At 39.2% G+C, this 72089-nt stretch overlaps 1 protein-coding gene across 1 annotated transcript; it reads left to right on the top strand.

Moving 5' to 3' along the window:
- The first annotated feature begins 64092 nt into the window (after positions 1-64092).
- On the top strand, positions 64093-68476 carry MARCKS (myristoylated alanine rich protein kinase C substrate). Its single transcript, XM_066373428.1, has 2 exons — positions 64093-64596; positions 66370-68476. Exons 1-2 carry the CDS (start codon positions 64495-64497, stop codon positions 67249-67251), a joined length of 984 nt encoding a protein of 327 aa, XP_066229525.1. The 5' UTR covers positions 64093-64494; the 3' UTR covers positions 67252-68476.
- Positions 68477-72089: the final 3613 nt, after the last annotated feature.

Here is a 72089-nt window from a genome sequence, read left to right as displayed (position 1 = left end):
TATAGTAGTCAAGATTTGATAGCAGTCCAAGTGCCCATCAGTAGATGAGTAGATAAAAAAGCTGTGGTACATTTACGCAAGTGGAATACTACTTGGTCGTAAGAAAGAAAAACTCTTACCGTTTTTGACAGCATTGGACTTGAAGAGCATTATGGAAAGTGAAATAAGACAGTCAGAGAAAAACAAGTACCAGATGATTTCTTTCATATGTGAAATCTAATGAACAAAAAAACCTAACAAAATAGAAACAGATTAATAGATACAGAGAACAGAATGACAGAACAGCTGTTCAAGGGTAGGGAAATTGTGTGGTTAGGTGTAAAAGGTGAAGGTATTAAGCAAAAAGAAAAAAAAATCAAGACATAAACAACAGAATGTGATTACCAGAGGGAAAGTGGGCGGGGCTGGGGAGAGGTAGAAGATGGTATAGATAAATGGTGATAGAATAAGATGACTTGAGATGTGAACACACAATACAATATACAGATGACGTATTATAGAAATGTACACCTGAAACCTATGTAATTTTATCAACCAATGCCACTCAAACAAATTCAATAAAAAATGTTAAAAAAAAATACAACTGCCACATTTATCTAATGGCTAAATTTAGCTTTGCAATGTAAATTAAAGCTGCCAATCCTTTATTGAAAAAAATGTTTTCAATATTTATAGCAAAGATATATGCAAGAATGGGCAAAAGTAGGTTTAGAGTTGTGAGTATACAAAACAGAGTTTATTCTTATATTATTATTTATTAATTATTGTATTTATTTGTTTACAACTATAAAGTTACTTTTGCCCACCCCTGTATTTGGTGTCTTTTAAAGATTATATGTTTTCCTTTGGTAAAACAGATCCATTCTGTATTTTAATATCAGGAAGAAATATAACAGGGATTATAACATTCCCTAAAACTCTCATTTTAACCTCAGAATCTTTATTCCTTATTAATTTGATGTTCTGACTCTCTCATATCTTTTATAGATTACCTTTGGAAAATGTATGTAGCCATAGGTTTTTATTTTACTTCAAGTCATTTATTCACATAATTAAATCAATTATTCTGGTGTTCAAACCAATAAAAATAATACTTATAACTTTACAACATAGAACTATTTTGGCTAAATTAGAAGCCTACAAACTAACCCAACATATATGTATGTTATCATAATTAATTTGGGTGTACTTTTATAACTAAAAGATAACATTTAAAGAGAAGATATAAAAGGAAAATATTGGTTAGAAGACATTAATTTTTTTATGGAACCGAGAGCAACAGGCAAATAAATAAATAAAAACCAGGAATAGTACATTGATTTGCAATTCTAGTTCTAGAGCTGATTGATTCTGAGAAAGCCTTTCAATTCCTTATAAAACAGCAAACAAAAATACTTCTTCATAAATACCTTACAAATACATTATTTTTATAAAGCAAAAATTACTGTTGGTGGCCCTGGCCGGTTGGCTCAGCGGTAGAGCATCGGCCTGGCCTGCGGGGGACCCGGGTTCGATTCCCGGCCAGGGCACATAGGAGAAGCACCCATTTGCTTCTCCACCCCCATCCCCTCCTTCCTCTCTGTCTCTCTCTCCCCCTCCCGCAGCCAAGGCTCCATTGGAGCAGAGATGGCCCGGGCGCTGGGGATGACTCCTTGGCCTCTGCCCCAGGCGCTAGAGTGGCTCTGGTTGCGGCAGAGCAACGCCCCGGAGGGGCAGAGCATCGCCCCCTGGTGGGCAGAGCGTTGCCCCTGGTGGGCGTGCCGGGTGGATCCCGGTCGGGCACATGCGAGAGTCTGTCTGACTGTCTCTCCCGGTTTCTAGCTTCAGAAAAATACAAAAAAATACAAAATAAATAAATAAATAAATAAATTACTGTTGGTAATATTACTAACAAAAATCATTTGATTTTTTAAAAAATTTATTGATTGATTGTAGAAAGAGGAAGGGAGATAGAGAGCCAGAAATATCAATCTGTTCTTGTATGTGCCCTGACTGGGGATCAAACCCTTTAGCTTCACATCTCAGGACAACTTTTTAACAAACAAAACTATCAGGTCAGGGCAATAATTTGATATTTTAAATAAAATTTAAAATCATCATTTTAGAGAAAAAAAGGGAGAATTTGACTGTTGACCTTGACCATTTCTCAGCAAATGAAGTGAGAGCGTCTCAGCCCTACTCTGCTCAAAATATACTGCTCACAAAAATGGGAGGATATGTCAAAATGAATATGAAGCAATAAAATATCCCCCTAATTTTTGTGAGCAGTATATTTCTAAGATCAGGAAAATTCTGGAATGATTAGGTTGTTTATGTGTTTAAGTGACCCCATTTTTGTTATTTGGATCATTAGACTTACATTTCTGAAACCCAAATTAAAGTCTGTTTAAGGTAGAGGAAATACCCCCAAATGTGACTGAGTGAAAAGTACTAATGAATGTCCAGGAAACTATGAAGGAAGCACCTGGGCCGAGCTGTGAACCATCTCCTTAGGCTCGATTTCACTCGCAGCATTCCTGATAAAACTTATTTTGATTTCTTCATTAAACATTTAGAACAAAATATTCAAGCGACATTTTATCTACCCAAGAAAGCTTTTCTCTATGCTACTCAGTAGCTGCTTTAAGAGGTAATAAATTAATTAGCCCAGGATTATTTTATTTTCCTCTGTTATTGATACATTATTATAAGGAAGAAAATTCTACTAGTGACAGACAACAGATGACTTCTTTAAGTCTCTTCCAGCTTTAAGAGTTGGTCTTTCGACTCTTCAAAATGTTAGCAATCTTTGCAGAATAAGGAACAAAAGGAGGCTATAGGTGTAGAAAAGTGCAGGTGTAAGAAAGAGAAGAACTAGCACTTCATAACCTTCTAGTTTATAAGGGTGACGCCATCCATTGCAGTGGTGTTGAACCCTGCTGAGAAAATTGTATAAACTCCAAAAGGCATTTTCTGGAAAAAGAGCAACTTAACAACTGCTCCTAATGTGCAGAAATATACACAATACACAGAACTGTGACATTTTTCTCTGTTTCAGAGTCCTACATATTCAAATATGTTGGTCACTGACTGTTACTGTATTTTCTTTCGCTGTATTATCTTTCCCTTCAATCAAAGGGAAAGCTAGTGACATCCCTCACTGACTAAATGGTCTCTATATCCAGAAAAATACAGTGTGTCCGTAAAGTCATGGTGCACTTTTGACCGGTCACAGGAAAGCAACAAAAGACGATAGAAATGTGAAATCTGCACCAAATAAAAAGAAAACTCTCCCAGTTTCATACCTACTCAGTGCAGTTCGATGTGGGCTCACGCACAGATTTTTTAGGGCTCCTTAAGTAGCTATCCCGTATAGCCTCTACAGACTCGTCACTGACCGATGGTCTACCAGAACGGGGTTTCTCCACCAAACTGCCGGTTTCCTTCAACTGCTTATCCCACTGTGTAATGTTATTCCTATGTGGTGGTGCTTTGTTATAAATGCGCCGATATTCACATTGCACTTTGGTCACGGATTTGAATTTAGCGAGCCACAGAACACACTGAACTTTCCTCTGTACTGTCCACATCTCGACTGGCATGGCCGTGGGCTGCACTGCTGTATCCACAGTGTTACTTCAATCTGCACATGCGCACATGCTGCCACATCATCCTACCGAAATTGGGAGGGTTTTCCTTTTATTTGGTGCAGATTTCACATTTCTGTCGTCTTTTGTTGCTTTCCTGTGACCGGTCAAAAGTGCACTATGACTTCATGGACACACTGTATATAACTTATGTAAGGAGAGAATAAAGACCCAGTATGTCTCTATTTTTGTATTTACTTCTTTTTTTCCTCTAAAATTTGAACTGCACAGTCTGTGAACCATAGGCATTCCAAAATCAAAGTTCAGGTCTTTAATTCTGTGTCACTCTATTACCACCACTACCACCACCCCACACACACAAGGAATTAAAATTTAACAGAGTTTGCAGCTTAAGAGCAGCATAAAATATAATTTCAGCAGTAGAGCATCAACCTAGTGTGTGGAAGTCCTGGGTTCAATTCCCAGTCAGGGCACACAGGAGAAGCAACCATCTGCTTCTCCACCTCCCCCTCCCCTTCTCTCTCTCTCCCTCACTCTCTCTCTCTTCCCTTCCTGCAGCCAAGGCTCAAATGAGCAAGTTGTTCCTGGGTGCTGAGGAGAGCTCCATGGCCTCGCCTCAGGCGCCAAAATAGCTCAGTTGCCAAGTAATGGAGCAGCAGCCCCAGACAGAAGTTGCTGGGTGGATCCTGGTGGGGGCGCATGCAGGAGTCTGTCTCTCCACCTCCCTTGCTCTCCCTTGATTAAAAAAAAATTTTTTTTCTCAGGAAATGTCATGGCAACACATCAAACATTTAATGTCAGGTTCCCTTATGTTCATTGTGTTGCAAAAAGCAACCACCTATGATGCAATTTTGGAATGATCTTTTACTTAGTAATTAAAAACTAGGTTCCCTGTGTTTCCTATCTGTAGAACATATGTGCAAAGCAGTTGTTCCTTAGGAAGGAAGGATGGTGTCTTTGCACTTTGAAAGACCTCTGCCTACAATTTGTTTTAAATAAGCTATTTTCCTTTGTTAGCACCTTGCACCTAGCTTCACATTTAGACAAGTTACCAAGAAATCACCAAATATCATGCAAGTGGAAGCCCATTGTTCAGAACTTGGGGCAAATTTTATTAGACAGTTTCTTTGCTCAATACGACAAATATTGGTTTTATTTAATTTTAATACAGAAAACTTCATTAGCTATGTTCTCAGTCTGTTTTTCAATCCTCAACAGATATTTTGAATAACAATGTGCCAATTGATTTGATGCTGAGGAAAAAAATATATCTGTAAAATTGCTGAAAACATACCATCTTATTTGTAGTCTCTTGTTTCTCCTTTATTTGTAGAGCTCCAAAAGTGAGAGGCATTTATTTTAATAAAGGCTCTTGAGTTTCATTCATCTTAGTGAACTTCTCCTGCATGCTGATAATACGGTGCTTCTCTTATTCCGAAACAATATAGCTTTCAATTTGCCTAAATTAATTAGAGTAATATAAGCATTTAAGTACGGGTTTATAATTTCTTTTCAACCAGTGGAATACATGCTCTGTCTCACTAAGGTCCAAAATATTAACACGCCATCATAAATGTAGGCATCTCAGCAAATGAAACACTCTGATTGGAATTCTAATAAAACTTCAATTATATGAGAGCAAAATTTTTCACATAACCAAATCTTTCCCTCTGTAAGTGCCAAATCCTTTTTATATTTGAACAGCTTTAAGTGGAAATTATTCTTAGATATATTACACAATTTTCTACCACTTAAAGAAGGCATATTGATTGCAATAATTTTTTTTTCACAATGACTGAGGGCTACTTTGAGTATAAATTATTTCGTACTCATATAAAAATGATCTCAAGACTTAAACAGTTGTTTTCCCTGTTACTAAATAACTTCAGGTAACTGTTTTCAACTTACTGTAGTATTTTGTAGTTTTTTTATTCCTTCTCAGTCACTGAAAGTTTAAATTTTCCTTCTGAGCCTTGAAATTTGGGCATATAAATAGAAAAAGTTGTCTTCTTTTGATGACTTTTACTCTACTTTGGATTTAGGAACTACATCAAGAGAAGGGATTGAAATTATATATAAGCATGAGTACACAGGCATCTGTTAAGGGCTCAAGGGACATTTCTATCAATAAAGCTATGAGCTTCCTTGGGTGGATTTTGTAACATTTGTTTACTCTATTCAGAGACCTTTATAGCTCGAGTCCTAGTCTATTATTTCAGGTAGATGAGCTACTGGTTCATTGAGTTCCCTATAAATAGGGTATCACTCACTAATGCTATAACTGACTAAAACTTCATAGAAGGCAGGTAATTTATTATTGGTTTCTAGAAAAGAACTTTAACAAGATGTAGTCAGTTGTTCCTTTCTGTTAAAATATTTATAGTAGAAAACAAAATGAAGTCAGGAAACAACACAACTGATAGTTGATTTCTTTCTTAAACTTCCCTTGGTTGGTAATATAAATTCTGAATATGTGAACTACTATGGGCTGGAATTTAAAATAACAGGCTTATTGTATAGCCAATTCATAGTGTTGAGATACTATTAATAGAAGAATAAAATCCCACTTATAACATAGTCACACAGCATGAACTCTAAATGTGCTATTTTGTTTTATTTTTAAATTATTTTTTATTTTTTAAATTACAGTTGACATACAATATTATATATATATTAGTTTCAGGTGTACAACTCAGTGATTAGCTATTTATATGACTTATGAAGTGATTACCCTGGGAATGTGCTGTTTCAGCCAAACAATAGTTTCAGGTTAGAATCTTATTCAAGTTTGTACAGAGTAATATTAGGAATCCAGTACTATAAAAATATAATGCTAGGTTTAAAACAGCTAACAACTGGGGAGGTAGTTAAAACTGGGGGATGAGAAGTCAAGAATAACTTTTATTTTATATTTTATATTTCTATATAGTTTAACATTTTAAACAACATATGAGTGTGAATACATATATAATTGTTTTTTACTTAAAAATTATTTTGATTATAAATAAAACCTAAAAAAAACCCCAGTCAAGTCCTTTACAAATAAACAAAATTTTACTCTGTAGCATGATTCAAACATAATCAGAATTTTTTTGCTTATTTTACTTTATTCCTTAACTTTTTCAGGTTGAGTGCTATGTTAGTTTGCTAAGGCCACTAACCAAAGCACCACGAACTGGTGGCTCAAACAACAGAAATGTCTTATCTCAGTTCTGGAGGCTAAACATCCACAATCAAGACATTGGTGGAGTTGGCTCCTTCTGAGAACCGTGGGAGAAGGCTCTCTTCCAAGACTTCTGAGCTTGTGGATGGCCTTCTGAATGTCCCCATGGTGTTCTCCCTGTAGGTGTGTCTGTCTCCAGATTTCCCCCTTTTATAAGAATTCCAGTCGTATTGGATTAAGGCCCACCTTAATGATCTCATTTTAATTTGGTTATCTATGTAAAGATCCTATGTCTATATAAAGTTACATTCAGAAGTACTAGGGTTGAGGACTTCAATATATATCATATAAATCCAGGAGGGACTCAGCTCAACCCAGAGCAAGCGTGAACAATCTATAGCCCTCTTGGAGATTGGGCTAAACACGCCATTTTTCGAAGCAGCTCTGGGCCCTCGGTGCACATCCCCTTTCTCCTTCCCTCGGCTCTGCTCTCAATTCCAGTAAAGGTGTAAGGAGCCTCCGCTCACTTCTGCCTTCCAGCAAGCTGCAGAGACAATTCCACTTTTATAGTCTTCATCATTTTCAGGGAAGTAATTTAAAATGTACCCGAAAAATCTCTTTCTATAAAGACAGAAATTTTCCTGAAAGTTGAGAGTCCTGCCTACACACTTCCTACACAGACAAAAACTGACGTTATTTTTTTTTCCTTAGGGAAAACATTATTACTTTAAAACTCCTTTGGTTAAGGCTAGCACAACAACACATTAAAACATGTGAACACCAGCACATGCACATGCTGGTGCTGGGATTCTCTGTTGGTCAAATAAGTTTGTAAATATGATATATATGTTTGCTCGCTTATAGTTTGCATTGGATGTGGGGGGACAGGCTGTAAGCAGGTAGGATTCTTATAGCCTAAGGCTTAGTTTTAAGACTAAGCCTTTCCCACCCTTTTTGATGTAGGGTGGTGCACTCTCATGAGGAATCCCATTATGTCTCAGATGAGTGACTTTGTATCAGAGACTTCCTTGTTTGTATATTGGATTAAAGGTTTTGATTTCTACACTATAAAGTGGGGCAGACCAGGAGCTTGCTCTCTCTCAGTTCCTGAGATTAGCATTAGAGGAGAGAGCAGAGAAAGGCCATGTGGAGGAGAGAAGTAGCCAAGATGGTGGAGTGCTGAAGGAGAAGGCAGTTTGTGTAGAGAGAAGGAGATGGAAAACAGAGGTGAATAAGGCTGGTGAGCTAGAAACCTTTGATTCTAGGAAACTCAGATAAGTCAGTAGCTTTGTGAGCACTAAATGAGTGGGTTTTGGAGCCCAGTGTGTGTTTTTACTTGCCTGCTGAGTGCAAGCTAGGATTAAAGCTAATGGCCCACCAGTTCTTGGCTCCATTGTTTCATTACCGTCTGTCCGAATCTAATGCAAACCTGCATGGGCCAGACTGCTGTGATGGTGGCCATGGCTACTGGCTTTACATTCTCATTTTACCTAATTCTAAATGAGAGTTTTTATGATGAAAGTTTGTATCTTTGGTTAGTATCCATGGTTCCTAAAGATCCCAAACTTCCCATATATCTTATTTTAAAAGGCAATTTCTACATTTTTATAGAATCATAAAGTAAGAATACCTTTAGCAATTAACCCTTGCAAACCTGTATTTCACAGATGAGGAAGTAGACTCAAAGAAGTACCTCTCAATGATGCTGAATTAATCACTAGAGGAAATGGCCTTTCTTAGGTGGAAGATCCTTAGGCTCCATGCATATTGTACTTTCATAATATTTATAATTATGATCCAGCTTAAAAGAACAAATTTTACAGAATTTTTACAAAAGTAATCAGTTGGAGGGGGGGCAGGATATAAACCTAAAATCCAGAATGCATTTTTAGTTTTAAATAAGGCCTGGTGTGAGAACAAGGTGAAGCTCACTGTGAAGAAGTGTACACTAACATACTGAGCTTGTTCAAGGAAATAGAAACCCTGGCCAAGTAGCTGAGTTGGTCAGAGTACTGTTCTGATACGCCAAGGCTGAGGATTCAACCCTTGGTCAGGACACATACAAGAATTGACAAATGAATACATGAATGGGTGGAGCAACAAGTCGATGTCTCCCTCTCTTTCTCTCCTTCTTTTTTCTCTCTCAAATCAATAAATAAATGTAAAGAAAAAGAAAATAGATTACTAAATGACATACAGCACTAAAAATATTGGTATATTAAATATTCATACAGACCACATGAATCAACTTAAAGAGATAGCTCTGTGTTACTTCTCTGAGTTCACCCTCTCTACTCCTCTCCAACTGGTTCCATGCACTGCCTCCTTGCTATCCTCTGAAATAAACTAGCTCATTTATACTTCAGAGGCTTTGTACTTGATATTCCCTAATTGGGGACTCTCCTTCTGATCTTCTAATGGCTGGACAGAAACTTTCCAGTGTTGGGGCCTTTACTCAAATGCCATTTCTTCAAGAAGACTTTCCTGACCACCTTAGTAACCTCTTATTCTGTATCCACTGTCTCATTTTCTTTTCTTGGCACTTATTATGTTCTGATACTATATTTATTATTTGTTGATATGTTTGTTTAGATGGAATTATTTTTATGCTGTTATATTTCTCCATTAATATATAACTTCCATTAGGTTAGAGACTTTGTCTCTTTTATTTATTAATTTATCCCAAGAACCCAAAACTAAGTTTAGTGCGTACGAACAAGGATAGCTTTATATTGCATCCATCTGGCTAGGCTAAACTATCTTCCTTAGAATTCCTTTTCTATTATGTTTTCAGATAGCGTGGGCTACAAAGGATACTCTCTTATAAGATTTGCAGAATGGAAAGGTGGTAGTAGCTATTTTATGGTATACACACCATAACTATCATTGGTACTGACAGACCCAGCAAATAAATTTTTCTAAATCTTTCTTATAATTAGGACTGAATTTCCATAAGCATATATATAAAATTTCATTCACTATCATGTAAATAAATCAAATCATTTGTAAAAGATGCACCTGGTTGTGCTGTTGAGCCAAGGTCATGGGTTTGGTCTCCAGTCAAGGCACTCATGAGAAGCAACTAAAAGTTCACAACTAAGTGAAACAATGCGTCTATGCTTCTCTCCCCATCTCTATCCAATTCTCTCTCTCTCTATCTCTATCTCTCTTTCTCTCTTAAATCAATGGAAAAATTATATATATATCTATATAATAATATATAGATATAGATATATAATATATATATTACTTTTGGTCTTCCATGACCAAACTTAGGACAATTTAAACATTAAAAAGAATAATGTCCAAAAGAGTTTATAACACATTGAATAAAATTTCTTTGGAAAAAAGAATCTGCCTGACCTGTGCTGGTGCAGTGGATAAAGTGTCAACCTAGAATGCTGAGCTTGCCGGTTCAAAGTCCTGAGCTTGCCCGGTCAAGGTACATATGGAAACAACTATAAATTGTATGTATCCTGCTCCTCCTTCCCCCTCCTTTCTCTCTCTCTCTCTCTCTCTTTCTCTCTTCTCTCTCTAATATCAATAAATAGAATCTTAAAAAAAAGACAATCTGAAGAAAGAATCCACAATACTAAAATAGACAAGCAAGAAAAAGGAAAAGCACTGTTGTACAGAAGAATGCTAGCTAATGAATGTTAAAAACAGAATAGAATTAGAAAGTCTCTATTTTGTAACCATCACTGTAATAACTGAGTCCAGTAAAGATCTTTAGTAAATGTTAAAGCTATTGGGTAAAGTGTTATTGAAGGACATTATATTCATATGACTATCCCACAGATTATATTTTAGTTCCAAAGGGAAAGAGAGTGACCTGGTGAAAATATCTTAACCAAGAGATGAAACTCAACTTCACTAGTAAAAGAACACAGTGTCATATAATGCAATACATTATACACATCACACATGTGGCATTTTTGCCAAAATGTTTAAGCTGAACTTAATCATGAAGAAGTAATCAGACGAATCCAGGTTATGGGACATTCTACAACCACAGTGTCTTAGATGTCTCAAATTTGTATGTCACACAGGAAAAAAAAAAAGGTAGAAGGAGTGTTCCAGAATAGATTAAAGTAAACTAAGGAAGTAATCAAATACAATGCATTATCTTTAAATCCTGGACCAAAAAGAGTATAAAGAACAGTTTAAAAATTTAGAAAATTTGAATATGTACTGTATATTTGATAATATTATTGCATAAATGTTAAATTTCTTGAGAGTAACCATTTTTGTTGTGACTTTGCAAGGTATTACCTTTTTTTCACATGCTGAAGTAATATCTGTAACATAAGAAAAAGTATGTACATATGCATGCAGAATGCAAATATGGCAAAATGTTAAGAATTGGTGAATCTAGATGAGAAACATACAAGTATAGTATTCAGGGTAGTCTTCTATCACCTACTTTATTAAAAAACTGAGTTTTTCTTTCTTTTTTTAATAAAGAATTAGATAAAATACAACAGGTAGGGTTGGGTAGGGGCATGGAGAAAGGAAAAAGATCCAGCAGGAAATATTTAATGATAAAAGACCTTTAATCCCCATTGCCCAAGCAAGGAACACTAGATAGCCTTCATATAAATCAGGGGTCCCCAAACTTTTTACACAGGGGGCCAGTTCACTGTCCCTCAGACCATTGGAGGGCCGGACTATAAAAAAAACTATAAACAAATCCCTATGCACACTGCACATATCTTATTTTAAAGTAAAAAAACAAAACAGGAACAAATATAACATTTAAAATAAAGAACAAGTAAATTTAAATCAACAAACTGACCAGTATTTCAATGGGAACTATGCTCCTCTCACTGACCACCAATGAAAGAGGTGCCCCTTCTGGAAGTGCGGTGGGGGCCGGATAAATGGCCTCAGGGGGCTGCATGTGGCCCACAGGCCGTAGTTTGGGGACCCCTGAAAATGCTTAAATTTGCTCATAATCACAAAGGCACACAAAACAAGATAGAGATAAAAGAAAATTTATCAGTGCTTTTTATAAAATTTGGGATTAATAATAATATTGTAAATTTAATTTTGACAAAATATATTCATATCATGAAAAAATATGCAGCCATAAAACATAGGCTCAAAATGTAGCCAAGGCCATAGGAAAACAATCGCAATATGGTATTGAGCCAAAGAAGCAGTATATAAAACTCTATATGGTCTTCATTTTTATTTTTTACTACAGCATTATTAACATATAATAAAATACACAGATCTTAGGTGTTTGGTCTTATGAGTTTTGGAAACTGTATACACTAGTGTAGCTACCACTCAAAACAAGAAACAGAGCATTTTCATCACCCCCAAAAAGTTCCCTCCCGTCCCTTTTCAATAAATTCTCCTAGAGAGCCATCTTTTTTTATTTCTATCTCTATAGATTTGTTTGCCCTTTTTGAACTTTATATAAATGGAATTATACAATATTTACTCTTTGGATCTGTTTTCTTTTGCTTAATAATTATATTACATCATTACATTTTGAGGTTCATTCATTCTGATTATATGCAGTCATGTAGTTGAATATATTAGGAGTTCATATTTTTGCATTGCTCAGTAATATTCCGTTGTAAGTATATTTCATTTTGCAAGTATTTCACTGTGTAAATTTGTTTTTCTTTCTCCCTGTTAATAAACAATGGGTTATTTCCAGTTTAAAGCATTTGTGAATAAAGCTAATATGAAGACTGCCATGTCTAAGGCTTTGTCGTACATATGTTTCACTTCTCTTGGGAAACCACCAGAAGTGAGATAAGTCAAGTATAAACTTAACTTCCTACAACACTGCTAAGCAATTCAACAAAGTGCTTGTACTGTCGTACACTGTGCCAGCAACGGAGAGCTCCGGGGGCTTCATATCTTCTCTAACATTTGGTGCTTGTCGATTGTTTCTGCTTTAGCACCCCAGTAGGTTGAAATAGTATCTTGTAGTACATTTACTTTGCATTTGTCTCCTGACTAAAGAAGTTGACCACTTTTCTTCTTATACTTAATGCTCATTTATATGGATCTGCTTTTATAAAGTCTCTGTGGTGGTTTTAAGATATGTCCACAAATTATGTGATACTTCCACATTCAAAAGGTATAGCCTAACTTCCCTCTCCTTAAATGTGGGCTGTACTCAATGACTAGCACCTAATAAGTAGACTGTGGTGGAAGTGATAGTGTGGCTATCTACATTAGAACATAAAAGCCACTGTGACTTCCTCCTTGCTCCCTCTCTCTGTGAAATTGCTTGCTCTGGGGGAATACAGCTGCCATACCAAGAGGACATTTAAGAAGCCTAGAAGAAAGCCCGTATGGCAAGAGACCAAGGCCTCCTGCCAACAACCATGTGAATGTGTCATCTTAGATGGGAAGCCTCCCGCTCCAGTCAGACCTTCAGCTGACAGCAGCCCCATGGATATCTTACATGCAGCCTCCCAAGCAACACTCAACCAGAACCATCCAGCTAATCTGCCCCCAAATTTTTGATCCTCAGAAAGGATGAGATAATAAATGTTTGTTACTGTAAGAACGGTTTTCAACTGGTGTACCACAAGAATTGTTAAAATATGAAATACCTGACTAGTCAGGGGCACTGACCTCTTTCCCCTTAGATTGTTAAATAAATGAAAATAGCTAACACAATAATAGTTGTCTGGTGTGAGTGAATGAAAATTATACCTATTTTTTAAAAGACTCTATTTATTGATTTCACGGCGAGAGGAGGGGAAGGAGATGAGAAGTAGTTGCTTCACTCCAGCTGTTCATTGGTTACTTGTCATATGAGTCCTGACCAGGCAAGCCCAGGGTTTTGAGCTGGTGACTTCAGCGTTCGTTCCAGGTCAGCACTCTAACTACCGTGCCACCGCAGGCCAGACAAAACTATACTTTTTGTGTGTGTGTGTCAGATTGACAAAATATATATTTTTAGTGTGCTACAGAATTTTAGTAATTAGTTTACGTGTGCCATGAGATGAAAAAGGTTGAAAGTAGCTGTTTTAAGCTAATTTTCTGAGTAATTTGTTATATAACAATGAAAAACCAACATACTCATTTTTAAACTTGGTTGCCTTTTTATTATTGCTTTTTGGCTTTCTTTATATATTCTAGCTACAAGTCTTGATTGTAGATTTTCAGCCTTGAAAACTGTGAGAAAATAAATTTCTGTTGCTTAAGTCACTCAGTTTTGGCATATATATGTATATGTGCTGAGAATATGTTTTTCCCAGTTTGTTACTTATCTAGTCTTGCCTGAATAGTGTCTTCTGATGAGCATAAAATTTTTGCACAATCCAATTTAACGTTTTTTTCCCTTTTATACTTAATTCTTTATATGTTTTCCATGAAATCTTTGCTTACCCGAGGACCATAAAGATATTCTCTTTTTATTCTTGTTGCTACTTTATGTTTATCATTTTAGGTTTATAATCTATCTCAAATTAATTTTCTGTGAATGGAGTGAGCTATGGGTCAAAGTTCATGTGCTTTTTTTCCTTATATATATTCATTTGCCCTACCAGCATCGCTAAATCTTTCAGATTGACTGAGCACATTAGTTGATCTTGATTTATTTTTTTATAAGATAATACACAAACAAAAAAAGGTTAAAATTAATACTAAAATTAACACATTATTATTAAGTGGTCAAATTATAAGTTTTATCTTCTTTAGATTTTTCTGTCTTTCTTTAATTTTTGACAATGAATCTGTAATACTTTATAATAAGAATGTATAAAACATTTAAATGTTTATCATTATTTTTCTTCTCTTTCTTTAACTAGAATAAAAACTAAAATTATAGCTTAATGTACTCATAAATGTAAAAAAAAATTTATGTGAATGACTATACACAAATACAGTAATATCTTGCTAATTCAGGTAAAAGTCCATCTGAATAAGTAGACACATTGTAAACAGTATCGTAAAAATTATTTTATATTTAAGCTTCATTTTTATTACTTTCATTTACATTGAGTAATTCTGAAAGTCCATAAAAATTTGCCAAGTAGAAAACTTTGAACTCTGTTTGTAGATGTAAATTATTTGTCATATCAATTTTGTAATTATTTATATTCAAATTATTTCTGTGCTGGTAAAGTGTTCTTCACAGACCCAGAAATTTTTTTTGTTGCATGGGTTAAACATTTATTTCACAATCTTCTCTGCCATTCTTTGAAAACTCTTTCCTGTGAGTGCAAAGTAAACATCCACCTCTGTGTGTCTGAGTATCACAAATATAGTCAAAATGAAAGCAGCTTTACTGTAACATGGTATTAAACCCGAAGAGATAAATATATACTGGCAAAAGAGGAAGACAGGGTAAGCATCAACAGTGAAAATGTATAACTCATCAGTTTCGATGACACCAATGTCACATAAAACTTTCTTTCTGTTTTGAATTAGTTTTGGATTCCCTTAGTTTCAGTTGAGGTTTAAATGATCAAACACCAGTTCTCTTGGCCTGGCTTTCTCACTTTCACAGCAATGCAAGCCAGCGTAGACAACTCAGCATAACTAAAATACAGTCAAACATTTGGAAAATCTCTCAACACACCTGCCTACAGTTGAGCTGTACAACTACCTGAGTTTGAAACTTCACTGCACTCATTTGTGGCACAGCAGTTAGCTTGCATGCTTGGGGTGGGGTTGGGGCAGGGTCACCCAATGCTGAGAACAGTAGGCATCAAACCCAGTGCTTTCAGAAATATATGTAACACAGGGACCTTGCCACATGAAATAACTAGTTAACATGAACGAACACTGAGGGAAAATGGAACCCTGGAAAAGCGATCACAAAACTGCAACATGACTATTTAGAACTGAAAGATTGCATGTGGAAACTTTTCTGCAGCTGTGGCCATGCGTCTGTATTAACAACAGACCTGTATTGTTTTGTTTGGGGGTTTGACAAATGACAGTATCCTGGGCTATTCTCTTGTTTTGTGGGAAAATAAAGAGAAATGTAACTCTAGAGGTTCTTCATCCTGTATTTTGACATGTTCCCCAATTCTCCTGAGCTTGCCCATAATGGTAGACTTGATGAGAAAGCCTTCAAACTTCAGCTGTAAAGTCAGAGGGAAAGGCTTGATCTTGGCGGCTGTGAGTCAGGCACTGATGGAAATGAAAGCTGGACACTGGAAACCCTGGCTTAGGTGCTGTGGGATCATGTGCAGACTGGAACGAGTGGTCGGGCAGGAATCTGGAAGAGCTCTCCCAGGCTACTGCCCAGTCTGCCGTCCCCGCAGTTTCCATCACCGCTGTCCCAACCCTCCTTCTCTGCTTCTTCTCATTCACACACTTTAATATTGTCATCAGAATTATTTGTTAAGTGCCTAACTGTGAAAATGTAAGGTACTATATATACCAAGAAGTAAAACAGTTTCTTCTCCTCCAAGACAAATGTAAAATTATAAGAAAACCAAAATCAGTTCAAACAGGATTACTTTTTAAAGACCAGCAGATGAAATCTTTTTTTTTTTTTTAACTTGAAACAGACTAAGTATGAATTGGGCAGAAAGGAGAATATTCTTCATACTTGTATCTGTGGCCCCCTAAAACACATACACACATATACACGCCACCTAAGTACTGATTTTTTTTTTTTTTTTTGTATTTTTCCGAAGTTGGAAACGGGGAGGCAGTCAGACAGACTCCCGCGTGCGCCCGACCGGGATCCACCCGGCACGGCCACCAGGGGGCGATGCTCTGCCCATCCGGGGCGTCGCTCTGTCACAACCAGAGCCACTCTAGCGCCTGGGGCAGAGGCCAAGGAGCCATCCCCAGCGCCCGGGCCATCTTTGCTCCAAAAGGAGCCTCGGCTGCGGGAGGGGAAGAGAGAGACAGAGAGGAGGGGGGGGGGGGTGGAGAAGCAAATGGGCACCTCTCCTGTGTTCCCTGGCCGCAATTGAACCCGGGACCCCCGCACGCCAGGCCGACGCTCTACCACTGAGCCAACCGGCCAGGGCTAGTACTGATTTTTTTTAAGTGAGTTTTTCTGTAAGTGATAACCGATTTGAAGAGAACTGTATTTACAGAGTGCATTTCTATCACTTTCTCTTTATTGTTACTACATGGGACCCAGAGGGGAAAAGAGGGGTTTCTGTCTCTTTCCTATGTTTACTTATGGACATCACCTTCACTTTTTTTATAATCAATGTAGGGGGTTGGATGGTGGGCCCCCAACAAGATATGTCCATGTCTTAACCACCAGAATATGTGAATGTGACCTTACTTGGAAAAAGGGTCTTTGAAGATGAAATTAAGTAAAGAATCTCAAGATAAGATTACCCTGGATTATCCAGGTGGGCCCTAAATGCAATGGCAGGTGTCCTTATAAGAGATAGAAAAGAAGGGAGAATGGAGGCAGATGGGAGTGAGAGAGCCACAAGCCAAAAAACAGCTAGAGATCCCAGTGTTTGGAAAAAGATAAGAATAATCTCTACTAAGGCCTTCAGAGAGAGCACACCCCTGCCAGCACCTTGATTTGAGATGTCTGGCCTCCAAGTCTATGAGAGAATACATTTCTGTTGTTCTAAGCCACCAAATTTGCAGTACTTTGGTATTTATCAGTAGCTGCTTCCTCAATCTCTGTTATTCATTCACTTGATTAGAAAACAAACAGGCAATGTGTCAGACACTGAGCAATGCACAAAGGACACCAAGTTGAAAAAAAACGTTGTTCTCAAGAAGTTTGTAATCTGGTAGAGAGATTCAGACATGTAAACTAAGAAGTACAGTAAAGTATTACTGATGTCATTATAATGTGTGAGCACAAGGAGAAAGTGGTCACTGCTTTCTGGGATGGTCACAAAAGAGTTCAAAGAGAGATACATAAAAGTTGAGGTGTTTGCTAATAAACAGGTTATGAGTGGGACAGGGGAATTCTTGGAAAAGAAAGTAGCATGTACATAATATGAAGGCTTGAAACTATGTAGCCTCTATGGGAACTGGATGTTTTTAAGTGTGTCTGGTTAGATTTTAAAGTAGAAAAGTATAGATAAGGGCCAGATTAGTTAAACTAGAGTTTGGAATGTATCTCATGATGAATGGGAAGACACTTAAGAGTTTTAGCAGGGTGAGAATATGATCACTCTCATGCTTTAGAACAATTACTCTGGTAGAGGTAAAAAGGATGACTCAAGACTGAGGTAGATAGATTCATAAAAAGAGTACTGATGTGATAGGTGGCAGGTGATTAGAGGCTGAACTAAGACACAATTGTGAGGCTAAGGCACAAGAATGAAAAAAAAAAGAGAAACTTACAAAGGAATCTGAAACATAATAGTCTGAATTAGAGAAGTAGGAAGCAAACAAAAAAATTCTATTAAAGCACTGGCCGGTGGTGCAATGGATAGAGTGTTGTCCCAGAGTGCCAAGGTTGCTGGCTCAATCTTGGGGTCACTGGCTCTATCTCAAGGGTGCTGGCTTGACTCTGAGGTCATCAGTTTGAGCCGTGATCAGGGCACATATGAGAAGCAATCAATGAATGCTCAACTAAGTGAAACAATTAGTTGATGTTTTTGAAAGAAAGAAAGAAAGAAAGAAAGAAAGAAAGAAAGAAAGAAAGAAAGAAAGAAAGAAAGAAAGAAAGAAAGAAAGAAAGGGAGGGAGGGAGGGAGGGAGGGAGGGAGGGAGGGAGGGAGGGAGGAAGAGGGGGGGAGGGAGGGAGGAAGAGAAAAGAAAAAAGAAAATTCTATTATAATCACCAAAACAAGTGAAGATATCAAGAAAAAAGTAGCAATAGTCAGAAGCCACTGAGAAGCCATGTAATGTGACAACTGAGGAGTCCATTGGATTTGTCAATGAAGAGGTTGTTGGGAAGGTAGATGGTATTAACTAGCCCTGTAGATTGCTGCTAAGTCAAATAGCATCTGCAAAATGAGGAGGTTGGTCAATAGTTCACAAGTTGTCAAGGTTTGTTCCCTGTATTCTATCCAGCATCATCTAAGAACTTAAAAATGCAGAGTCTCAGGCCTCACACCCCTTAAATGAAACACTCTGGGATGGAGTCCAAAAACCTGTGGTTTAATAAGCCTTCAAGTTTGAGAACTACTCAGCTACAGAACAACCACCATTTAGAACTGCCAGAAATCTTGCTGTACAGAAGTCCCACAGCTAAGGATATAAAGAAGCCACATTGAGACTGGTAGGAAGGGTGAGATGCCGAGTGTCCTGGTCCCACACCTACATGTGGCAGCTGAAAATAGGGAATGATATCTCAGCTGCAAGAGTTCCCCCTGAGGAATGAGGGGTCTCAGTCCCACACCAGCCCCCCACCCCCATCCCAAGGGCTCTAATGCCAAGAAGAGAAGTCCCTGTAACTTCTGGCTATAAAAACCAACAAGAATTTTGGCTGAGTGAGAAGGACTGCTGGAATATCAAACATTCCTCTTAGAGGGTCCACACACAGGCTTACTCAGACTTTTTCTCTCTGAACTCCAATGCTGGGGCAGCAGCTCAAAGGCACTAGGGACATATGGGTAAAAATTGAGTTGTCTGGTATCAGCTGGAGAGGTGGCTTTCTTTCAGACAGAAGTGCTGGCAGAGACCCAGAGACCATTGTTCCTTTAATGAGCTCATCTTCCCTGGAACTAATCGTTAGGTGCCATATTTGAGACTCCATCAACCTGGCTGTCACTCTTCACCCTGCCCTGGTGATTCTGTGAGACCTACCCACCCAACTAGTCAGCCCTCTCAAACTGTTTCCAGTGCCTTTTCTATACAAATGGCTTATCTTCGCTGATGCTTCAGTTCAGACTTTCCTAAAATCTCTCAAACAGGCAGCATCTGGCCTTACACTTCTCATTAAGTGGCCAAGGCCCTAAACTAGGAGCAGCCAACCTTGGTTCACAACTTGGCCTCACCTGAACACCTCCAAGCTCAGCATACCTGGACACCTCCGAGCTCAGCACAAGTAGCAGCCAGTTGCAGATTGGTTTGTAGCCCAAGCTGAATGACTCTAGGCAGAACACAGGCAGTGGCTGACCTTGACCTGCACTTCCAGAAGGTCCCAGAATCAGTGCATCCAGTGGACAACATCAGAACATGCTGAAGCACCATCAACAATTTTCACAAGTAACACACTCAAAGGGCAGACTCAGCAAGTACCAGAGCCTATCAGGCATCCCCAAACTACGGCCTGCGGGCTGCATGCGGCCCCCTGAGGCCATTTATCCGGCCCCCCTGCCACAATTCCAGAAGGGGCACCTCTTTCACTGGTGGTCAGTGAGAGGAGGACTGTATGTGGCAGCCCTCCAATGGTCTGAGGGACAGTGAACTGGCCCCCTGTGTAAAAAGTTTGGGGACCCCTGTGGGATGAGCCCTGCAGAGCTGATCCTCCACAGTGACTCTAGTCAGTCTTCACAGCTGATTGGCCCTCCCATTAATGTGCCAACAACAATCAAGAATCAACTACAACAGAAGAGTGTACACAGCCCATGGGTGGTGGAGGTGGAGAGATGTGGGAAAGTACACCTTGGTTGCCCAGTTTAGGTGAATGGGGAGGCTGTGCCACTGGACCCTACAGAACATGTACTACATAAATTTATTCTACCAAGCCTAGGAGACTTAGCAGCTCTACCTAATACATAGAATTAAACACAGCGATGGGTGTTGCCAAAACAAGGAGACAAAGAAACATGTCTCAAATGAAAGAACAGAATAAAACTCCAAAAAATAAACTAAACTAAATGTAGTCAGGCAATCTACTAGATGCCAAGTTCAAGACACTGGTTATTAGGATTCTCAATGAACTTAGGGGAAAAAGAGATAAACTTAACAAGAACTTTAACAAAGAGATAAAAACATAAAAATGGAACTAGAAAACAAAAAGAACCAGTCAGAAATGAAGAATATATTAACTGAAATAAAGAATATATTATAGATAATCAACAGTGGAGTGGATGAAACAAAAGATCAAGTTAAATATTTGGAAGATAAGGAAGCAGAAAACACCTCATCAGAATAGCAAAGAGAATAAAGAATAAAAAAAGTGATCCTCTAGGACAACTTCAAGTGTACCAACATCTGCATCATGTGAAAGTCAGAAGGAAAAGACAGAACACCAGGAACTGAAAACCTATGTAAAAAAATAGACATACAAGTCCAGGAAGTACAGAGGGTCCCAAACAAGATAAACCCAAAGAGGCCCACCGAGATACCTCATAATCAAAATGCAAAAGATTAGAGACAAATTCTTAAAAGCAGAAAGAGAAAAGCAGTTAGTTATTTACAAGAGCGCTCACATAAGACTGTCAACTGATTTCTTAACAGAAATTTTGCAAGCCAGAAGGGCTTGTCAAGAAATATTCAAAGTAATGAAAAGCAAGGATCTACAACCAATATTATTCTACCTAGAAAAGCTATCATTTGGAATCTAGGGACATATAAAGAGCTTCCCAGACAAGAAAAGGCTGAAGGAGTTCATCACCACCAAACCAGTATTAAGTGAAATGTTAAGGGTCTTCTAGAGGAGGAGGAGGAGAAGAAGAAGAAGAAGAAGAAGAAGAAGAAGAAGAAGAAGAAGAAGAAGAAGAAGAAGAAGAAGAAGAAGAAGAGGAGGAGGAAGAAGAAGAAGAAGAAGAAGTGAAGAAGGAGGAGGAGGAGGAGGAGGAGGAGGGGGGGAGTAGAAAGAAGAAATAAATAATAAAATGACAATAAATACATACCTATCACCAATTGAATCTAAAAAACAAAATAAATAAACAAGGCAAATAGAAATGTACTCATAGATAACACAGAGCATTTTGACAGTTGTCAGATTGGAGCGAGTTGGAGGGATAAATGAAGAAAGTGAAGAGATTAAGAAGTAGAAATAGTCAAAGGGAGGTAAAGTACAGCAAAGGTATGATGTCAGATGGGTACAAGATTTTTTCGGGATGATCACTTATTAAGTTATATAATGTCTAATCACTGAGTTGAAATTAATATAATTTTGTATATCAACTGTAATTGAAAAATAAAAAATAATTGAAAAAAGAAAACAAGACAAAATGTAAATAATAAAATAATAAAAATTTGATTCATGGACAAACGGCATCAATGATCACTTGGGTGCTTGTTACAATGATAGAATTTTGAACACCATACTGAACCCACTGAAGCAGAACCTGCATTTTTTTAACAAGATCCCTAGGAATTCAAATGCACCCTGAAGTATGAGAAGCACTGCTGAAGGATTTCTATCTCAGTAGCTTCCTCACCCAACCTCAGATTACCTAGATGTTATAAATCCAGTCAATTGTCAATTCAAAGAATAGGAAAGAATTAAAAATAACAGCAAAATTTCCTCCTCTTAAATAAGAGAGTAAATAAGAGATTTAAAAAAATAGACTATAGCTTTGATGAAGCCAAGAGTATTCCATGTGTGATTCAAGTAACATAGGTGCTTTCTTGGTCTTTGACATTCAATTTTAGGTTACAGAAATACATGTTCTTTCTTCAAAAAGCTAAAAAACCTACTGAAGTTCATTAAACCTTTCTGATGGAAGATAATATCAGGTCACAAGGATTTGGTGTCCTTGACAGAGACAGTATATGGGAACAGGTAGATCCTTATGACCTAGTAGGGAACTGCTTTTGTTAACAAATCAACATTAGGATCTGTGCTATTTATTGTATGTAAAATATATCTTAATAAATAAGAAGCCAATAACTATTATATTTATTTTGTGTGAATATGTTTTCTCCCAATGGTTCTCAAAGGGTCCTAAGACCAGCAGCCTCAGTGTCACCTCTGAGTTTGTTAAAATTTGTATTATTGGGTTCCATTCTGACCTATTGTATCAAAATATCTGCAGATGGGATCTAGGAAACTGCTTTACCAAGTCCTCCAGGCGATTCTGATGCGCACAAAAGTTTGAGAAGCACTGATTTAAGCATCAGAAACGCTTCGTGTAAAATGGTTCTTCTGCCTGCCTTATCTCCTGTTTGCCTAAACGGTCTCTTAAGCTCTCTTCTCCATTTGTTTTCATTTATCTTTCATGTCCTTTCATGGCTCCTTCTTTCCTCCTTCCTCTTTTTTCTTCCTCTATCTACCTATGTCTTTCCGTTCTACTTTTTCACTTCCTGTTTCTCTCCTAGCTCACTTTAGCTTTGAACTACCCCTTTCTCAAAGATGCATACAAAAAGTTTGCCAGTCTAAGCAAGTCTATCAGCTACCCATGCTCAGCATTCTGGAAGAAACGAAACAGTAAATCAGCGACTTTGTTCTGGAAACAAAGCAGCTTATAGTAACACCAGGGTAGAGCCAGTCATTGTACAGTTCTGTGCCATTGATGTGACCTTATCAAGAGTGCTCATGACAGTCATGTGCTAATTGTCCAAAAAAGGGTCTGATAACAAGAAAGAGTATAAGTCTGTCAGTCTACAGGCAACTTACCAGAACATCTGGGCCCTGTTTTAGGATTATATCTATCTATGACTTCACCAGAGGAGGTGGCTAATAACCCCAGCAGGAGCAAATATTAATAATAATATTAATAAAAATATTCTTTTATTTAACTGAAATAGCTTGTTTTTATTATACAGCCTACTGTTAATAATGGTAGTTGTTTATAACTATTTAGTACTAAGTATGGTCCAGGTCTTTTTCTACAAGCTTTAGAGTTATTAATGTATTTAAATCTCCCACAACTATATGAAGTCAGTACTATTATCATCTTCGTTTTACAGATAAGGAAATGAAACTATGAAGGGGTTTGAAGGGGTTTAGTAACTCATCGTGGGCCACATTGCTGGGAAATATAGAGATGGGATTTGCATAAAGATAATCTAGCTTTGAGGTTCTAGATCAGAACCACTGTGCTACACTGCTGCTCAAGTGAGAATGTGTTGAATTATATAATATAAGGCATATTTGAATTTCACACTCATTTTTATTTCACACTAAGCAGCCAGATGTATTGAATATTTTCATGTCCTAACACTTTCAGTTGGAAAGTTTGATGTATGGGGACAAATGCTAGATTGGGAATCAGAAGTCCTCAATATCCACCTTAATGTTATAGGCAACTAGCCTAATGAGTATGGGGAAATTCACAGGTTTAATCTCAGTGGATAACAATTTCTTCTCATGTAAAAAGAGAGAGTTAGACTTTATTCAATATTAGTTGGTTATGTCTAGATCCAACACTCTATGACTCCTAAGAATAAAACATAGTCCCAGGAAATTATTAAACAGGAATATAATGGTATATAGAGTCATAATTACTCAACTTTCTAGTTATTTCTTTAGCCATAATACAAACAACTGAATATGCATAATCCTTGGTTATTTAGGCTGAACAGAAGTGTTTATTATTGCATGACCTACATGCATAGAAATAAAATAAAGACTAATCTAAGTTTGCTCAGTATAATAAAGGCCAGAGGTGAGGAATTATTTTGTTTTCTACTGCTGCTATAACAATTATCACAAGTTTTGTGGCTTAAAACAAAAACAAATATATTATCTTATAGTTCTGTAGGTTAGAAATCTAAAATGTCTTATGAAGTTAAAAACTCAAGGTTTTCCCTGACCTGTAGTGGCACAGTGGATAAAGCACTGACCTGGAATGCTGAGGTCATAGGTTTGAAACCCTGGGGCTTGCCCAGTCAAGGCACCTACGAAAAGCAACTATGAGTTAATGCTTCCTGCTCCTCCCTACCACCCTCACCTCCTGGCCTTTCTCTTACTGTCTCTCTTCTCTTAATATCAATAAATGAAATGTTAAAAATAAAAACCAAGGTTTCAGCAGGGCTGCATTCCTCCCGGAGGTTCTAGGAGAAAATCCATTTCTTTGACTTTTCCAGCTTTTAAAGGCTGCCAGATCTCCTTAGCTGAAGTCATCCTTCTGTTTTCAAAGCTACCAAGTGCAGGTTCAGTCATTATTCTGAACTTTTCTTCTTCCCTCTTTGACATAGGACCCTTGTGGTAAGCTTTCACCCATCTCAATAATCCAGAATAACCTCTTCATCTCAAACCTTAATTTAATCACATCTGCAAAGTCCTTTTTGCCATGTAACATAATACACTAACAGGTTTCAGGAATTAAGACGTGGACATACTGTGTGACCCTTATTCTGCCTAACATGGGTGTGTATTTTAGGGTTCCCCAGGAAACCTTCTATTTCATATATTTAAAAACAAAATAGTGTTTATAACACAACAGGAAAAATATTTAATTCTGAAATATTGTAATATTAATGGAGTTCACAATTAAACGATAAAGTGTATATATCCATTTATTGAATATTTTCACGAGTTGATACTGTTTTGAAACTGAGAAAGACCACAGAAGTGGTTTAGTGAAGCCAGCCTCTTTATCCTATATAAGAAGGAAGCAGGCGCAGAGAGGCCAGTGACTGGGTAGTGGGGAGAAGTGCGCCTTCCAGCTCCGGGCTTGGCTTCCGGGTCTACGTCTCCTCCGTGACTCCTCAGGCTGCCCCTCATTCTTTCACTACCCCAGTAAGTTTCCGAGACTTCTGCAACTCAGACACTCTTGCAGCTGATACTAATGATTAGAACAGTCCTCTTATTCTTCCTTCTCCTTTGGGGAAGTATGTGAAAGAGCAAGATACTGCAGGAGGAAAGAAGTCTTGGTCTTTTGATTGCCATGTGACGATCAAGAGTAGGAGGGAAACTCTGCTGGGGGAAGGAGAGCGGCTGGGCCACAGACGAGAGGCTCATCAAAAACGCACTTTGTAAATACTCATTCTAGCCCTTAACATGTGGTGAATGTAGATGTCATGTGGTAGCCTCAGATGTCACGCTAATAAGATTTAATTCCATATGGGTGTTTATAGAGCAAAAATTATACTAAACACCAAAAATGTGAGAATAACAAAAAACTTAGTCGACGCCTTAAAATATCCCTTTCGAGGTCAAATCCATGTTTGGAAAAGTGAATCTTAACTTCTGCACAGCACAGAGCAAAGAGAACGCAGCATCAGGCCTACCCACGGGCAGCGCCAGCAGCCTTGTCACCTGCCCACTGCAAAGTTTCACATTTCTTAAAAAGTAGCAAATGTTAGCTTGTCCTTGGAGAAAGGCAACAAAGCCCTTCTGAAATACTGCTGTTAGAAACCCTACTATTAGAAATAAAATTAACAGATTAGAGGTTAAAAAGTATGTGATGATTTTCAGTAGATACCAAAAAGCATTGTTGAAATAAAAAAAAATCTATTCTTTTTTTTATTTTAACAAGTCAGTAATGGAAAAAAAAATTATTAAATAAACTTGCTGTAAAGGACCTACTAGACTTTTAAAGCAAAAATCATAATACTAAAACCCACATTACCAGGCACACCAATTAGCATTTTTTGTAAATTTTTTAAAGATTTTATTTTTATTGATTTTAGAACAAGAAGACAGGGAAAGAGAAAGAGAGAGGGAGGGATGGGGGAGTAAAAAGCACCAACTAGTAGTAGTTGTTTCTCATATGTGCATTAACCAGACAAGCATGGGGTTTTGAACTGGTGATCTCAGCATCCAGGTCGATGCTCTATCCACTGTACCACCACAGGTCAGGACCAATTAGTTTTTTTAATGCCTCACTTGAATGGTCAAGGATTCTCGGTTATTTGGTTAAAAATTCTAACAAGATCAAAATAAACAAATACTTAAGGACAAATGCAGAAAGCTGAAGAACAAATAAAAAGATTTTTAAAACTACAGATAGAAAGGAAGGAAGGGAGGCAAGCATGCAGACAACATTCAGAAAACAAAAGAGCTCTGGAAACTTAAAAAAAAAAAATATATATATATATATATATGAAATAGAATAAAGCAAAAGTAAGAGATTGGTTGCAAGATAAAGGTGAGAAAATCTCCAAAAAATGTAGAACAAATAATAAAGGGATTGAAACTAGTGGAGAAAAAAAGATAGAATATTAATCCACGATATCCAGTATCTGAATAATAGGAATTCTAAAGAGAAATCTCAGAGAAATGGCATTGAAGAAATGATACAAGAAAATTTCCAGAAACTATAAACATGGGTTTCCAATTTAATTACCAAACACCAAGGCACACCAACTCAGATCACTGTGAAATTGCAGAGCATGTAAGACAAATAGAAGATTCTGTAAGCTTCTAGAAAGGAAAACAGGTTACATAAAAATGGAATTAAATTTCAGATAGTAATACTTTTAGCAAGTGATTAAAGAAAAAATATCTTCAAAATTTCGAGGAGAAATTTTTTTTGACAGAGACAAAGAGTCAGAGAGAGAGAGACAGACAGGGACGAACAGACAGACAGGAAGGGAGAGAGATGAGAAGCATCAGTTCCTTGTTGTGGCTCCCTAGTTGCTCATGGATTGTTTTCTCATATGTGCCTTGACCGGGAGTCTATAGCTGAGTGAGTGACCCCTTGCTCAAGCCGGAAACCTTTGGGCTCAAGCCTAGGGTTTCAACCCTGAAACAATCCTAGTGTTTCAAACCTAAAGACTCCACGTCCCATTCCGATGTACTCTATCCACTGCACCACCGCCTGGCCAGGCTGGGGAGAAAATACTTTTAATACAAATATCTGAATTCAGCCAAATTAAAAATTATACCTAATTTCAGACATTTAGGGTCTCAAAAACTTTCTAAGAAAGCTACCGAAAAATGTGTTCCACCAAAACAAGGGAGTAAAATTATAAAGAGGAAGATTGAGATTCCAAAAACCAGGGATGAGATAAAGGAAGAGGTCAAAGGACTTCCTATTGAAGGCAAAGGCAATTTCAAAAACTGCCTGTACTGTTTTCAATCTGCAGTTGGGAGTCTGTGGATGAGGAAGGCTGACTGTATGCAATGATCCACAACATTTTATATGGCGGACTTGAGCATCCATGAGGGTTTTGATGTCTGTGGCAGGACCCTGACCACCAACCCTCACGGATGCCAAGGGACAACTAAGTTTTGGGAAAGTCAACAGTTGCACTTAAAATTTTAAGTGTAAAGGGGATTGGTGTCCTTAACCCCTGCATTTGTCAAGGAGAAAGAGAAAGTTGGACAAATACAGTTTCTGTAATATCATATGACTTAAATTATGTACATGTATTCATTTGATAAATATTAAAGTTGAATCAAAAAATAAACCTAACACCCTGGCAGATGGCTCAGTTGGTTAGAGCTTCGTCCCAAAGTGCAGAGGTTGCCAGTTCGATCAGGACACATACAGAAACAAATTGATGTTCTTGTCTTGCTTTAAAAAAATGAATACTAAATAAAGAAAAGAATCTAATAAAAAGTGCACAAGGCATTTGAAAAAATTAAACTATTTAAGAAGGACATAAAAAAACATAAAAAAATAAGCAGTGATCCTGCAAAGGAAAGCTCCATTTTGTATACCACTTCTCAAATAGTGTAAGAACCTCCCAACAGTGTACATTCTATTTCCCTCCCTCAGCCTTTGTTTAAGGTAATATTTTCTACTATAAACTAAACAGAGTACACCAAAGTAAAGTATTTGTTATAATTTCACAAATATTTATATTGAACTTCTATATCATATTTATATTTTAAAAAATTGTTTGATATTTTGTTTAGTTTCAGAGAAGAGCTAAGTGATCTCTTAAATCTCTTCTAGTTTTAGTAAATCAAAGTGTATTGATGTTATCATTAAAACTTTTTCCATTTAACTTTAGTATTCTAGTTATCTGTGCATTCTTAAATTGGAAGGCTGAGAAGTATTATTATCTGGAACATGGATGACAGGCATTCTTTTTCTTTTATAATACAGTACCTTGAAAAACATTATTTTGTACTTCTGCCTTTCTTCAAAGGATGAGAACAAAATGTTCAAGGTCAATGAAACAATTTATAAGTTTTACCAAGTGGGGGCAGGGAGAAAGAAGAAGAGAAATAAATAAGGCTTAATTCCCAAGGACCTGCTGATATATAAAAGTCTGTTGGAAAATTAGTATCTATCCAAAGTAAATTCTTTAGAAATCACTTCATTCTGATGGGGTTGCATAAGCCAAAGATAAATTTAAAGGGAGAGAGAAATGAAACTGACTAGCTACAGCAGCACTGTCCTTTCAGATTGCGATTCTCTTTAGATATTACACATGTAGAAGACAAACTCTAAGCAGATAAATTTGGCATCACAAAAATGAACATTTCTACTAGTAATGACTGAGACATTACTAGAACACTAATAATAGCAGACTCATTTAAACTAAAACCTCCTCTTACAGAATCAACTTTGGAATAATGAAATATCTTTGACTTGAGCATGATATAAATCATTAGATTAAGAAAACATACCGCCTGACCTGTGGTGGCGCAGTGGATAAAGCGTTGACCTGGAAATGCAGAGGTCACTGGTTCGAAACCCTGGGCTTGCCTGGTCAAGGCACATATGGGAGTTGATGCTTCCAGCTCCTCCCCTCTTCTCTCTCTCTGTCTCTCCTCTCTCTCTCTTTCTCTGTCTCTCCTTCTCCTCTCTAAAATGAATAAATAAAAAATTAAAAAAAAAAAAAGATAATTCTTTATAAAAAAAAAAAAAAAAAAAAAAAAAAAAAAAGAAAGAAAACATACCATAAACAATTACTTAAAACATTTACAAGGAGATTAGATATTATAACATATATAATTTACATATAAATAGATAATATAGCATATGTTTTATCATATTATTACATCAATAATTATATTGTATATGACAACTATTAAAATAAAATATTGATATTATTTTATTAATTATAATAATACACATTGATATAATATGCAATAATACAATTACTGTATACTATAATATGAATACTATATAATATATAATAATGTAATATATTATATAATATATAGGTTTATGGTTATTTGTATGGAGAGAAATGCAATAATTAATAAATAATACAAAGAATAAACTGTTTCATGTACTCACACCTATAAACCTACTTTTGCCTTACCCAATATATTATTGTGTGTAATATATTTATATATAATTTTATATAAATATATAATTTATAAAATAAGATATTTTTATGTTATTAAATAGTCTCTCTCTTTAACATAACTAAATTGCCCCAATAGCGCTTAGTAAAGTACACCAGGTTAATTACCTCTTTCTCTCCTTCTAGCCCCCTAGCCTTTGTACTCAAAACTCAGCTAAATTTGTAAATAAATTGGATATTTACATAAATGTCGTTTATAGATTCTACTTGAAATTTAGTCCTTATGCCTTGAACTTTTGTTAAACATTTACCTGTTACATTGTTTCAAAGAAATCGAGTCAAAAATCTTGTTTTAAAACAAGCTGAAGAAGACCCTTTAACTATAATTCCTTACCTACAGAGTACTTCATACACCTGAAACTAAAGTTCATGTTCATTTTTAAATTATTTTTTCCCTTGTTTTTTTTCATTTCTATGGCAGTGGGAACAGGAGGGTGGTAAATATTTGTGAAATATTTGTAAATATTTGTGAAAGCAAAGATAGCTTACTGACAGCCTAAGACTTCCTGGTTCACAGCATGGAGGTGGGGCCCTCCAGGTCTGCACAAGCCAGACGAAGGGGTGTGCTCAGTGTAGGTGTCACCATCTGAGCATTTAATCAGTGGAGTCCAAATGATGATTTTGATTTGGCACATTTTCTATTCCCTTCATTCCATTTATAATGTAGATGTGTAACTTCTTATTTAAGTCACTGTCATTTTTCTATCAATTGCTGTACCCTTTTTGTCCAGCCATTTTGACATTATACTGACATTTAAAACTGAGAGTTGTTTGTAAACAAAAATGAAATTTGGAAGAAGCAGCACTGTCCTTACTCTTCCTGATACTTATTCCGAGGAAAAGAAAGCCAGCGCTGAGGTCCAATACAGCTGAATTGTACAGTTGCTGAAGAGAAGAAAAATGCTTCCGATCTTTCTGAAAACATTTGCCTAGATGTGTGTCATGTTTATGCTCTATTATTAAATACTTCATTTCAGTATTTGTTCTAAAATCAGTGAAAAATTTCAGCTATAAATTCATGTAACTAAAATATAATAAAAACAACCTAAAAGGAAAACCAACATAGTAAAGCAATGCTATTAAGCATATTTATGCATTCATTGGTCTTGTACGTGCCCTGACTGGGGATAGAACCCACAACCTTGACATATTAGGACAACGTTCTAACCAACTGAGCTACTCAGCTAGGGTGCAATTATTACTTTTTAATCTACATATTTTTTAAAAATCTACACAAATGAGCAGAAAATAATCTAAATATATATATATACATAAAATGGATATTTTTAGTTATGAGATTGTGCATATTTCATCTTTTTATAAATGTTCATAAGTACCAGTATATTTATTTAAATTATATATTTTTACTATATATACACTTACCAAAGAGTCTATATATTGTATGTATAAATATTTTATATGTGAATATACATATATAGTTTTGTAATAAGAAAAAATAATTAAATACAAATCTATTTTATTGTGACCCAAGAGGATCCTAGGTTAAACTTTGAGAACTTTGACGATTTGCTTCATTAATTTATTTATTCAACAAATACTTTGGGAGCATTCACAATATGTCAAGCCCCCTTTAGGGGCCAGGGACACAGTATAAGGCATATGACATATGACAGTGCCTTCTTCTCCTCTCAGACATTAACAGTCAAGTCCCAGATCCATGGAATTCTGTTCTCTCCCAACACTGTCTAGATTATTTCAACAACTATTTGTTGAGCAACCTTCAGGTGCAGAAGCTTGTGTTCAATCCTCAGAGGAATGAAAATAAAAGGATTGGGGAGAGACATCCAGCCTTAGACTGTGAAGGCCAGTGAAATACTGAATGTGTGTGAATAAGAGCCACACTTAAGTAGTGCTCACTGTTAAGATCCATTCTAAGCACTTTATGTGCATGGACTCATTCAATTCTCACAGCGGCCTTGTTACATAAGGTCTGTTGCTATTATCCCCATGTTACAGATGAAAAAAATGGAGGTTCAGAGAGTTCAAGTGTCCTGCACAACATGAATTAGCTAGTAAAGGGCAGAACTAGAATTCGAACCCTGGCAGTCTGGCTCCAGCATCCATGCTCTAAACCGCTACCTCAGACAGGAGGAATAAGTTGACAGAGAAGAGAAAGGAGTACGTTCCCAAACAGAGGAAAAGATGTTAAGCACATTTAAAAGTAAGCCTTTGGGAAGAATATGACTGACAATGGGCAAGGCTTTATAGAAAATGTACAAGCAGTACACAATAAAGGAAATTAATAGGAGTGTGAGAGCTTTGCCCTAAAAATTACATACGGATAGATTAAAGGTAAAGCTAAAGATGAGAAATACCTGATGAGAGAATTTGAAACAAAGTGGGTTGCAAACACACTAGAAAGTAAAGAGATTTTGTTCTGAAATATTTTCTAGTGATCCGAGTTAAGGAACTTCAGACAGAGAGATCAAATAAAAATATACAGGTATGGGATAATTGAGAATAAAAAGGTGGGGCCATCAGGGGCACAGAAATGTCAAAGTTCTGAATCTGGCCAAATGAGAACACAGGGCAGTGTATTGGGGAGGGTGGCCAATAACAGGAACTGAGTGAAGGCAGAACTGTCAGTGGAAAATGACTTGGACAGTGCAGACTGACCTCCAGGCAGCTATTGTACAGTAAAGACACCAGAAGAACTGGAACTATGGACAGATGCTGGGATGGTGCTGTCATCAAACCAGGAGGAAGACACTGTAGAATAAAACTGTACAACGAAAGGCGGTGCAGATTCACAGTGGAATCTCATCTCCAAAAGAGGAGTCAGGAGTTGAGAAGGGAAAAATAAATGGAGACAGAAGAAAAACAATCAATTGCTATGCTCAGATCCAAAGGAAGATTTTAAACTTTTAAAAAATCACTACTTAAAACTTTTTACACATCTTCTGTAAAATATAAAATGTACCATTTTAAAAGTTTCTTGTGACCTTAAACTACATAAATTGCCTGTGTTTAAAACGAGAAAAAAAGCCTGACCTGTGGTGGCTCAGTGGATCAAGTGTTGACCTGGAATGCTGAGGTCGCCCGTTCGAGACCCTGGGCTTGCCTGGTCAAGGCACATATGGGAGTTGATGCTTCCTGCTCCTCCCCCCTTCTCACTCTCTCTCTCTCTCTCTCTCTCTCTTTTCTCTAAAATGAATAAATAAATAAATAAATAATAAAACAAGAATAAAATTGAATGCTGAGGTAATTCTTTTTTGAAAAAAGAAAAAGAACTTTAAATGCACTACTGTTAATCACAAAAGAAAAACATGACAGTAACAACTTTTCTTAGAGATTTCTGAAGTCAAAGCATGCAAATCACATGTTAATATCACTGCTTTTTAGAATCACATGCTGCTTTATTTATGTTGCTAAGCCCCACAGTTCAAAGGTATTTAACATTAAGTGCCAAGATCGTTTCTGCTCTGCAGAAATACAGCACAGTAGAATTATTGCTGTGCTTCACAGGCTCAATGCTCACTTGCTGGGCAGATCAGGCTGGCACTACAAATGGCTTCTGCAGGACTGAGTGGACTGGGGAGGAAACAGCCATTGAAAAGCATCCCCTGTACTACTCCGGGACACAAAGAGCCATCACATTCAGGATAAAATAAAAGAGGATCCTTTCACAATAGAGATCTCAGAGTCTCGCGTCAGAAAATTAGTTACTTAAGAATCTTTTGACTTTTGTTAAAGCCTCACCCAATTAAAAAAAAGGTAGCAGAGAAAAAATCTTTTCCAATATACAAATTTCTCTTATGATGATAGTCAAACTGTCTAAAGGCTTTGTTGTTCTTTAGGGTTATCACAGACAAGCAAAAAAGGTATCAAATTTTTAGTTGCTTCCAAGAGCGTTCTTCTCTTCCCCCAGTTCTTTACTTACTGATCATCTATAAACCAGCTAGCAAAAGTGTTTATAGATGGAGAGTAACATATGGCAACCCCCCCACCCCCTGGCATGGAGTTTCATTTCATAAGATGCGCGTGACCAAGAGAAGACATGATCAAGCAAACCCTTTAATAGCCCTCAACCACCATGACCCATTCATTCCTGACAGAGCATACATACTCTTTACAGCCTCTGTTCTGTAGCACTTGGGATCTCTGCTAAATTGTTGTTTCTTACAAAGCATGCTTTTGCTATGACAGATGCCCCCCGCCCCGTCTCCCCGCTGAGCTCATAGAATCACAGCTGTGTTGTACCATAAGTACAGTGTTGTCAAATCTTTGCTTTGTTTAATTATTCAAGTTGGTTCCACCACAGAATTAGACTGCCTAAGAATATTATGGGGTTTCAGCACAAACAACGCACGTGATCATATAGATGGCAACCCTTGCCAAGTATATATGTGGACTCCACTTCTCACTCACAGTGGTAACTGACAGCACAACCTCTAATGACCAGAAGCAGAGCTAGATGGAACAGTTTAATCAGAAGTTTGCCTTCACATCGTATCACAGTCCTTCAGGCTAGGGGCCCTTGCTTGTTCAAGGGCAGCATAAATCAGAAGCTCAGCCTAGAAGTTACCGCTAGTCAAAACTCAGGCTCTGACCAATTCAGGATCCCTAGTTCAAGGTTGTAGCTTCCTGAATGTAATAGAAATGTCAGGATCAATTTTATTCTCTGAACTGTACTCTTCTTTACTTTTCCCAAAGTACTTTTAAAAGAATAGATAAGTGCTCATCCGTGAGCTGAACATTATGCAGTATTCCAGTAGGATTATGACAAGACTAATTTAGACTGTTTATTCTCTTTCATCCCATGAAATTTTTACGACATAGAATTTTAGGAGAGGAAAGATACTTTAGAGAGTATGTCGTTAGATCTAGCTAGAGCCCCTCATTTTGCAAAGAAAAACTTGGGCCCGGAGTGGTGGAGTAACTGGGAAGCATTACACAGCTAAGAAATAGCAGAGCGTCCACTATCTCCTGGTCCAGGCTCTCCCATGGGGCCACACCGCCAGCCACTGAAGGAAAACCAAAGGAGGTCTTTTTCTATCATCTTACCCTCCTCTCCTTTCCTGCACTTTGGCAGGTGGGAGTGTCCCTCTCGTAAGAGAGAAAAGACTTAACTGTGCAATTTCTCTGCTGTGTTACAATGTAAACTGTGGCTAGGTTAGAGTAAGGAGGAAGAGGGGGCAACTTTGGAAAGGTCATATTTATAGGGCAGAGTGCCTCCCAAATCCCTACAACATCCTGGTGCCTCAATGTCTACGGGCTAGAAAACTCAGTGCATAGAAAGGGACTTTGCTTGGTCACAGTGTAACTAGGAGCGCAGCTGCACTGGCGGCTGCACAATTCTCCAGGAGCAACCAGGCAGGGGTCCAGCGCCTCTGAGAACTGATCGGCGGGAGGGAGCTGACTTCTTCCCTCCGCACTTGCTCGCAGAAGAGAAGCAGATTAAGAAGCTACAGAAATGGAACCCAAAAGTACCTTTTCACCAGACACAGCCATTATTTTTCAGTGCTAGATTAAATTACAGAGAAATATGGGAGGAAAAATAGAGATGTTTGGTGTAACGCACATTCTCAATATTTCAAAGATTAGCAGCTTTAGTTTCTTTTTTATTTCTTCCCGACATAGAGAAGCAGATTTCTTAGAATTTTAAAGGACCTGAGAAGCCAGCAAGTACAAAATAATACCAATTAACTGAGATATCCTATCTGTAGCAGGCTTAAAGTCTTTTAATTCATCATCGAGAGATGAAAATAAAATATCCATTTTAATTCGGTAAATTATACTAATAAAGCATTTCCCTGGAAAGAGAAGACTGAGACTGTTACCGAATATTTTACTGGCCCATGAATTTCACATCTAAGTACTCTCTTTGTACCTCAGTCACAAGCACAGGTAGCATTCAGTTGCTTATGATTTCAGGCAGTTTTCAAGAAAAAATGATTCACAAAATGCCCACTATGTGCTGGACACTTTATAGGAAAAGACAGATAGCAAAAACAAACAGAACTTGATTCTGTCATAGGGGAGTTTATAACAAAGGCAAGTAGCTGGACTAGTCTATTTTATCTGCATTTACTTCTTAACCTCTGACCTCACTCCGAAGATCCAGTTCTGAACTTCTACCAAGCTGCTTAACCCCTGCCTCCCCTGTACGCACACATTCCAGTGCACGCTTCAAGCTGAAATGTCTCAAAGCCTTGTTTTCCCTCCAAAATTGATTCTTTTTTTCATAAAAAGTAGGACTATTTTCAAAGTCATCCAAGTGCAAGACCCGAGGTTTGATTTTTTTTTTTAAGATTTTATAGAGAGAGTAGAAAACCAGAGGAAAAAAAGATTACCTGCAACTAAGTGTTTCAGAAAAAGAATTCACATAGAAGGCAGCATTTGGCTGGATAGTATTGTATGTTAACTTAAACATACTAAATTCTCCAAGAAAATGTGTTAATTGAGTAAATAACAAGTATATGAATGAGTTAATGAGTCATATGGACCCAAAGTACAAGATGATTTATCAAAAATTACCCACTAACTTAAGGCAAAGATCAGAAAAGCTTATGTAAATGGTTTATGAACAGTTCTCAGTCCAAACAGACATGCCAGCCTTGGAGGGTTTTTTTCTTTATTCTTCAAGTCTGCCCAGATCTTGCATCATGATCCACTGGAGGTGTGAGATATTGCGTCGTTCCAGGGGTGGGCAGTACCTAGGAGCCAACAGAGATGGGCGAGTCCTGCCTTTCCAGTGCATGTAACTCTATGGTGCTCCTGGAAATCTTCTCTTTCCAGGAAGACAAGAACACTCTAGTCCTAACCTTTCTGAGATCAGAAGAATGTCTCAAAGGCAGCTTTGCAGACTGCCATTTGTGGTGTTTATCAGAAGCCCATGTAGCAGCCACTCAGTCAACGTTACAGTCAGGGAAATAATGGTATCAAACATCAGGGAATTGCCCAGAGTCACAGAGCAAACCAGCAACAAGTAGACACAGCAGCAAGGGGCTGGGGTCTACTACCCTATGTCCAGTCAGTCATGCCACCTCCAATTGGGAAGAGGAACAGTCAGAATTAGTCCTAGGGCTCTCTTTGACAATGGGACCTCTCCAGGACCCCTGTCTCTTTATGTATTAACAGACTGTATCAACTCTCCCGCCTGCTATGTACTGTTTCCCACCCCCACAGGCACTGACATTACAGGTGCCTAAAGAGGTTATAAATATTAATCAAGAGAGTGAAGTTCATGCCTGAGAATGTTGTGACAGTCGAAGTAACACATAAGACAGAAATTGCTTCCACTGAACAAGAAGACATCTTTTCTCTACGGGAAGCCTCTGCCTGCAATGTAATTTCCTGTAGAGGTGGCAGCATGAAGGAAAGAGTAGAAAAGCAAACCAATATGGTTCTTTATAACGAATGCATGATGAGGTCTTGTGAAAGTAAATAAAATCCCTGTAAAACACTAGGAAATTTCTTTGAAAATACCCCTTAAATTGGCCATAAAGGTTACCTCAGCCTGAAAGCCAGGGCCATGAATATAATTAGAACTCACTAAAAGAATCCAAATTAAGGGTAAGAGGGGTCTCTGCACTGTGCAGTGTGAAGGGAGCAACCAGCGAATGGTCAGGTAGGAATGTTAATTGCCTCTGGAACAGACTCGCAAGAAGATTCTGCAGGCCTTCGCCATTCTCTTCTGGGAGGAGGCCCTGTGATGGGGACAAGAGGTTAACCATAAAAATTTTACCACTAGACTAATTTCCTGGCTTTGTGCAGTCAAGAACAGTTGTGATTACTCCCATACTCAGATATTTCTCCTATCTTTTTGAGCTTAACAATATAGGAATGGTACAGAGAGTGATTTCAAAAATCCTTGAATCTCTGTAAACCTGATAATTAAGAATATAAAATCATTATGGTGGGTCCTTTTACTGGTATTTTGTTAAGATATGTTTACATTAGTAGCTCATGTTTCTATAGCTTTTAAGGGTTTTCAAATGATTTTTACCTAGATTACCTCATTTGGACCTCCCACCAAGTGTGGAAGGTAAGTTAACAAAGAAAATTTAAACAGCTAGCTCAAAGTCAACTAATGTCCCAGATGGTTCAGGGAGATTCACCAGGTTGGGCTTCTTTGAGTTTTTTCACCAAGGTGAACTACTATGCCAAGGAATGCATTAGATACTGGCTGCACACTGCTCCCATGCCCAGAGCCACTAGCCTATGAATGAGATCTCAATACAACACAGATGAGAAAGGGTGGTATTTTCCAATTATTGTGTGAAAATATAGGTTTAAGTAATGCTAATTTATTAATAAAAAAATCTTTAGGAATCTACCTCTCTCTGGTGCTATGTATTGGGCCTGTAAAAAGTCTACAAGTTTTGTACAGTGTAAAATAAAAATACAAAAATATATATTTGTGGCCCTGGCCAGTTGGCTCAGTGGTAGAGCATTGACCCAGCTTGTGGATGACCTGGGTTTGATTTCCGGTCAGGGCACACAGGAGAAACACGCTTCTCCACTCCTCATCTCTCTCTCTTTATCTCTCTCTCTCTTCCCCTCCTGCAGCCATGGCTTCTTGGAGCGATTTGGCCCCAGGCACTGAAGATGGCTCCATGGCCTCTGCCTCAGGCACTAAGAAAAGCTCAGTTGCTGAGCAACAGAGCAACATCCCAGATGGAAAAATTATTGTCCCCCCAGTGGCCTTGCCTGGTGAATCCCAGTAGAGGTGCATGAGGGAATCTGTCTCTGCCTCCCCTCTTCTCACTGAATTTAAAAATAAATAATTAAATAAGAATATATATTTTATATATATGATCAGCCAGTTTCTTGCAGGAAAATGGATGCAGAAATTGTTAATATTTAAGGTCTAGAAAAATTTGTGAAATTCAGCAATTCTTGTGCAAATCAGTAAACATGCATGTGTGACATAGAGACAACTGAGTATAGATATTAATAAACTCTAAAAATACAGAAAAAGAGAATTCACCCAGTTTTTAATGAGAATATTTATCTAGACATCTTTTTTTTTTTTTAAATTATGTATCTTTGATATTTCACTGAATGAGAGCATGATGTTGAGTGATGTGACTAAAAAGATTACATAGTCTCTAATAATTACCTTTGTTTGTCCCTTGCTACATTAAATGACCAATGGAACCCCCCCCCCATAGACTCCTGGGTGCAGCATGGAGGCATGGGAATAAACCCTACAATGAAAAGAACTACACACGTGATTCCAAGTAGGATTCTTAACATGCAAGTGCAGCAGTTTACACATCTATAAAATGAGGATAATGATCTAATTCTTATCTCACAAAGAGGCTTAAGAGATTTTTTTAGAACACAATCTACGTGAACATGTTTTGTACAATGTGAAGTACTGCTAGTGGACTTCCATCGTCCCCTTCTTAAACCCAACCTTCTAAATTGGTAAGTTTTTTAAAATAACTTTTATTGACTTAGCTTGCAATAAATATGGTATTTTTGAAGCCATAGACATCTGTGCTCACTGCTATAACCTCTTACTGAACACATAGAAAAGTTTCTCCAGTGGTTGAGATCAGTTTCAAAAAAGACCACAAATTTCTCCAAGCTCTATATGCAAGGCCCTTTGCTGCTCTGCCATCAGGAGGTACAGTCTGTATTTTCACCCTTGAATCTAGGCTTTCCTGTAGGATTTGCTTTGGCCAATAGGATATTAGAAAATAGTCACAAACAAAGACTTGAAAAAGGCTTGCACGTTGGGACTTGGCATTTTTTGCTCCTTGAACATTGTGAATAAGCCTAGACAAGTGTGCTGGATGATGCCACAGGGAGAAGGGCTCCAGACACAGCAATCATCCAAGCCACCCAGATGAGGCCCCAGATACAGCAGCGGGTGAGGCCATGCTCAACTAACCAGCCTCAACCAACCCAGCCTGCAGAAATAAGAGAAACAATAAATATTATTTTCTTAAGCCAGTAAATTTCAGGGTGGTTTGTTATGTAGCAAAACCTAACTAATACCTTGGCCTAAAGTGGTTGCTATAGCTACAGAAATTTTCAGAAACATATCTTCAGTGACTCATTTAGGGAAAAGCTACTCCTATGCTTAGAGGACTTCAAAGATTTCAAAGCACTATATTTGTGTGCAGTTACCATTTTATCTGAAAAAGTTACTCAAGTAATGGAACCAAGGAATAAAGCAAGTCCTTTAAGACTTGCAGTCCATAAAGATGGCCCAGGAAATAAACAGTAGTTTTGCTAAGTTTTTAAAAGCCAATTGCGGATATGTTATCAGAGGCCCCCTTCGTTGCCCTATTTCTTCAATTAAACCCTGAATTCTCAGAAACATTGATACGTAAAGACACATGCAGCCCCATGTTTATTGCAGCATTGTTCACAGTGGCCAGGACATGGAAACAACCAAAAAGCCCATCAATAGATGACTGGATAAAGAAGATGTGGCACATATACACTATGGAATACTACTCAGCCATAAGAAATGATGACATCGGAACATTTACAGCAAAATGGTGGGATCTTGATAACATGATACGAAGCGAAATAAGTAAATCAGAAAAAAACAGGAACTGTATTATTCCATACGTAGGTGGGACATAATAGTGAAACTAAGAGACATTTATAAGAGTGTGGTGGTTACGGGGGGGAGGGGGGAATGGGAGAGGGATAGGGGGTGGGGAGGGGCACAAAGAAAACAAGATAGAAGGTGACAGAGGACAATCTGACTTTGGGTGGTGGGTATGCAACATAATTGAACGACAAGATAACCTGGACTTGTTATCTTTGAATATATGTATCCTGATTTATTGATGTCACCCCATTAAAAAAATAAAATTATATATAAAAAAAAAAAAACAAAAAACAAAAAAAAAAAACCCTGAATTGACACTTTACTCCTCCCTCTTCACCTACTATTTCCCTACCTGTGCCCCTCTCATTGCGAAGTTCCCTCCAGTCTAGCAAGATTTTCTTATTTCTGACTTGTGGATGATTCTCACTGATACCCATTAGAGAATGTAAATAAGAAGTCCTTTTGAACAAAACAAAAATTAGACTTGGTACCAGCAGGTCATATTCAGAAATATATCACAAAGTTATAAGATTTTCTGAGTAAATTTAATGCAACAAACATGTCTCTGTGAAAACTCCATGGAAAACCGAGGAAAAAAATATGTTACTTAAATACAAAAGAATGTAGAAATATGGTATATTAGCATATCAGACCTAGAGTAATAGACTGAATACAGATACTGTTTTACAAAGATGAGATAATTTAAATTGCACTAAAAAGAGATACATGGTGAGATTTTTTAAAAGCACACGCATAAAAATATTCTTTAATCACTTCAACAAAATAAAAAACAGGGATTATTTATTCATATTCATAAGGCATATGTAAAGGTAGTAAAATATTGAGCACTAGAGACATGATTTCAACTACACTCAGAAATAGGGTGTAATTAAATAAGGACACCTAGTCATGAGAGTACAGATTATTTTCCTTGCCTAATTAGCAACTATCAAAATAAAACTTATCCGAACTGAGCCCCAGGAAAATGAGCCAAACAAAATTAATCAGATTGTAACAGTAAATTAATAGCCAGAGATGTACAACTGTAATACAGGTTAATAAATTTTTCTTTTTTTTCTTTTTTTTTTTTTTTTTGTATTTTTCTGAAGCTGGAAACGGGGAGAGACAGACAGACTCCCGCATGCGCCCGACCGGGATCCACCCGGCACGCCCACCAGGGGCGATGCTCTGCCCACCAGGGGCCGATGCTCTGCCCCTCCGGGGCGTCGCTCTGCTGCGACCAGAGCCACTCCAGCGCCTGGGGCAGAGGCCAAGGAGCCATCCCCAGCGCCCAGGCCATCTTTGCTCCAATGGAGCCTCGGCTGCGGGAGGGGAAGAGAGAGACAGAGAGGAAGGAGAGGGGTAGGGGTGGAGAAGCAAATGGGCGCTTCTCCTGTGTGCCCTGGCCGGGAATGGAACCCAGGACTTCTGCACGCCAGGCCGACGCTCTACCACTGAGCCAACCGGCCAGGGCCCAGGTTAATAAATTTTTATTGTACTCTATGAAATTGAATAAATTATTATTTTATATCAAAAGTAACTCTAAAATAAGTGGATCCTGTAAAAATATATTTAACCATTATTTTTTCAGTGCCTACTATGTGTGAGTCAACCATTATATAGAGTTTCTTTATACAATTTGGGTTCCAAATGTTTATTTTGGCCCTGTTATTTTGAAGTTGAACCATGTATTATACCAAAACAGTGTTATAAATGATAGGCAGTTTCCCAGATTAGTTCACAAAAACTTATTTATCCTCTTATATAAATTAATGTTCATTAGCACTCCGGCTACTACATAACACATGACAACATTTCGGTAAAAAAGAAGCACTATAGTACCAACCCTTTTGTGTGGCATCCTCCGGTCTCACCTCTTTCCACTGCCCAAAATACATTAAACTATCCAAGCTCTCGTGAATATGACATACTCTTTAACTCCTTCATAACTTTTGCAAGTCTGTTTCACTTAAGTAAAACACCACCGCTCATCATCATCCCCCTCCTAAACACACATGCACACCCATACATATACTTATCTGCCTTGCAATCTTCAATACATACTTCAAGGCTAGACTGAAATATGATGACTCTATGATGTCTTAATAGTTTCCCAAATGTAAGTTAGACCACTACCTTAACTATGTTTATACTACATATAAGATAATTTCATTATATATAGTATTTAAGAAACTGAACAATAATTTATATGTTTATGCATTTGTTTTCTATTAGACTGTAAATTTCTCAAGATAGTCTGTATTTTATTCTCCAGTTTTAGCAAAATACCTGAAACTTAATGGTTACATAATAAATGGTGAATAAAGAATGGGTGAATAAATAAATGAGTGAATGATGGAAAGAAAACAGGGGTAAGGTCAGCATGTCAAAATTATACTTCCACCAACTACCTGAGTAAGCTTAGAGCAATAAGCCTTTCAAATCCAATTTCTTCTTCTGTTAAACAAGAGAGTTTGGATCACCTAAAGAGTTTTCAAATAGTTGCAATTAAAAAAACAACATTTTTAGAGCTCCTTCTAAATGTGAGACACTGGCTCAGTGCTTAACACACAATTAACACTAATCTTTGCAACACTCTTATAAAGGAGGTACAATTTATCCCCATTTTGCAGATAAAGAAACCAAAACTTAGTTTAAGTAAATTAAGGCCCCATAAATAAGGGGGATGAAGTTAAGATTCATACCAAAATCTGTCTGATTCCAAAGCCTAATTACCCCTCAGACACTAGTAATTAATGCCTACACTAGGCATCTTGTAGGCATATTGTGTAATTGTTAAGATTATCTATTTACTTTTGTGTAAAAGTGGAGAATCATCCACTTCTATATATAAGATTTCTATGTCATCTAAGTGTGATGATAATTCAGCTATTCTGTTCTGGGCTGCTAAGTGCATAAACCATATCAGTCATTAATGAAATCCACTTGAGATCCTGGCAATCAACTTTTCTCTAAATCATACCGAAGTTCACAGGATTTTCTCAATTCCCAACCAAGTAAACATTCACTAATATGTGTTATGGATGGCCAAACTTCATTAAAATGTTGATGTCACCGAAGAAGGTAAAATATCTATTTAAACTCTGTGTAGTAGAAAATATCTATTGCCAAACCCAAAGTATTGTAAGTTTCTGAATAACAAAATTTTACTATATACATATGTAAGTTATTATTAATACTGGGTCATCTGTTCTTATTGAGAACAAAAACCAAACAAAAGATATATCCCTTAAGATTAGAAACTATGACTTTTTCATATCCTGTTACCAGTACACTATGAGTTTAATGCATGATTAAGTATTTATATCTAGTCATACTTTGCTCTCTATGTCCATGAACTTTGTTCCAAAATGTCTTTAAAACATGTAAAATATCAGTTCAGTGCACTTTTTCATTTGCTTTCACAATTACATGGGCTGGAAATTTTAAAAAAATAAAATAAATTCCAAGTCTCTTCAGAAATTAGCTCTGGGAATTGAGATTATGAAAAATCTTCACTCTTTATGTTATTTATTTTGGCATTATTTTAATTTTCTACAAAGATCATAATTGTTTTGTGATTAGAAAAAAAATATTAAATCACAATCTTTAATAACTTCAACAATGTATATTATATAAATCTTATTAGAAACAATATTCATAATAAGCAGAAAGTTTAGATTTATTTTGTCCCTGGATGACTTAGCAACTCTTCATATTAGAAGATAAACTCTGTTCAGATGTGCAGAGTATTATCTAATATCTGGCCTTGAATGAGTATCTAGGGATTGACAACATCTCACCAGAACGCCATGTAGTATTAAGTCACAAAATGCCTTTAATTTAAAATCACCTCAAAAGTATACTCAAACATGTGGCACAGGGAATACTATGAACCCATGAGGGAGATGTTCTCATCCTTCAACATAAGGACTCCAACATAAGGTCATGTTCTTCATTTAAGCCTGCATTGCCTCTTAATCTTGACAGCAAAATCCTCACCAAAATTTTGGCAAGCACACCAAGAATGATGCTGCCAAACAGGCATCACTACTGATCAGTCTGGCTTCCTCTCTGCTGAAACATGAAGCTATCTAACAAAAATTGCTTGATGCAAATCACAAACAGGTTTTCTCAGAATTTGGCTCTTTTGTCTATGAGCAGAAGGAAGAAAAATTTCCTGATGGTTACCTCTGCCCATCAGCACTGTATAGCAGATGCTGGCAGACTATAGCCTGTGGGTCAAATCTGGCTGTCCCCCACCCTCTGCTTGTTTTTGCATGGCCCACAAGCAAACAATAGTTTTTCAAGTGGTTAGATTAAAATCAAATGGAGAACAATGTTTTGTGATATGTAAAATTATATATAATTCAAATTTCAGTGTTCATAAACAAAATTTCATTGGAACACAGCCCACTCATTCATTTATGTATTGTCTATGGCTGCTTTTGTGCTACAACAGAGTTTAATTGCAACAGTGACCATATGGTCTTCTGCAAAGTGTTGAGTAGTATCTCCCAAAAATTCCTGTCCACACAGAACCTCAGAATGTGACTTTATTTGAAAATAGGGTTTTTGTAGATATCATTAGTGTAAGATAAGGTCACACTAAATTAAGGTAGGCCTTAAATTCATTGGCTGCTGTCCTTGTAAGAAGAAGAAAAGACACAAAGATACACAGAGGAAAAAATTCCTATGGAGATAGAAGTTGAGAATGGAGTGAGGCATCTACCGGCCCACCAACACCAAGAATTACCAGCAACCACCAGCAGCTCAAAAACAGGCATGAGTGTTTTTTCTGCAGAGCCCTCCAAACTGCAAGGGAATAAATTTCTCTTTTAAACCACCAAAAAGATTAATTGTCTTGTGATATTTTATTATGGCAACTTAGGAGATCAATACATTCCCAAAATCTAAAATATTAGGCCCTTTCCATAAAAATGTTGCTTACTCTTGGTATAGAGGATTGTGCCTGGGAAGAAAACTCACATAGGACAAGTTGCCCCAGGCCAACTGAACCAGGGCCTAGTAAGGGCCAGAGCAATTACAGGAGAGGGCAGTTCTTACCACGTATGTTCTTATTTAACTTATAATTTTTCTTAATCTCAAAGAAGTAAAGACTATTAATTACTTATTTTAGTTGATCATGTACTACTAAGTTTCATGGTATGAATTTCAATAATATAATAAATTTTCAATTTGAAAGCTCATGAGCACCTCATTGTTGTATTTTCCTATGAGTGTAACAGGAAATCAGTGTCTTAGTAGGTGAGGACAGTGGTCAAGGGCAGAAGTAGGGCTAGGGTGAGGCAAGGTGGTCAGCTGGCTTTCACTAAGAAATGATAACTGTACCCAAATCTGATGCAATAAAAATATCACAATCCCCCTGGTTCCCAGAAGCACTGTTGCCTTCACTATGGAGCCTAATAACAGTACTTTAATAATAATTTTAAGATTCAAGTTTTCAGTGAACTTCTATCATATTTGATTACAAGAACCTCTGATGCTCAACTGGATATAAAAACATAACATGGACCTGGCCAGTTTGCTCAGTGGTAGAGCATCGGCCTGACCTGTGGATGTCCCATGTTCGACTCCTGATCAGGGCACATAGGAGAAGCACCCATCTGCTTCTCCACTCCTCCCCCCTCCCTTCTTTCTCTCTTTCTCTATCTCTCTCTTTCTGTTTCCCTCCTATAGCCATGGCTTGACCAGAGCAAGCTGACCTCAAGTGCTGAGGATGGCTCCAAAGCCTCTGCCTCAGGCACTAAGAAGAGCTCTTTTGCTGAGAAATGGAGCAACGCCCCAGATGAGCAGAGCATCATACTTGTCAGCTTGACAAGTCGATCCCAGTTGGGGCACATGCGGGAGTCTGTCTCTTCATCCCCGCCTCTCACTTAATAAAAAACAACAACAACAAAAAACAAACCATAATATGAGGGTAATAAAATGGTTTTTTTTTTGTTTGTTTTCTGAAGCTGGAAACGGGGAGAGACAGTCAGACAGACTCTCGCATGCGCTCGACCGGGATCCACCTGGCACGCCCACCAGGGGCGACGCTCTGCCCACCAGGGGGCGATGCTCTGCCGTGACCAGAGCCACTCTAGCGCCTGGGGCAGGGGCCAAGGAGCCATCCCCAGCGCCCAGGCCATCTCCGCTCCAATGGAGCCCCGGCTATGGGAGGGGAAGAGACAGAGAGGAAGGAGGGGGGGTGGAGAAGCAAATGGGCGCTTCTCCTATGTGCCCTGGCCGGGAATCGAACCCGGGTCCTCCGCACGCCAGGCCGGCGCTCTACCGCTGAGCCAACCAGCCAGGGCCGGTTCTTGTATTTTCTTGACTTAACATTTCAAATAAAAGATGAACCATACCTAGTGGAAAAAAAGATGAAACCTAATACAAAAATACTCATGATGCTGGTTGTGGAAGTCTGGGAACACTGTTACCAGAATACCAAACACGTCAAAAGGAAACTCACATTTCAGTTAAGAACGAAATTATAATTTGCCTTACTTGCCAAAGAACTTCAAAGACTTTGCTAGTTCTTATACCAACCACCATGATGTTTCGAGTGCAGCTGAAGGTTCAAATTTAGTTTGATGAGCTCCTTGCTTCTCCTTGGCTAAGAAAGAAACAAAATTGCTAAGCAGACAAGTTACACAACCCCTTCGAAATGTTCTTTAGTAGAGAAGGTATGGGTGAGTCAAAGAAGCATCAATTCCTCAGTGAAAAGTTGGGTGGCTGGTGTCCCAAGACAGATACTTCCAGGTCCTAGCAGAGCACCAGGTCCCAACTGCTCTCCTTCCAGGTGTGGCTGCCTGGCGAAAGAGAGATCAGGAGGTTAGCCTGACTGGTCTTTAGGGTTTTGTGTGAGCAGCAGTAAGAGCAAGGAACAAATAGTACAGATATTAAAGCTTATGTGTACCAATAATAAACATTTTCTTTTTTAAAATAAAAACACTTAATTTTAAAATATAATAAATCTGTCTAGAGGGCCTGATAGAAGACAGCAAAACAAACAACAGGCGTGATATTTAAGGCAGTGGTTCATCTTCTGCACCATGTCTTTCCAGGATCCATTTGAACAGAGCAGAGCCACAGACACCAAAAGTGGAAGCCAAAATATTCTGAGACTCCTGTGAATAGTGACATAAAGATTTCACTAAAATACAGAGCTTATCCAAGTCCTATCATTCACTTGTGGGAGACTCTGCTTGGCTTCTGCACACCAACAGTTATCAAAGAGGGGCTATAACTGATTCATTATTAGGTAGTAGCCACCCTTGAAAACAAGGATGTTAAAATCCTCATCCTCAGCAATACTTTTATAAACCACCTAGTAGACCTTCTCATTCAGTTGCTATCTTCACAAGCACTGAAAATTCAGACACTCACTGAGTCAATATGAACCACCCACATCTTCTTTATTTTATTTTGTGATCTCTACTGCTTCAACTGGCCTCCATTCTGCGAAACTGGCTCCTTCCCCTTTGATCCTTTCCATCAGTGCCTTTCCTAACTTTCGTATTTCGGACAAGACAATTCATATTTTTATCATCTAACGAACCTATTTTTCATTGTATAAACATTTAAATGGACCGACTACAGTTTTTAATTTTTTATTCTTACATTTGATCTGATCTAACAGACATGACTGGCACTTTTCTTGAGGCACTGTGCTTAAAAATAGGGGACAATGATACAGAAGTAGTGTAACCTTTTAATTCTTCTCTTTGTGATATGGAATTAGCATACGTATCTACTTCCTTTAAAGAAAATGGCTGGAGACCATGCATAATCAGGGGACACAAAACGTCAGACTTCCTCCTGAATATGCAGCCACCTGTAGAAATTGTTGTTAGAAAGCATCACTGAGATTCTACCCACTTACTGCCTGTAGTTTAAGTTTGATAACTCTAGTATTATATTTATTTATTAAAATTTGCTGACTTCTCTTGATGTCGAAGTACTTGATAAAGTCATGGTGTACTGATAATTGCTAAAACTGCTATCATGTCAAGTGTTGACAGTGATCAACATTCATTCCATTTGCAAAACTCACATACCCATCTGTGTGTTGGCATTAAAATGAATAGAAGAATAATTCAGAAAGATACATCACAACCTGCTCACAGAGTACCCTCTAAACTTCTAAAAAAATAATAAAGTGAATTTTTTTCAGTTAATTTATATTCTCCTGTCTCATTTTTATTTATTTTTATTTATTTATTTATTTATTTATTTTGTATTTTTCTGAAGCTAGAAACGGGGAGAGACAGTCAGACAGACTCCCACATGAGCCCTACCGGGATCCACCCGGCACGCCCACCAGGGGCTACGCTCTGCCCACCAGGGGGCGTCGCTCTGTTGAGACCAGAGCCACTCTAGCGCCTGGGGCAGAGGCCAAGGAGCCATCCCCAGCGCCCGGGCCATCTTTGCTCCAATGGAGCCTCAGCTGTGGGAGGGGAAGAGAGAGACAGAGAGGAAGGAGAGGAGGAGGGGTGAAGAAGCAGATGGGCGCTTCTCCTGTGTGCCCTGGCCGGGAATCGAACCCGGGACTTCTGCACGCCAGGTCGACGCTCTACCACTGAGCCAACCGGCCAGGGCCTCTCCTGTCTCATTTTTAAAAATTGCAACAAGCATGTATAACTTTTAAAAATTTATAACTCATTAAAAATTTTATGGAAAAATAGGAGTTAGTGATGTGTAATATTTTTACTAATGTAGCTCCCACCTTCCCAGAACTATTGGTACTTAGTCATGTAATAAACCAGTGGAGTTACCAAGTCTCAAAGTCTAAAATTTCTTTTATTTTGTTTTGTTTTTGCTACCCATTTATTTCTTTTCTTTATTTTTCATAAAATAAGGACACAACTAGTCTATAGGTTAGGCTAATACAGAAGTACTGAAAAATTTTTGTAAGAGTATTTTTCTGGGTCCTTTCTAAATATACACAAGGCCAACTTTTAAAGGTGTCCTTTAATATAAGCATGGCCTAAAAGTCCGTAATTTTTCCTGGAGGATGCAATGACTCCAGAGGGCTCCTTTTGTCAAATACTGTTGTTCGTGCAGCCAGGCTCTGGGCTAGACATCAACCCTAAATCACATATTGGTGGCTCTGCATAGCGAGAACACCATTTGAGTTTGATGTCCAATCTTTTATGAAGTTATGAAGTTCTTGCTCTGCAAGGTCCCTGGCACTTTTAAACTCAATGACCAGGCCTCTGAGACCACCTCCTGCTATTTATTTACAGTGCGATGTAGGTAAAATTGTTTCACTTTTTCAGGCTTTGGTATCTATCTCATCATTGAAATGATACTTATCCTCACAAAACCTGGATCCAAAATTACATTTACTCAATTTCAGAACTCTAACTGCTGCACCTAACAGAGCCCTACTGCCTGGTATAGTCTCATGTTTCACATTTTGTAATCATGATGATAATAATCACTGTGAAGGTTATAATTGCTATACGTTTTCACTTTTTAATATAGAAAACATGTTTGCTGTAAAACAGTAGTCGTGTTACACCAGCAGCAGCTTCATGCATCTCATGTTTACTGCATCTCTTGATTGTATCACTTTCTCTTGTACTTGATTTAATCTACTGGTGTTTAGATCTGTTTAGATACACAAATACTCACCATTGTGTTTCAATTGCCTATGGTATTCAGTACAGTGACATACTGTACAGGGTTGTAGCTTAGGAGCATATAACCTAAGTTTGTAGTAGGCTATCCCATCTAGGTTTGTGGACCTGCACTCTATGATGTTTGCGTAATGATGAAATCACTTACCAACACATTTACCGAAAGGTATCCCTGTCATTAAGTGGCACGTGACTGTACTTAATAACAGCTCTGCTGATATATGTTTTGCTTACTTGCTTTTTGCTTTCAAATCTATTCAGAGGTTTTCAACAAACACTGCCTTTATTGCAAGATGAAAAAGAAACAGCATTTATTGAAGACCTACTTTGTTCTGGGTCCTGACCTATTATTACATGTGTTATCTCAGAACATTCATCAAATCTGCACGTTTTAATTCAAATTCTAACAGAAAACTTCTTACAAAGTACACCTTAAAATAAGAACAGTAATACAACCTGACCAGGCAGTGGTGCAGTGCATATAACGTCGGACTGGGATGCAGAGAACCCAGGTTCGAAACCCCAAGGTCACCGGCTTGAACGTGGACTCATCCAGCTTGAGTGCAGGCTCACCAGCATGAGCGCGGGGTCACTGGCTTCAGCGTGGAATCATGGACATGACCCCGTGGCCGCTGGCATGAGCCCAAAGGTCACTGGCTTGAAGTCCAAGGTTGCTGGCTTGACCCCAAGGATGCTGGCTTGAGCAAGGGGTCACTTGTTCTGCTGTAGCCCCCCGGTTAAAGCACATATGAGAATGCAATCAGTGAACAAGCAATCAATGAACAACTAAGATGCCGCAATGAAGAATTGATTCTTCTCATCTCTCTGCCTTCCTGTCTGTCTGTCCCTCTCTCTGACCCTCTCTGTCTCTATAAAACAAAGAACAGTAATACATTATCTTAACAACTCTTTAAGATATAAATATTTTATCTACTTCTTACAAAGGAGGAAACTTGGGCTCAGAAACCTAATTCAACTCTGTAGGTTACAGCAGTCTTGAAATCAAACCCATGTCCTCAAATATTGTAGTCCCCCTACCCACACCTGTTTTATCTCGAGTAATAAATTCTCTAACGACAGTATCAATTTTAGAAACAGCCCAAAGCACAGGGAATAAAATTATATTTTGAAAGCTAATTGTGCCTGACCAGGCGGTGGCATAGTGGACAGAGCATTGGCCTGGGACACTGAGGACCCAGGTTCAAAACCCTGAGATCTCCGGCTTCAGTGCGGTGTTGCCAACTTGAGCATGGGATCATAGACACAACCCCGTAGTTGTTGGGTTAAGCCCAAAGATCGCTGGCTTGAAGCCCAGAGTCATCGGCTTGAGCGCGGAGTCACTGATTTGAGCAGGGGGTCATTGGCTCAACTGGGGCCCCCTGGTCAGGACACGTGAGAAAGCAATCAATGAACATCTGGGGTGTCGCAACTATGATTTAATGCTTCTCATCTCTCTCCTTTCCTGTCTGTCTCTGTCTGTCCTTCTCTGTCTTTCTCTCTTGCTAAAATAAAAAGAAGAAAACTAATTGTATACTGAAATGTTTAACGTACATAAAAGGTGTAAATATTATTAAATTGAGTGATCAAAAGGATACTACAGTTTTAGTAATAAAAATCATCTTCACAAAGTATAATTATAATGCTTCAAGACAAAGTTTCTTATGCGGCTTGTGAATCCCATTTCAAAGAAGAAAGTTCCCCAAACTGATTTGAAGACTGGCATTAGTCCAGTGGTTCTCAAAGTGTGTGCCAGAGCACACTGATGCACCCTAGAAGAGTTCCAGGTGCACCCTATGGTATTCCAGAGAAATATGTGCCTGTTGGGGACCAAAAAACCAACAGGGTTTTTGGAGTTTAGATTTTTGGGGGACAGAGGTGTGGGGAATTGACTGTAAGTTGACAGTCTGCCCAACACCCCACCTCACTTGCCTGGTTAGGTTGCAAAAGTCTGTTAAGCTGTGGTGCTGGGTTGTTTACACTACCCCCCATGTTCCCCGGAAAGACTGGAGGCAAGTTTCTTCTATCCTTTGTTTGGTGTAAAGTTAAGATTTGCTAATGGCCTCACTTTGCCCTATAAATAAAGCAAGATGAGGTTTTGGGGCACACTTTGTTCTTGCCAGCAGCAATTACAGGGTCCTCTCGACCCTGTATTTTCTTAATTCTGTGTATTTTCTTAATTCTGCACCATTCTCACTCAAGACCTGGAATTACTAGCTGCACTGGTTCGTGGCATGTGCCCAGATATAAAAATAAATAATAGTTACTCTGTTATACCATTTCATTACAGAAATACCGCTCTTTTTGTTAATACATCATTATTATATTTATTATTAACACATCATTATATTATTTTTAGATAAATACACCCAAATAAAATGGATAGATGTCTCAAAAAGAAGCGTGATATTGAAAAATCCGATTCTGAAAGTGAGCAAAAGTTAAGTGTAAATAAAATAGGACTTGAAGGCTGACAGGCAGAATTTAATTTATAGCATTTTCCATCACTTAACACTGAACAATACGACTGGATTAGAAACCTATTCATGGAAGCTTCAAGTGATTTTGGTTTAACATTAACAGAAGAAGAACTGGTAGCTATATCCATTGATCGTAAACTGATGATTAAACATAAGGAATTGTCTCTTGAAACCTTTTGGATTTCTATAAAAAAAGAATAGGTGGCAATATCTGAAAGAGCTTTGAACATTTTACTACAATTTTCAACATCCTATTTATGTGAATTAGGATTTTCTACCCTCAACACAAGAGTAAAAAGAGAGGAATTCTTCAATGTATTGATGAGGAAATGAGAGTTTGCCTTTCAAATATATGCCCAAACATTGAAGAAATTGCTAGGACACATCAGGCTCATGTTTCTCATAAACACAAGAATGAAAAAACTTAACACATTTGTGCCAGGACCTGCCGAATTTACTAAATCTTACTAAGAATGTATCTATATATATAAAAAGATAACTTTTTGTCATTTTTTTTATTTTTAACCCCTCTTTTTTATGAATTCTAAAAAGTATAACTCAAAAAATGTAACATAAAAATATTTTTAATATCAATAAATTTAATTTTGTCATATTTATTTTGTTTAGTTACCATAAAAGCATGGTTGGACTTTATATTTTTTTCTTTAATATTTGACTTAATTATTATAACATAGTTCTCAGAAATTTGTATATACTGCGCCCACAATTATTTGTAGGATTTTAAATGCACCCGGACTTCAAAAAGTTTGAGAACCACTGCATTAGTCTGATGGGTGTTCTGATAAAGTGAACATTTCAAAGAATAGTTGCTTGTTCTTATGAGTGTTGATACAATGATAATGGAAGGCAGCTATGCTAACCACTATACCACCAACGCCACAATATAATGATAATGGAAATCAATATTCTTAACTTCATATTTTACCCTATTCATGCATAACCATATACTATAATAATTATGTTTTATAACATATAATGTAACTATACATAAATACAAATATATTTGTTCATGCATAAATACATCCATGACATAAACTATATATATATTCATACAATGACATAAACTTCATGTGTTGTTTTTTTGTTTTGTTTTGTTTTTTGTATTTTTCTGAAGCCGGAAACAGGGAGAGACAGTCAGACAGACTCCCGCATGCGCCCGACCGGGATCCACCCGGCACCCCCACCAGGGGGCGACGCTCTGCCCACCAGGGGCGATGCTCTGCCCCTCTGGGGTGTCGCTCTGCCGCGACCAGAGCCACTCCAGCGCCTGGGGCAGAGGCTGAGGAGCCATCCCCAGCACCCGGGCCATCTTTGCTCCAATGGAGTCTTGGCTGGGCTGCGGGAGGGGAAAAGAGAGACAGAGAGGAAGGAGAGGGGGAGGGGTGGAAAAGCAGATGGGCGCTTCTCCTGTGTGCCCTGGCCGGGAATCGAACCTGGGACTTCTGCACGCCAGGCCGACGCTCTACCACTGAGCAAACCGGCCAGGGCTTATAAACTTCATGTTTTATGAAATAGTTCCAAAGACTCTGTAAGAACGTAGTAAGTTCTTAAAAGAAATTAAAGATAGAAACAAAATAATCTAGGTAGATGTTCGTCAAATAAATTTTTACTAGTTCCTTCCACTAAATTGAATGAATCTCTTGATTGTATAGTAAAAAACAGGTAAAGTGAAAATCAAATTCTTTTCAAAAAAGTAGTCATAGTGTCTGAAATCTAACAATCCTTTGTTTGGCTATTATGGTATATTCTCAAAACACCACAATTACAATAATATGGACTTTATAAATTCAAAAGTTGCCATGATATTCTTTTGCCATCTCATAAAAAGAATATAAAACAAATATAGGGAAAATTATTACCTGATTCAGTCAATTAATGAATACTTTATAAGACATTTAAATTACAGTGAAAAAATAACAAGTGACCCAGCCAAGAAAATTAAGTGTTAGTGTGAGAAAAGAAAATATTAAGGACATGAAAAAAATATTTTAATCATGAAGGAGAAACTGGTTTTTTCTATATAATCAGGAAAAAATGTCTATTATTTATCAATTGCTATTTTTTTACTGTGTTCCTCATAAGGGGACATTTTGCTCCTTCTGGTGCAATTATCACTGTGGTTGAGTCAAACGTGCATGGACAGGACATGAGAAGCTCCAAGTCAGGCCCTGGCCGGTTGGCTCAGCGGTAGAGCGTCGGCCTGGCGTGCGGGGCACCCGGGTTCGATTCCCGGCCAGGGCACATAGGAGAAGCGCCCATTTGCTTCTCCACCCCCCCCCCCTTCCTCTCTGTATCTCTCTTCCCCTCCCGCAGCCAAGGCTCCATTGGAGCAAAGATGGCCCGGGCGCTGGGGATGGCTCCTTGGCCTCTGCCCCAGGCGCTAGAGTGGCTCTGGTCGCGGCAGAGCGACGCCCCGGAGGGGCAGAGCATCGCCCCCTGGTGGGCAGAGCATCGCCCCTGGTGGGTGTGCCGGGTGGATCCCGGTTGGGCGCATGCGGGAGTCTGTCTGACTGTCTCTCCCCGTTTCCAGCTTCAGGAAAAAATAAAAAAAAAAAAAAGAAGCTCCAAGTCAGGGCTCTCTGCTCAGCCAAAAGGGAGATAAGTCCACAGTCCCCATGAAACCTGCCCTTTTTCACCACTAAGAAAAAATTCTGGTGGAGAATTGGCTTCCTAATTGTTTTAAATTATGAAATATCTTGAAGAAACAAGCCTTCAGTCTTCTCTCCATATAGTATTTTTAATGGAGCTGTACTAAAACCTTGTAATTACTGGTTCTTTGCCAGGAAGCCGATAAAACGATCGTAGGAAAGAGTTTAATGAATTGTCACTCAGTGACCAAAATCAGTCCTTTGCCTAGAAGTTATAGGAACAGATTATAAAGAATCTTTGAAGTCTGACAAGGGAAGTTAGATCCCAGGCTGATGAGAGTCGATTTTGATCAGGGGAGTTCAAGGGGAGATAGTTGTGGCCTAAAATGCCCTTGAGGGGGAGAGACTATCCTAGGAGGTAATTCAGGCAGAAAGTATTCAGAACCTTGATTTTAGTTTTAGCACTGGGAGGAGGGAAATACCAGAAATGTTTGAAAGGGGAAAAAAAAACAACCTAACTTGACAAGGGTGATCCATGCAGTGTTCTGAGCTATAATAGATCATACAGTGAGAATACCTTACTGCCAAATGTTTTTTATATTTTGTTAAGTCTAATTAATGATCATTTTAAAGGGAGAAAAGGCAATGTGTGTTCAAGATGTGAAAGAAAGATGGTGGAGGTAAAAAGAGAGGTCTGTGGGCTGACCAAATGGGCAAAACTTCAGGCTTTGGTTTAGTTCATTAGTTTTTTTTTTTTGTTTTAGTGTTTAATTCTAACTGGTAATGGAGAGTTTAACCTTATTGAACCCTAAGGAAGTTTTATTCTTAGCCTGGAAAATGAGGGAGAAGAATGAGTCAAAAATCTCGCCAAGAAAGCTAAAAAAAAAAAAATCCAGAAGGTGATGCTGGTTTGGATGAGGAAATAAGTGGTGAGAAATATACATACAGCAATGCTACAATCAGAAAGGGGGCAGCAGAAAATACAGAACTGGAATTTGGGTTAGCACAGGGGTCGGGAACCTTTTTGGCTGAGAGAGCCATAAACACCACATATTTTAAAATGTAATTCCACGAGAGCCATACAACGACCCGTGTACCTTACGCATTATCCAACAAAAATTTGGTGTTGTCCCAGAGGACAGCTGTGATTGGCTCCAGCCACCCGCAACCATGAACAGGAGCAGTAGGAGATGAATAGAATGTAATACATGAGAATGTTTTATATTTTTAACATTATTATTATTTTTTATTAAAGATTTGTCTGCAAGCCAGATGCAGCCATCAAAAGAGCCACATCTGGCTCGCGAGCCATAGGTTCCCGACCCCTGGGTTAGCAGTTAGAACAGAAAATTCTGATTTTAGTGTCATAAGCAATTCTTGAAGCAATGAGAATAAAACTCAGAATCAATTAGAAATGTGGTATGACCATCTGTCTATTAAATATCAAAGTAAAATGGGAGTGGAAGCCATGCTAGTACACAAGACAGACACAGCAAGATGGGGCAGTGAGGAAGTCCCTGGCTGTCCCTGTAGACCACAAGATACTGGCTGGTCTGGACAGCTATAGTTAGGTCCTCACACAAAATATTTGATTTTTTTATAAATAGTAATTAACTTATTGATGTATGGATTTACTGTGGGTAAATAAAATAATACATGTAAAACTGCTTTAAACTTAAAGTCTAACAATTGTTTATTCCTACAAATAAATTGTAAATCAAATTCCAGCTATAGCCTTAGTGGAAGAATGCCCCACAGAAGAATGCAGGGAAGAACACCCCTTACATTCTCTGTTGTGACTCTATTCCCAAGAATCCTTCTAGTCTTCTTACTTCCACTGTGAGGTCTGCACCTTCTCATCTCTGATCTTACCTCCTCACCACATCTCACATCTGGATTTCCTTCCCAGATGTCATTTCCTCACCCCTCTCCAAGTTCTACACTTCATTTTACCTCCATTCCAAATGGCTTCACTCTGTCCCAGGAAGCACTCATACTTTTGCGCCCAGGAAAGATACAGGTAAATTCTCGGTGCAACTTAAGCAACATTATATTCAATTACACCCAGATCTAATTTGTGATGACTGTATTCTGGCAGAGTTACTAAAGGTGTTTCCAGGTTCCAGAATCTGACCTGTCAGATTCTCTATGTTTGTTTGTGTATGTGTGTTTCTTTGAATGCTTGGTCCCATTTTCTAGATGGCCCTAAATAATAATAAGCATCCCACAATGCGTAAATAAAGTTTAACACCTTTTGGTTATTTTTAGTGTCTCTTGGGCATTTCTGTAACCTGCACAAGAACAAGAAACATGCCATAAAATTCTTACTCTCTTTACGGCATCATGGTATCCAGGGAAACAGTGCCATAGGATTCAGAGCCCAGCCCAGAGCACATTGGAGTAGCGAAAACTTGAATATGTTATGTGACCTCTGGAGAACTTGATTTGTGAAGATAATAAAAGTAATGGTTTCTACCTTATAAGATTACTGTGGTGATTCAGTAAGGTAGCATAAGCAAAGCACTAGAGCCTGGTATACAGTAGGTGTTTAATAAATATCTGTTGAGCAAATGAATGTTGATAGCCTTACCAATCATCCCATTAGAAAGCTTAACAGAGTGCAGGATCTTAATAAAAAAAAAAGTCAGTTTTTTTATTGCAACAAGTGATTCTTAAAGGTTAACATACTCTTCTTTAAAACTATATTATCATTTGGAATAAAGATAAATGTTTAATATAATTTTATACTTTCATTTTTAGAGCCATGGGTTAGTTCAATGATCTCATTCTAGCCAGGTATTTAACCCTACTTTTTAATATCAGGAAGCATTTAAAATAACAATGAAAAATTACCCTTCGCATGATTCTTATGCTATCATACTGAAAAGTAGACTTTTTTCCATGTGAAATTTCTACTCTCACTTCTGGTTTGCCAATTACTCAGGTAACTATAAACACAATGACCTGATCCTTTTAAAGTAAACTTGGATTGCCTGTCTTTATTTAGTTACCTGTTACTTCTGGAAACAAAGACAGAAGGGGAGTTACCGAGTCCTCTTCCAACTCGGCTCTTTCAAAAGCTGATATGGAAAGTTTTCAGCCTGTCCCTGGGGAGCACATACTGCAATCTAGGAAATGGAACTGTGGACAAGCTTTGATTTAGAATATCTGGAGAAAAGTTTTTCATAAATTTTTTTTTTCTACTTTCTGTTTACTTTAATCTAGACTGTACTCTATCTAGCCTTTGGTTTTCTTTTCAAATTAAAACTCTTGCTAATCTTTATGCCGGCAGAGCTGTGACTAAACACATACTTATGCTTGTAGTGGTTTTGTAGAGATCAGCTGGGTATCTGGAGGGGATCTAACAATCTAGAAACTTCATCACTATTGTAGATGTGTTATCCTTGAGTCCTCAGATTAGATAATCAGTGACTCTGATGTTTCCTAACTAGGAAAGAATTTTTTTTTATCTGAGTGCTACTGGATAGTTAGTGAAGAATGCTAAAGCAAGATCTAATTTTTCAGTATATTGTACTAATTGAAAATAATAATAAAGCTCCTACTATATACAAAATAATGAGAACCCACTGTGTTATTACTGATTTTAGGTCCCTAAAATCAAATAGCCCTCCATGGACAATGGCTAAAATACTAATTGGATTTTACTTTCCAAACCTTGCTTTATTTTATTGGGTGTTTTTTTCAACTTTATTTAGGTATAATTGACAAATATCTACCCAATGTCTTAAAGCAGAAGGTATTTAGGGTATGATTCAGCACTCTCTTGTGTTGCATATTTTATGATTGGTTTCAGAAAATATTTATATATGGAATGATCACAACTTTATATTTATATTCCAAACCAGTCTTTGAGCTCCTGACTCCGATATCTGAGCATTTCACTTTTTCACTAGGATGTTTTATAGGCACCTCAAAATATGTCCAAACTAATCTCTCGACCTTCCTCCCTGTAAGGCCAGTGGCCACCACTGTGGTCATGCATGTTCTCATTGGATTTGGGCAGATGGTAAAGGAACTGTGGAGCCAGAAAATGGTGAGCCATTCCATTTATTAAAGTCTCCTAAGGGCAGATGAGCAAGCAGGCAGGGACGATTGTTTCCCTTTCTCTCAGAACTCCCAAGCCCCTCAGCGCTCCGGACTCACCAGACTCATCCTCCAAACTCACCCGATTCACAGGCCCCCACCAGCCTCAACACTCCCCAGCCAAACAGGCCTGGCAGAAAATACCCCTTCTCTGGCAAACAACAGCAAACATTCACCCCTCCCCATGGAGGCAGGCAATTGGCAATTTGCAATCTGCCGCGGCGAGGCCAAGCACCTGCAGCCGTTCATAGACTATACACACACACAGCACTGCGCTGCTCCATGCCAGCCGATGCAAAATATCGTATACAAGCAAGCATACCTAATTCACTTGTTTCACACTTGAAACACATTGGTTTGCCCAACACTCTCAAACCGATTTGAACTATTACCTACTCAGGGATTTCTTTATTTTCTTCATCTTAACACAAGTCTCCACCTCTTTACCTAACTAAAGCCTACTACTGTTCCATTAGGCTTCTACTTAAATGTCACTCTTTTAAGAAGGCCTTCTTTAACTCTCTTAATTAAATTAGACTATCTTACAGCACTTTGTATTTTTCTCAGAGCCCATAGGACCATTTACAATTACATATCTATTTGTAATCTTTTTTTTTTTCAATTCTGACTTCTCTCTCTCTCTTGCTAGGTTTAAAGCATCATTATCAATTCCTTCGCCTCTCCAGGTCTGCTGACAGTTTATCTTCTTGATAAGGCCTTTCCTGACCTCCTATGTAGAAGTTCAGTCCTGCACTGCCATCTCCCTTACTTTGCCCTAGTTTCCCACCCTCCTCAGAAAACTTTCAGACCTCTGATATTCTATACAATTTGCTTACTGATATGTATTAATTTTTATCTCCCCATACTAGAATGTAAGCTCTGTGAAGATGTCTTGTCTCTTGTTCATAGATGTGTTCCAATGCCTAGCACATGATAGAAATTCAATAAATGTCTGTTAATAAATAAGGGGTTATGTCTGTTTTGCTCCACCATATAGTCCAAATGAATCCATTTTTGTGGAATTAAGGTTCAGGTAATATAAGATGAAAAATGAACCATAGCACTATAAGCACTTTGGGAACTGGTATTTTGTTTATGAATGAATGCTGAATGAAAGCTTTCAGATGAAAAAGCATATTTAATTTGAAATCTAGCAAGTGGCCCTCATCTTTTTTTTTTTTAATTTTTATTTTTTTGTGACAGAGACAGAGAGAGGAACATATAGGGACAGATAGACAGGAAGGGGCAGAGATGAGAAGCATCAGTTCTTCCTTGAGGCACATTAGTTATTCATTGATTGCTTTCTCAGGGATCTACAGCAAAGCAAGTGACCCCTTTCTCAAACCAGCTACTTTGGGCTCAAACCACCAACCATGAGGATATGTCTGATCCCATGCTCAAGCCAGCTACCCTGTAGCCAAGCTAGTGAGCCTCGATGAGCCTGTGATCAAGCTGCGAACCTTGGGGCTTTGACCCTGGGTCCCCTGCATCCCAGTCCAACGCTCTATCCATGGTGCCACTACCTGGTCAGGCTAGCGCTCATCATTAAAAAAAATTTTTTTTTGCTTAATTGTTTTTTTTTAAGCACTCAGTTATTATCTTTGTTCCCTTTCTTCACATTTTAGTAAGTTTTGAAAGATAACAATACAAAGTGAAAGCTGCATGGAAGGAAACAGCATCCATGTTCTTCCCTGGTGTCATCTGATGTCTAGCCCCTTTCTGGTACTCAGCTGGAGCAAAATAATTTAGGAATGAACAACCAACCTATCCCGTGTAGTGATGACACAGACATCAATGGAAAGCTAGACAGTGCGTGCAGTTGTGGAAAAGGCTAGGGACTTGGACTCACCAAGAGTGTGAGCTGCATTCCTGGCTCTTTCATTGGACAAAATCTGACAACTTCATCTGATAAGTGAGGGGATGGAACTGGATGACGATCCAGTTCACTTTAACTGTACAAAATGTATGCTCCACGAGTCTCGAATTGCATCTGTCTTGTACACTGGTGTGAAAACAAACAAGGCCTGGATGAGTACGTCTGGCACACAGTAGGCCCTCAAGAATCTGTGGCAAGATCCCTAAACATTTATTTCAGTGCTAATCTTTGAGGTAGTCTAAATAAATTAATTTTTTACAGAAAAGCATATACAGATTATCATCATTTTAATACCCTAAGTCATGGAGAAAACAATACAAATAAAGACTAACCATCTCTTGTTTCTTCCTTCCTGGTGAGTTGGTTAGTTTTACATTTTCACTATGACCTCTTGGGTTCTATAATATTTATATCAATAATCATATTTATATAATTAGCATTTTATTTGAAACCTTTAGCTCTGAATCTGAGAACACCAAACTCCTGAGGAACTACGTTTTTACATTGTACAACTTCCTACTGGTTCCTGTCTTGTCGGCGGTCCTTCCCGGTAGTTTCCAATATAGAAGGACCTCTTCCCAGTTCCCAGCCCCTTCCTTCCTCACCCATCCTCCGCCTTCACCCCTCTCCCACATTCGTGGCTTTCTTTCCATGGGATGGTCAGACGCTGAAAGAGGTTGGGGACAGGACGACTCTGCGATCAGTGCCTCCCGCAGGGCCGCGCAAACCGTCTCCCCCTGCCAGTTACTGGGACCATGCCTCTTTGTAATCTACGCTAGAAATGCGCTTTCGAACCGAAAGGAAATCACCTTTTCGACCGCATACCAGGGACCGCTCTTGGAGAGTTCATCTATGTGTTTACATTTGTTTTCTAGCCCCGGAACTGCGATGAGAATTGATTGGTTCCCTCGCGCCCCCGACGCCTGGGGTTCCCCCCACCGCGCCCCGCCTGGACCCCGCCCCCTCGCGCGGCCATCTGCTTCGCTGTCTGTCTTCCCGTCTCTCGCTCAGCATCTCTTTCCCTTCCAACACCTCCCTGCTTCCCACCCGCCCCGCCCCTTCCTCCTCCCCCTGCCTGGGGCTCAGAGTCTTCCCCGGCCGTTGCCAAGGAGACAGGCCAATACCGGGCAAATAGGCATTCGAGAAAGAAAAGGGGGGAAAGCTACACGGCAGCCTGGTAACAAAGGAGCAATAAAAGTGGCCCCCAATTGGAGAGCTAAGGATGCGTCTGCGAGAAAACCCGAAAGCGAGCTAGCAATCACCCCCAAGTTAAACCAGGAAGGGGATGCAGAGAAACGGCATGATTCATGTTAGGGGTGGGGGAAAACCAACAAGCTTAAATGAGCTTTTGACAATCTCCTGCATGGTGGTTTTGGATCATCCCAGTTTGCTTTTCAAGTGGAACTCCGCTAATAGAGGGGATTCGTTTCCATCGCGGCGGCTGGGGTCTTTGGCCAACTGATAACACATTTGGCAGCATACACTTCTCCGGACACGTCTTTCCAGCAGCTCTGGGGAATTTGACTTCGTGGTTGAATGATGCTTCCGAAGGAAATGGACAATGAGAAGAGGAAGCTTCATGTCACTATGCAGTTTGCTGATTTTCAAAGCAATACTTGAACAAAGAGTTATTGGTTTGGACCAACCATCTTTTTTACTAAGAGCATGACCCATTTCCCTACAATTATTAGAAAATAAAACTGAGAATTCAGAGCCAGCAAGCACCAGGAGAAATGAACCATTCCCTCGATTGCTTCTCACCTCCATAAGCGAAAGATTATCCTTTTCAGGATCACTAAATGTAAACAAGGAAGGTGGTCTTAATATGGACACAAGTGAAAACTTTAGAAGCAGAAATATAGGTAGCAGGAGAATACTTATTAGGCAGGCTATAGCCTTTATTTTTACCCCACCTTGTCTCATTCTTTAAATCAGTGCCTTGTGTTTCACGCACAAATAGCGTCTGGTACTTCGGTGGCAAGCAGTGCAGATGAACATACCCTGTGTCGCCTTATAGAAGCTTTTTGTCTAACCCAAGTCACACTCGAGCGTTCAGGGGTATTCTTGCTATCTTTCAACATACAGTTTCTCCTTGGAACTGTAATCGTCAATTCGGTTGTTTAGAATTTCATCACTCCTGCCTACCCTCCCTTCCTGGAGTACACTCACTTGCATGCACATCCACACACGTTCAGAAATAAAGAGTCCATCAGATCCTGGCAGTAGCCTGAAAGGAATTCATATCGACGCAAGTTGCATCTCAACTGTAAATATGAATTCATACACTCGAGACTGTGTTTTCTTTCACTGTCCAGGAAAACTAATTGTCATTTCATACAGTGATAAAAATGAGAACTGTTTCGATCTTTTGTAAAGGGCCTTGACTTTATATTGTGTGTGTATGTGGGGTGGAAGGCGTCGCTAATTGGGAATTGTCCGAGAGGGGTATTTGATGAGCGCCGCAGACTAATCTCGAAATATTTTATTTCATGCCAGTGTGGGATAGGGATGGAAGTGTGGTTTCGGCTGCTTGCCGCTTTTGCATTTTCCACATCTGGCCTACAGACCTAATTCTAACTCGTTTGATGAAATTCGATCTCCGTGGTTTAAATACCTTTCAATTTGGGGCGATTTAACATTTGCAACCGTTAAAACAAACAAATGCTGTGCAGAATCTGTGAAACCAATATAGACCACGGAGAAAGAAAACATGCTGCACACAAATCCCAACCATTGTCTTTAACACACACACACACACACACACACACACACACACACACACACACACACACACACACACGGCGAAGATGGGGGAGGGAAGGCAGTGGAGGGAGACAGACACGGATATAGACCGACAAGAGTCAAAGCGAGTCAAGTTAACGCTTTCTCCGCCCCCATCCACAAGCACCCACCCCCGCGTTAATTAATTACAAACAAAGCAAGCCAATCAAATGATGCACTATTATTTTCAGCAGAGGTAGGCGAAAGCCATATATTTTTAACTAATTTATTTATTTGGAGGACATTAATTCTCGGTCTGAGGCTGATTTTCAAATCGTTTGCAAAGCGCGGCTCCATTGTTCGCCGGGCGCGTAGGCCCCGCCCCCTGCTTTGTGTGCGGCGCGCGGATTGGCCGGCGCGCGCGGGGGCCGCGCCAGCGCCCGCGAGCCCATTCATCTGTGCACTTGGGCGTTGGACCCCGCATCTTATTAGCAACCAGGGAGATTTCTCCATTTTCCTCTTGTCTACAGTGCGGCTACAAATCTGGGATTTTTTATTACTTATTTTTTTAAAAACTATACTTGGTCTCCTTTTTTTGTGCTCGACTTTTCCACCCTTTCCCCTCCCTCCTGCGCTGCTGCTTTTTGATCTCTTCGACTAAAAATTTTTTATCCGGAGTGTATTTAATCGGTTCTGTTCTGTCCTCTTCACCACCCCCACTCCCCCCTCCCTCCGGTGTGTGTGCTGCTGCCGCTGCCGCCGCTACTGCTGCTCGCCCCGTCGTTACACCAACCCGAGGCTCTTTGTTTCCCCCTTGGATCTGTTGAGTTTCTTTGTTGAAGAAGCCAGCATGGGTGCCCAGTTCTCCAAGACCGCTGCGAAGGGAGAAGCCGCCGCGGAGAGGCCCGGGGAGGCAGCTGTGGCCTCGTCGCCTTCCAAAGCGAATGGGCAGGTAATTCTACCTGTGATACTGGTTATTTCTTTCCTGTCTTTCTATAGTCCCGACGTTTCCCCTTACCTTCTGGTCGCTCCCGAAGCGTATTCCGCGGCGAGGAACGTGGCTAGATTCCAGTCTGAAAGTTGAATGGAAAGCGAGAGCCTAAATTGTCAATTTCATAGACAAGATCTGCCTCTTACCCCAAAGGAGTGGTTCCCGGAGAATCCTGGCGAATTTTCGTGTAGACGGGAGGAAAGAAGTGATAATCGTCTAAAATGGCGTGTTTAGAGCTTGGCAGAACGTGACTAGCTAGATGCTTTTCCCCTCGCCTCCCCCAGCCAGGTTGCATTTGTGTTTGGTGGGCACAAAGGTGTTTGGGTGGCTCTCGCGTTTGTTGTCGAGATTGAGTCGCCTTCTAGATTTCTGAACTGGCGTGGCTGTGTGTATAGGTAGGGGCAGTGGGAGTAGGAGCGCGCAGTGGGATGGCGGTGGAGAAAGCGAGGGAAGTGCTGTCTTATTGTATGCCGAGGCGGCGTGCCCTGGGTTCTTGGAAAGGCGGCTGGCTGGCTTCAGTCTCTTTCGATGGGGCTTTTCCACTGTTCTAAATCTCTATTCAATACTGTCTGTGGAATCACACACTTGGTTTTTAAATGGTGTCCCTGCAGTGGTAAGACTCTTTTGGTCCTTGAAGAATCTGTCCAGGTAGTCAAGAAAAGGCAATTCGTGTGTTTCGGTCTGATTGTTCGTGTGTGTGGCTCCTCAACCACGGCTAGGGCCGTCCGTCCTGGCGCTGCCCAGACCCAGGCAGATGGCCACGGTTGGGTGGGCGCGAGAGGTCGGCCATGGGTGGCTGCTTCGCAAACACTGGGCACCCACCACGCCTCTTTTCCTAGAGCAGAGGCCGTGGTGCTTCGCCTGCTCTAACCTATTAAAGGCAAGCTCTGCCGAGAGGCTTTGAACCCGTTAAAAATGCAAAATGAGCCGCGCCCTGGCTTCGTAGACTCACGGGCGAAGGTGGGCGTGGAAGCAGAGGCGAGACCTTAGAAATAATGGGTCCCCCCGCTGTCCTGTTGGTTGTATTCCCACCAGGATGCAGGCAAGGCACCTGAGCTTTGTTTGCGGACTCTCGGCTGCGCGATCCCGGCTCGGGGGCGCCTCGGCCGGCGGGCAGGGCCAGGCTGGGCAGGGCCCGGAGGCCCTGCGGCCCCGCCCCTCGAGGCTGCAGCTCCGCGCGGTGGAGGCGCAGCGCCCCCTGCCGGCCCCGGGCCCTAGGTGGACGCCGGGCCTTTGCGCGCGCAGCTCTGGCACTTCTGGCCAGAGCGCTGATTTCCCCCGGGAGTTCTTGGGTGCTTTCCAGAGCCCTTTGGGTTTGGGGAGAGAGGGGAATGTGTAATCTAGACGCAGACCACCGCCTCTGGCTCTGTGCCCCCTTCCAAAGGGCGTTGGGTGTACCGTGTATTACGTGGCTCCTTTCTACCGAAGCCCTCGAGGCCGGGGCTGGAATGGGTTACCCTTAGCTTTGCCGGGTTTGGACTCGGCTCTTTCACATCCGTAGGGTATTTGTTGTGTAGCCGAGGCTACTGCTGTGCCTTTTAGAGCGTCCCAAATGGCACTGCCCAGTCTCCCTCGAGTTCCTGTCGGGGCAGCCAACCCCGCCTCCTCACAGGGGGCACGCGGCTCCCAGGCCAGAGGGCTTTGGGAGCAGGTGGCACCCTCCCGGGCCAGCGGTGGGGGCGGGAATGGCGGCCGGGCCGCGTCAGTGACAATCCCGCTCTTTCTGCCCCGCAGGAAAATGGCCACGTGAAGGTAAACGGCGACGCTTCTCCCGCGGCCGCCGAGCCGGGCGCCAAGGAGGAGCTGCAAGCCAACGGCAGCGCCCCGGCCGCCGACAAGGAGGAGCCCGCGGCCTCCGGGAGCGGGGCGGCGTCGCCCGCCGCGGCCGAGAAAGAGGAGCCGGCCGCCAGCGAGGCCGGGGCCAGCCCCGCGGAGAAGGAGGCCCCCGCGGAGGGCGAGGCCGCCGAGCCCGGCTCGCCCACGGCCGCGGAGGGCGAGGCCGCCTCGGCCACCTCCTCGACGTCCTCGCCCAAGGCCGAGGACGGGGCCGCGCCCTCGCCCAGCAACGAGACCCCGAAAAAAAAAAAGAAGCGCTTTTCCTTCAAGAAGTCTTTCAAGTTGAGCGGCTTCTCCTTCAAGAAGAACAAGAAGGAGGTGGGAGAGGGCGGTGAGGCCGAGGGCGCAGCCGGCGCCGCCGCCGAAGGCGGCAAGGACGAGGCCGCCGGGGCCGCCGCAGAGGCGGGCGCGGGGCCCGGCGAGCAGGCGGGGGCGCCGGGCGAGGAGGCCGCCGCGGGCGCGGAGGGGGCGGCGGGGGGCGACCCGCAGGAGGCCAAGGCCGAGGAGGCCGCCGTGGCGCCCGAGAAGCCGCCCGCCGGGGAGGAGGCCAAGGCCGCCGAGGAGCCCGCCAAGGCCGACGAGAAGGCCGAGGAGGCCGGGGCCAGCGTCGCCGCGTGCGAGGCGCCCTCGGCCGCGGGGCCGGGCGCGTCCCCGGAGCCCGAGGCGGCACCCGCGGAGGAGGCGGCGGCCGCGTCAGCCTCGTCAGCCTGCGCAGCCCCTTCCCAGGAGGCCCAGCCCGAGTGCAGTCCGGAAGCCCCCCCGGCGGAGGCGGCAGAGTAAAAGGGCAAGAGTTTTTGAGATAATCGAAGAACTTTCTCCCCCGTTTGTTTGTTGGAGTGGTGCCAGGTACTGGTTTTGGAGAACTTGTCTACAACCAGGGATTGATTTTAAAGATGTCTCTTTTTTATTTTCCTTTTTTTTTTAAGCAGCAAATTTTGTTCCGCACCCCCCACACAGATCCCATCTCAAATCGTTCTGTTACCACCATTCCAACAGGTCGAGGAGAGCTTAAACACCTTCCTCTGCCTTGTTTCTCTCTCTCTCTCTCTTTTTTTTTTTTGTTTGTTTTGCATCAGTATTAATGTTTTTTGCATACTTTGCATCTTTATTCAAAAATGTAAACTTTCTTTGTCAATCTGTGGACATGCCCATATATGAAGGAGATGGGTGGGTCAAAAAGGGATATCTGATGAAGTGATAGGGGCCACGATGGGGAAATTTAAGTGGTGCACAGCATTGCCCAGATAATGTGCCACTTCAAAATGATGGTGTAAAGGCTTAGTCTTTTTTTTTTTTTTTTTTTAAAGAAAAGTTATTAGGATGTATTTTGTGAGGCAGGTTTACAACACTACAAGTCTTGATTAAGAAGGAAAGAGAAAAAAACCACCAATACCCAGATTTTAAAAAAAGAGCATAGTCTTAGAAGTTCATTTAAACCATAGGAACTTTTCACTTATCTCATGTTAGCTGTACCAGTCAGTGATTAAGTAGAACTACAAGTTGTATAGGCTTATTGTTTATTGCTGGTTTATGACCTTAATAAAGTGTAATTATGTATTACCAGCAGGGTGTTTTTAACTGTGACTATTGTATAAAAACAAATCTTGATATCCAGAAGCACATGAAGTTTGCAACTTTTCACCCTGCCCATTTTTTGTAAAACTGCAGTCATCTTGGACCTTTTAAACACAAATTTTAAACTCAACCAAGCTGTGATAAGTGGAATGGTTACTGTTTATACTGTGGTATGTTTTTGATTACAGCAGACAATGCTTTCTTTTCCAGTCGTCTTTGAGAATAAAGGAAAAAAATCTTCAGATGCAATGGTTTTGTGTAGCATCTTGTCTATCATGTTTTGTAAATACTGGAGAAGCTTTGACCAATTTGACTTAGAGATGGAATGTAACTTTGCTTACAAAAATGGCTATTAAACTCCTGCTTAAGGTGTTCTAATTTTCTGTGAGCACACTAAAAGCGAAAAATAAATGTGAATAAAATGTACAAATTTGTTGTGTTTCTTTATGTTCTGATCCAATACTGAGACCTCTAGGTCTTAGGATAATTTTGTGGAAGATCTTGCATGCCATCAAACAGTAAATTATCTTGTGGTTTTTAATCTGAAGTTTTGAAGTTTTCAAACTCTGAAATTAATAATCAGCAATATCAGATTATATACAGGAAGATCTTACAACATTCTCTGTCAAATCTGTTAACCATTTATCTGCATTTAGTTTTCATTTAAAAGTTGAATTTTATTGTAGTGATATAGCATGTCAGAATCAGTGTTTGATACAAAAGCGGTGGGACCCAAAGACAATTTAAATGTTGGTGAAAATTTCATAAAACAAAAATTTTTGTTGTGAAGATCCAGAAACTTAAATTGATAATGACTGAGTCTATTTAATCTAAACTGCAGATGGGTCATGAAAAGTGGCCATAAGTGCTTCAAAATTGATGCTGTATTACCTACCATTGTAATTGCTTAATGCTTGGCTAATTTTCAAGTTACTGCTTAGATTATGTGTTATACCTTAGAAAAACAGGCTTATGTAAAGAAGTAATGATAATGAGTGGACTTGTCAGTTTATGGGCCTTTAGTATTTGCCTCAATTTAATAATTGTAAGCGGTTTTTTTTTTTTTAATGTAGTGTATTATTAGCATCTTGTTACTCACAGGAAAAGATAGAGAATAATACATAGTAATAATCCTTACTATTTTACCTCCTTTGCTCTTTACAAACCCCATGACTGGGTTTCTCTTCTTTACTGGACCATAAACTCAGTTGAATTTTAAGATAAAGATATGTATCAAATACCATTACTTGTTAAATACAAAGGAAAATTGTTTACGCACACCTGTTTTACTGTTTTTCAGCAGTGTGCCTTGTAAGGTTCACAATTGGTGAGCCACATTTGTAACAACTGAATGCCAAATCTTAAACTCATTATTACAAATTAGCTTTTGAAATGAGCTTTTCTTTGAAATAATGGATCAAATAACAAGTCATGACCCCTCCGTATCAAACCCATTAATAAAATTACAACACTTGGGAGAGTCTGCACTTTCATTTGGGGTTTCTTGATCTTGGAGGATGTTTGAAAGTTCAAAGGCAAATCTGGTAACCAAAGGATTGCTTTATCAGGTCTTTCCCACTTTACTACCTTTCTCAAGTACCTGCTTGGCCAAGTACAGTGCCTGGTATATGGTAGGATTTAAAAAAAAAAAGGGATCTTAAAAATGAGTAGTCAAAAGTACTGTGTAGCCAACTATATTGCTAGGTTTGTTCTTTTAACAGCTGGAATTTATTAAGATGCATTATTTTGATTTTAATAATTGCCTAAAACACTTTGGGTGGTATTGATGGAGTAGTGGGCTTTCCACCAAGTGATTTAATGAGATTTGACCTATATCTTTTCATCCAAAGTTTTGTACATCACATTGTTTTCTAATGGAAAAATGTTAATATGGCTTTTTGTATTACTAAAAGTAGCTTTGAGATTAAGGAAAAATAAATAACTTGTACAGTTCAGCATTGTCTATTAAATCTGTATTGGCAGTATGTATAATGGCATTTACTATGGTTATAAAATACTTCCTCTGGATTATAATAATCATTTGATCCAATTCCTAATGCTTGTAAAATAAAGTTTTACCAATTGATATAATAAAGCTTGCTAAAATAGGATTTTTTACAAATTGAATTTTAAAATGCAAGTTTTAGAGAAAAATTTTAAATCTTAATGTTGATGGTAAGTATAACTTATTCAGTTCAGAAATTTAGAAGTTATGCTTGACATTCTTTGGATATAAAATTATATCCATTACAGGTGAGTTATAATAGCTCACAAAAATTTTAATGATAGAACTTAATATATTTGAGAAACAATGCAATTTGTTTACATTTTTCCTCATGAATATAAACTTAGTAAACATTTTTAATTAAGGTTAGAGATTTGGGAGAAGAGTGCTTTTTGCATTCATATATTTTTGGTAATCCAACTGGGAGTGGCATGTAGTGAACACAGCCAAAATTAGCTTTGAAAATTAAGAAAAAGAAGTTAGGTAACAGGGCTGTTAGCTCTTATCTTTTTAATTATTCACTCTGCAAATTGAATATTTTTTTCCTCCACTTCCCAGCTATATGAAAGTGCTTAAAGCAGTGTGTAGCAAAGAGGAATTTTAAAAGGCTTTTAATCTGTAAATGTGCCAGTCCCTGCTGAGGATTGAAGTTTGAGCACTCCTTTATACCCAACAATGCTATTTTTTCAATGGAAAATATTTTTTAAAAGTGTGAATGTTAACCATATTTTATGTCCCTGAAAAAATGATAAATTACTGATCCCGAAATACTCTACAGTTCTCAAAGTAAACTTTAAGACAAAACAAAAATACCCTTATAAGATTTAGCAGGTGCAAGTATATAAAATAACTATTGCAAAATTCTAGAAATCCTCATAATTGCAGTTCTAGTGTTTTAATGAAATTAGAGCATAAGCCTTTTTAGTACTAGTAAATGAAAAAAAGAGACTATCTTTGTCAGTTGCTGTTATTACAACTCTCATATCTGGGGAGAGGTGAAGGCAACAGTACTACTCATCACTTAGGATTTCAGTAAATATAACATCTCAGAGATTGTCTTCCTAACAGACGTGTTCCTCAGGTTTACCATATGAATTAAGGACTCAGGTAATTAGTGGGGGTGTGGACAGAGTTAGAGATTGGAAGTGGGAGAAAGCCCTCAAAGTAGTCAGATGACATGAAATTTGGAACACATCCAATAGAAATATAATGCAAGCCACATAATTTTAACACTTTTAGTAATAACATTTTTTAAAAAGAAGGAACAAATAAAATTAATCTATGTACCCAAAATATTTGCAATCAATAAGAAAATTACTGAGATACCACTTTTTTCTTACCAAGTTTTTGAAATCCAGTGTATTTTATATTTACATCTCAATTTGAACCAGTCACATTTCAAATGCTCATTGGTCACATTGGAGAGCATGGGTTGAAAAAGACTGATAGTGAGTAGGACTGCTGGGATACAGGCTGTTTGCAAAGTATAACTTGTGTAATTCATGAGCTTCAAGGGTTTAGCTTTTGAGCCAATGTTGACATTTTAATTCCAAACCTTTTAAGCCTATGGCACTGATGTTACAAATAAATATAGTAAAACTGAATGGATTTGTTATAGGCTGAAAATTGTGTCCTCCCAAACTTCACATTGAAGCCCTTACCCCAGTGCCTTAAAATGTGACTCCATTGAGAGATAGGGCCTTTAAGAGGTGATTAAGTTAAAACAAGGCTGCTAGGATGGGGACTAATCCAATCTGACTGGTGTCCTTATAAGAAAAAGAAAATTTGAACACGGTGAGAGCCACCAGCAGCACATGCACATAAAGAAAAGGCCATGTACAAACCTAATGAACCTTAGGAGAGAGGTCTCAGAAGACACCAAACCTGTCAGCACCTTTATTTTGGACTTCTAGCCTCCAGAACTGTGAGAAACTTCTGTTTAGCCTCGGCCGCCCCCCAGTCTGTAGTATAATATTTTATTATGGCTGCCCTAGCAACTATTAACAGGACTCTAGGGTAAGAATGGAAAAATTATCCT

The sequence above is a fragment of the Saccopteryx leptura genome, chromosome 3 (assembly GCF_036850995.1).
Source record: "Saccopteryx leptura isolate mSacLep1 chromosome 3, mSacLep1_pri_phased_curated, whole genome shotgun sequence".
Lineage (NCBI taxonomy): Eukaryota > Metazoa > Chordata > Mammalia > Chiroptera > Emballonuridae > Saccopteryx > Saccopteryx leptura.
This window is presented reverse-complemented; position numbering and strand designations above follow the sequence as displayed.

Bases quoted from the DNA above. Each gene is read 5' to 3' on its own strand.
- MARCKS (XM_066373428.1), top strand. From the start codon at position 64,495: ATGGGTGCCCAGTTCTCCAAGACCGCTGCGAAGGGAGAAGCCGCCGCG. The intron at 64,597-66,369 runs GTAATTCTACCT...TCTGCCCCGCAG, and splicing joins CTTCCAAAGCGAATGGGCAG to GAAAATGGCCACGTGAAGGT.